General features: G+C 35.4%; 1 pseudogene; it reads right to left on the reverse strand.

Moving 5' to 3' along the window:
* Positions 1-17,168: 17,168 nt before the first annotated feature.
* LOC128116943 (nucleoside diphosphate kinase A-like) lies at positions 17,169-44,593 on the reverse strand (annotated as a pseudogene).
* Positions 44,594-72,089: the final 27,496 nt, after the last annotated feature.

The following is a 72,089-nucleotide window of genomic DNA, read 5'->3' on the forward strand; positions in this document are numbered from 1 at the left end:
GACCCTGCCATTTTCTCTGTTGCTAAACCTTGTGGCCTCAAGGAAAGACCTTTGTCTATGTCTGCTATTATCTATGAAAAGAGACCCTTCACATACCCAAGTACGACAGATTTTAAAACAAAACAAATGTTTTCTTGGTTACTACCATGACTTTAGGAAAATTTTTCAGAGATTTTTAGTTGTTCAATACATAGATGTTTACTAATTTAGCTCACAAAGACTTGAAACTAGATCTCACCTTTAATGAAACAAAATATATCATTTCTGAATATGAATCTTATCATCAGTAATTTCCTTTACATGTATATATTTTCTTCATTTAAAAAATATTTTTTATTAGCATGTACTTATTATACACACCTAAATTGTTGATTCTTTAGCATTTGTCTAATAAATCTTCTATTGGCTGACATTTGAACTGTCTTTACTTTTTTATAAATAAGGGTATAATGAATAGCTCAATTTATAAATCATTTCTTACTTTTGGCCAAAGCGTAATGAGACAAATTATCAAAAGTTTTAGCATTGAATGAAAAGGGCATGCAATGTTTTAAGCAGGCAGGACAGTTCTTTCAATAAGGCTCTTACTTGTTTTTATTCTCAGCAACAGTGTTTGAGAGCCATAGATTTTGCACCAATATGACAATACTTTGCTGTAGCAGTTTTATATGTTTCACAAACTAACAGCTATGTACTTATAGTTTACAATTTATCTAAATACGGGTAAAATTAAATTTGTTTGTACTTGTCATTATTTTCTTTTAAATATCTATTAGCATATTTTTCCTAACAGTCTTTAAACTATTTTTTTTTTGCTTTCCATGTTTAAAAGCTTGATACCGGTGCTATTAAAATATTGTCTCATTTTAGTTTGTCTCTTTACTTTGTTTATGATTCTTTCTTCGAAATAAATTTTAAAGAAACAAAACCATCCATGTTTTCATTATTGACTATAGGAAACTGCATTATTATTAGTAGGTAAATCTCTCAAACTAATATATAGGTTCACTTTTTTATTTTTATTTTATTTTATAGTTTAATTTAATTTTACATATCAGTCACAGATTCCCTTGTTCTCCCCCCTCCTGCCCCCCCCGCTCCCACCCCCTGACTTCCCCCCAGCCCACCCCCTCATTCCCATCTCCTCCAGGGCAAAGACTCCCCCAAGGATTGAGTTCAACCTGGTAGATTCAGTCCAGGCAGGTCCAGTCCCCTCCTCCCAGGCTGAGCTAAGTGTCCCTGCATAAGCCCCAGGTTCCAAACAGCCAGCTCATGCACTGAGGACAAGTCCTGGTCCCATTACCTGGAGGCCTCCCAAACAGATCAAGCTAATCAACTGTCTCACTTATCCAGAGGGCCTGATCCAGTTGGGGGCTCCTCAGCTATTGGTTCATAGTTCATGTGTTTCCACTAGTTTGGCTATTTGTCCCTGTGCTTTTTCCAGTCTTGGTCTCAACAATTCTCACTCATACAAACCCTCCTCTTTCTCACCAACTGGACACCTGGAGCTCCACCTGGGGCCCGGCCGTGGATCTCTGCATCTGGTTCCCTCAGTCATTGGATGAGGTTTCTAGCATGACAATTAGGGTGTTTGGCCATCCTATCACCAGAGTAGGTCAGTTTGGGCTGTCTCTCGACCATTGCCAGTAGTCTATTGTAGAGGTATATTTGTGGATTTCTGTGGACCTTTCTAGCACTTTGCTTCTTCCTATTACCATGTGGTCTTCATTTACCATAGTCTCTTATTCCTTGTTCTCTCTCTCTGTTCTTGATCCAGCTGGGATCTTCTTCTCCCCTAAGCTCTCTTTCCCTTGACCCTTGCCCTTCATTACCCCCACTCACGTCCATGTTGTTCATGTAGATCTCATCCATTTCTCTGTCATTGGGTGATCCCTGTGTCTTTCTTGGGGTCCTGTTTTCTAGGGAGCCTCCCTGGAGTTGTGAGTAGCAGTCTAGTCATCTTTGTTTTACATCTAGTATCCTCCTATGAGTGAGTACATACCATGTTTGTCTTTCTGAGTCTGGGTTACCTCACTCAGGATGATTTTTTCTAGATCCATCCATTTGTCTGCAAACCTCATGATGTCATTGTTTTTCTCTGCTGAGTAGTATTCCATTGTGTATATGTACCACATTTTATTTATCCATTCTTCAGTTGAAGGGCATCTAGGTTGTTTCCAGGTTCTAGCTATTACAAACAATGCTGATATGAACATAGCTGAACAAGTGCTTTTGTGGTGTGGTTGAGCATTCTTTGGGTATATGCCCAAGAGTGGTATAGCTGGATCTTGGGGGAGATGCATTCCCAATTTTCGAAGAAAGTGCCATATTGATTTCCAAAGTGGTTGTATCAAAAACACTGAAGATACCTTACACTGGAGAGGATGTGGAGCTAGGGGAACCCTCCTCCACTGCTGGTGGGAATGCAAGCTTGTACAACCACTTTGGAAATCAATATGACGCTTTCTTAGAAAAGTATTTTGTGATTTTATATTTTTAACTGGCTGGAATATAGCACTGCCATCTTATTTTCCTCCTTTTAATTTCAAGACTAAATGTAAATAAAGTAGCTATTAATTAAAACTTGAACATTTTACGGACAATTACTATCAGAAAAGATACATTTTTGTCTAATGTTTGGGCTACATTTTAAATTTAGGAAGTTATCAATATCTCATGGAATGTAAAGGATTGGGGCATTAGTTAACATGATTGATTGCCATTAACATAATTTAAATTAAGAATAAAAGTGAATAATCTCTTAATGCCACAAATACTTTGTAGACAAGGACAGGGAATGAGATATTGCAAAGTATTAGAACTTTGAAAGGAATCCCAAACTTACATCCTCTGCACATGTTGAAGCTTTTGCACTAATGAATTAATTTAAACTGTTATTATTTGCACAAGACCTATACAAGATTGGTAACATTTCATCATGGGTGAGGGAGGGGACCATGAGAACCACACTCCTCTTTGAAGAACTATTGGTAGTTAATTGTTAAAGAAGAGGGTGTCATTTTCCTCAATGGGGTAGCTACTGATAAGTTGCCCTTATTCCAATAAATAACGTTCCTCTTGTGCTTGGGCAAGCAACACTAAACTCAGTGAACCTTACACAAGAGGAAGACATAAGAGTAGGTTGGTAATTTGTTAAAAGACGCGTTTAAGTGAGAGGAGGAATAGGAAGAGAGACAGAAATGCTGTTAGAAAATCACTATAGTCTATTACACACATACATTTATAGAACAGTCAATTTAAAAAAAGAAAAGTTCTGAAAATTAATTTAAAGGAAAGAAAGGTAAACGTGTCATGTAATGTAAAATATTTAAGAGCACTTAATATTCCTTCTTTATACATTGTTTTCTTTCTGTACTTTCAGTTATAATTGGTCAGCTACTGGTTGACATTATTAAATGGAACATTTCACAGATTAAAAAATCAGAGATTTTAAATTATGTGTCATTTTGAGTAATGCCACAAAGTCTTGTATCAGTCAACTCTATGATACCCATGACACTTATCATCTTTTTGTCCAATGGCACTTGTTATACATGTTATCTATTCTGGTATCAGTTAGTAGCCATGTAACTGATTAGATTGACTATTATACTATTATAGTGCTGGTATGTAAAGTTTTTACTAGATAGAGCTTCAAAATTTCACTTGGCATCATAAAACAACAGGGATGAGAGGTGGGAGGGTATTGTAATCAATGAACTATGTTTCCACCTTTTTCTTTACTGTTTACAAAATTAAAAATTATTTGACTTACTTTCTCAGTAAGTTGTAAAAAATACCTGTAACAAAATACCCAAAAAGATGGAATAAATGCCAGAAAATAATTGTTCATAGTGCCAGAGAATTCTATATAAAGGACCAATATTTAAGCAAACATTTTGTTGCTGTTGTTTTAATGAGCTTCAGAGATGATGGTTTCATGCTGCATTCTTTTTTATTAATTAATTGATTAATTAATTTTTACAGTCTAATCACAGTCTCCCCCCCCTTACTCCTTTCCTACCAGTCCCTCCTTCCCCTTCCCTCTTCCACTCCTCTTCAGTAAAGGGCAGGCCTCCCATGTATATCAGTCAGCCATGGCATATCAAGTTGCAGTAAGACAAGGCATTTCCTCTCCTGTTAATGCTGGACTAGGCATCACAGTTTGGAGCAAGGGTCCCAAAAGCAAGTAACAGAGTCAGAGACAGCCCCTGCTTCCACTGTTAGGAGTCCCATAAGAAGACCAAGCTAAACAACTGTAACATAAGTGCAGACAGCCTAGGTCAGTCCCATGCAGGCTCCCTACTTTTCAGTTCAGTCTCTGTAAGCCACTATGAGCCGAGGTTAGTTGAGTCTGTGGATTTTCTTGCAGTGTCCTTGACCCAACTGACTCCCACAATCCTTTCTTTCCCTCTTCCACAGGATTTCCCAAGCTTCACCGAATGTTTGGCTGTGGGTCTCTGTCTGTTTCTATCAGTTGCTGTGTTAAGCTTTTCTGATGACAATTGAGCTAGGCAAAAATCTATGAGTATAGCAGAATATCATTAGGAATCATTTCATGGATTTTTTATTGGCAGTCATACTTGGCTATACCTTGTCACATGGCTTGTGGCTTACTGGTACTTTACATCTTGGTTCTCCTGGCAGCAGCTTGCAGCATCTCTTCTCTGCCTCTCCTTTTCTCTTCCTGTCTATCTGCTTGAATTTCCTGCCTACCTCTAAGCTGCCTTGCCATAGGCAAATACAGCTTTATTTAACAACCAATCAGAGCAACACATATTCACAGCATACAGAAAGATATCCCACAGCAATCTAGCTGACAGTGTCTTACCTGTGGTTCCTAATACTAGCCTGGCCTCTGGTAAAGTTGCCAGAGTTGTTGGTTGTAATATGGAGCTCAGGGGAGGGGGTTCACAGTGTATTCTTTAATGTCACTCCACCCTGAGGAGCTACTCTAGTACATATAAATTAATGAAAGGAGGCATGTAAAACTACTTTTTAAATTCTGCTTTGCTGTTTTGTTTTGTTTTTTTTTTTTGTGTGTGTGTGTGTGTATTTGTGTGAGTTCAGTTCTGGGGGACAAGCTCTCCCAATGTTACTACAAACTGCCTGGAACAGTCACGTAACCCAGATCAGTCTTGCATGCATCTTTATATGCCAAGGGCTTGAATACCTATGCAGTGTTATACCAAGTGCAAAACAGTTTTGTGAGGATACCAATTTCATTCATGAAGATAAAGCCCAAATGATTTACTCATCTCTTAATGGCCTCATTTATCTCACTCTTATTTCTTTTCCCTTCTATATTTGTTGCTTTTAGGTTAGCATACAAAGTTAATAGTGGGCTCCATCATGACATCTTCATACACATATGTGTTTGTTTGAAGGAAAATTCCCCCTATTGACTCACTGGGAGTGGCACTACTTGGAGGTATGTCCTTGCTGTAGTAGGTGTGGCTTTGTTGGAGGAATTGTGTCTCAGTATCACTTCTTGCTGCCCATGGATCCAGATGTAGAACTCTCAGCTACCTCTCAAGCACCATGTCTCCCTGCATGCTGCCGTGATTTTCACCATGGTATTAATGGACTAGGCTTCTGAACTATAAGCCAGCCCTAATTAAATGTTTTCCTTTTTAGGAGTTACAGCGGTTATGGTGTCTCTTCACAGGAATAGAAATCTTAAGATAGAAGTTGATACCATGAGTAGGATACTGCTGTGATAGACCTGACCATGCTTTTGTTTGGAAGGATGTAGACTTTTGGAATTTGGGCTTTGGAAAGCAGTGGAATGCTTTAAGTGCTGATTAATGGGCCATACTAGTAGGACCATGGAAGACAGTGGTGCTAAGGGTGATTTAAATGTGGTAATTTGGATCAAGAGGTTTCAGAGCAGAAGAATATTAGTATGTGGCCTAGATCTTGTGATATTTTCGTGAAGAATGTGGCTGCTTTTACCCCTATCTGAAAGTCTTCTTGGTGCTAAATTGAAGAGTTTTGGATTAATGGCTTTGGCTTAAGAAATTACAAAACAGCCTAGTATTGATTCTGTTTTATGTATAGTATGTATTCTGTTGAAGATTTATAATGAAAAGGAACAAGTTGAGAAAGGAAAACTACAAAACCTACAATTCAAGGAGAAAAGAGTCATCAGGAAGTGGAATAGAGCTAAATTCTGTGTTCAAGGAGATAAACAGATTAAAGAAAAGCCTGATGTCAAGAGGAGTGAAGAGAGTTGTGACCACAGGTCAACATCCCACACAGATAAGCTTCCAGCTTATGAAAAGGAATTAAAGAAATGCCCAGATATGGGTGTGGGGGTATATGAAAGAAAATCCCCCCATTGGCTCACAGGGAGTGGCACTTTTCAGAGGTGTGTCCTTGCTGGAGTAGATGTGGCTTTCTTGGAGGAATTGTGTCTCATTATCATATTATCCCTTTAATCCCAGCACTCCAGAGGCAGAGGCAGGTGGATATGTGAGTTTGAGGCCCATCTGGTCTACAGAGAAAGTTCCATGACAGCCAAGCATAGACAATAAAGGAAACCATCAAAAATAGAATGCTAATAAAGATGTAATTGAATGAGGGGCTGATGTTCCAGCCCCAGCTAGCAGCAGGACCTGATACTTTTGGCAACATGGTTCTGGCTTTAGAAGCTAATATAGAAAAAAGAGGTTATGGAATCTCCCTTTATAGCTAAGAAAAGCAACTGAGGACAGACATGTTTCAGGGGTGGACCTGCATGGAGGCCTAGAGAGGTTATTATGTGAGACTGTGAAGATGAATTGCCTTGGAGACCCGATAATGTTGGAGATGCCAGAGCCATAAAATCCCTGCTGAGGAGAGTCTCTAACAGGGAAAGAGGGAGTGGAAACAGGCAAAGAGAAAGAAAATTGTTGCAGTCAACAAATACAAAAGGAGTTGGAGATCTGAATTGCACTTTGACATCAAACATGGAGATGCAAAGTTTGGATTTTGCCTAGCTAGATTTCAGTCTTGTTTTGGTCCAGTATTTCCTCACTATGCTCCCTTTTGGAATTTTAATGTATATCCTATGACATTGTATGTTGAAAGTATGCCATCTGCTTTTTCATTTTGATTTTACAGTGTATTACAGTTAAGAGATTGCAAAAGTCTCAGAGGAGACACTGAACATTAGACTTTAAAACAAGTTTGACAATTATAGACTAATGGGACTTTTGAAATTGGACTAAATGCATTTTTGCATTATGATTTGAATACAAGACTATGGGAACTAGGGAGTGGAAGGTGGTAGTTTGAAAGAAAATAGCCCCATAGGGTCATAGTGAGTTACAATATGAGGAGCTATAGCCTTGCTGGAGTAGGTGTGGCTTTGTTGGAGGAAGTGCATCTCATTGTCACTTCCTGCTGACTGATGATCAAGATGTAGAACTCTTAGTTACCTCTCTAACACCATGTCTTCTGTGTGCTGCCATGATTCTTGCCATGACAATAATGGACTAAACCTCTGAACTGTATGCCAGCCCCAATTAAATGTTTTCCATTATAAGAGTTGCCACGGTCATAGTGTCTTTTCAGAACAATAGAAATCTTAACTAAGAAAACAGCTACACTTTCATTGTATTCTCTCTCCCCCCAGTTGCCCTCACCATTAACACCTGTTTGCTTCCTATAAGTCCCCTGCCTCCTCCAAGATAGCCCCCACATTCTAGTTTCTTATAACATGCATTTTGATAAATTCTCTATTTCACACAACTCTTAAGATATCTTCATCCCCTCTAATGGACCCCAGTATAGTTCTATAAACTGTGTACACAGATACACACATATAATAATATATATGCTTATACACAAATATACGTATATAAATACATACATAATTTTAAATGAAGATTCTCTCTAGAGAAAATAGTCTGTGTTAGTCTTCATGCCTCTGGTTTAGTTCGTTAGATGTAAAGATTTCCCTTGTTATCTATTTTCTTGCAAATGACATAATTTTATTTTCCCTATGGAATCATAAAATTCCATTCTGTATATGTCTTACATTTCTTCATTCACCTATCTGTTGATACACATATATGCCAGCTCCTTGTCTTTGCTGTTTTTGAACAAGTCTATGATAAATATGTATGTGCAAGTACCTCCATGGCATGTTATTTCCCAAATTGACATAGCTTGTCATATAGTAGTTCTATCTTTACTTTTCCTGAGGAAGACCCCATTTTATTGCATTGGGAATTTAGCCTTTAACATATGGTTAACAAACTCAGATAGCAGTATTCATGAAACAGTCTCTCCTTAATCTGTCTTCAGTAGCTTCTGACAAAGAAATATACCCATTTTTGCTCTCTAGATTTATTTATTTTGGAAATTCATATTGATGAAATCACAATGATATATCTGCATTCTTTACTTAACCAGTCATTTTTATTTGTATATTTGTTTAAATCATTTGAGACAGTGCCTATATGCAGCCCAATTGTCTTTGAACCCTCAGTCCATCTTCTTCTGTTTTCTGAGTGCTGGGATTTTCATGCACACCTAGCATTATATAATATTTTGAAGTTTCAAGAATATGGTGGAACATGTATGTTAATTATTTACTTTTAATATAATGGCATCCACATATATATATGTATATATATAAGTATCTCAAAATTTAATTATACATTCATTGACTTATATTCATTAAAATAATCTCTTATTTTGGTTATTGTGAATAGTGCTTTAAGTATACAAGCACTTAAATTTTTGAGTGTACCAAACAGTAGAATTATCGTGGTCACATGGTAGTGCTATGCTTAACTTTTCTAGAATAATCACTGTATACTTTCCATTAAATGTTAGACCATTTTACATTTCCACCAGCAATGCATAAGGGACCTAATATCTGCATGGCTTTTGCAAAACATACTTTGTATCTCTTTAATGTACCAATTATTATTGGAATGAAGCAGTACTTCATATTGGTTTTGATCTGACTCTTTTTAAATATTAATGGTATTAGGCATTTTTTCCATGTGTTTCCTGGTATTTATACATTTCCTTGATAAATGTTTCTTTAAGGCATTCATTCTTTGGTTTAGATATACTTTGAGTACCTTTCTCAAGGTTTCAAGTTTTGGAAATGTGGTTCCCAAGATAGCTTCCTCTATGAAGCAGTAATTTGCTCACTGACAAATGAAACAGCATTAAAATAAATTAAATCCTTGTGCTTTCTAGTGATTTCAATTTATTAGGGACCCTTTTTATTTCAAGATGGTCTTTACTTATTGTATCTAACTAGAAATGTTTTGAATATGTAAAATTGTTCAAATAATTGTACTATGAATTTTAATTGAGTAGAAGGTAATCAGGTTATTGAAAATCACTATTTTCAGACAGGATTACTGTAGGTTTCACTAGATCTTCTCACTAGAGTTTTTGCAATGTAAAACAATTTGAAATGTTTGATCCCTTTTGCATGTAACTAGCTCTCTTGTAGCGCTTTGCTCTACAATGTTATGCACAATCCAATGGATTCTGTATCACAGTTTGAACATATGGGACAGCATGATTAGGATATTCCAGCCTATAAATCTGAGTTAAATAATATTTTCTTCCTACAAGAAAATAAATTGATTAATGCATTATAGAATACTGTTAGGCTCAATTGTCAACACTATTGACAAGTAGCTTATATAAATGCTCCATTTTCTATGTATTGTATAGTAAACTTATAAGGCACTAACACATACTCTTTACAAAGAAACTTACAGTACAGTAATGAGAAGGTAAAGTAGTACATGTGATTATAGTTGTGAAGAGATCTTGACAAATAATGCAATTACCCTACCTGTGTTGTTTCTTGTAGCTTCCATAACACATGATCGCAATTTTAGTGACTGAAAACAATGCAAAGCTATAGATTTAGTATTCTAAAACTCAATAAGCATCTTTTATTTATAAGTATCCAGTGTCAAGCCAAGAAAGCTGGTACAGTACTGGAGTCTCAGCATTGCAGACACAGAGATTGGAAGATCATATGCTCATAGCCATGCTGGGCTACATAGCAAGATCCTATTAAAAATCTATTGCAAAAACATATCCAGGTTCAGATGCTTTATTTTAACAACAATGAGTGCATTTTAAATTGAGTTGTTTTGATTTGTTATTGCAGTATAGTTTTGTGTATTTTGACACTAGATTCATATTCTATTTTTAATATTTTCTTCCATAATGTAGGTTATACTTTTAATGGTTCTGAATGTAATTTTATGCAAAATATATATTTTATATAGTAAAAATCACGTTTTGAAAAATCAATTCTATAGGAATGAGGATGTAGAGCAGTATTAGAATTCTTGCTTACTATGTGCATCATCAGTTCATTAGTCAGAATTCCCCAAATCATCAAACAAATATGAAGTTAATAAGATTTATTTTCCTTCTAAGTGTTCTGTATGAGACTCTATTTATACGTAGCAGAATCTTTCATACTTTATAGATACAGATATGCATTCTATGCATTGTTTTCAGAGTATGTAACATGGTTAATAGACTTGTTAGTGATTTGATTTATGATTTCAAAGTGTGAATTAAAGGGACCAGAATCCAAAACTTTACAATAAAGATGAATAGTCTGTGCTGAGAAACAGTAACACAAAGCAGAGATATATATTTGAGAAAAATCATTTTATCAATTTTAAGGTGACTTAATCAAATTGGAGCCATTTATTTCAAAGTCTTTTGCTAAATTCCAAAGATTAGATTGACTATATCATGCCTGTGAAATTGACTTTATGACACATGCTGTCTTTTTTTTTTTTTTTTGGTTTTTCGAGACAGGGTTTCTCTGTAGCTTTGCGCCTTTCCTGGAACTCGCTTTGGAGACCAGGCTGGCCTCGAACTCACAGAGATCCGCCTGGCTCTGCCTCCCGAGTGCTGGGATTAAAGGCGTGCGCCACCACCGCCCGGCGACACATGCTGTCTTTAATGGCTATACCTTTATACCTTATTTTCCCACACAGGAAATATACAGGACACGGACACACACACACACACACACACACACACACACACACACACACACACACACACACACACACACAATTATCTGGCATTATCTAGAAAAAAGAGCCACCTAAAGGAGAAATGTCTTTTGGTGTGTTTCTTGTAAACCTTTTTACAAGAAAATTGTCAATGAAATATACAAAACAATGTGCTACTATGTTTTCATTGCAGCTTGTTATCTGAAATTCTCTACCTTGGAAAAGCCTGAGAAATCGATATGATTTACTTGCTTTATGGAGCATGACATTGAAGATAGTTTCAGCCATGCTGCATTGCCTTGTTAACTGAAGGATGATATGGAGTAAAAAAAAATCAAATCTGTAACACGAATGTTAAAAGGTCTTATTAATAAAATAGTCGGTGCCGGTTATTGGGGTCTCTGTGCTTTCTTGTGATTTCAGTTTCTCAAGAACATGTTGCTTTTCAAGCTAAATTTTATTTACTTATTGTATCTAATTAGAAATGTTTATGAATATTTAAAAATGCTAGATAGCTTGACTATCAAAACAATTATATTTGAGGCAATAGAATGTATGTAGCACAAAAGCAATGTAAAAAGCATCCTATATGAGGGAAATGATGAAGTAATATTTAAAAAAAATTAATGGAAAGGAAATACGCCACATAATCTTAGTCCCTCTGTCAGTCTAAGCACATTTCACTCACTTTGAAGAGATCTGTACAAAAGTCTGTTGTTACTGTTGTTGTTATTATTATTTTTGTTATATTGTTTTATATCTTGTGAGATTGTATTTTTGTGACTCATAATTCATATATGTTCTCTTAAATAATATTTTCCCTTTTGGCATATCAGTTTACTTTGCAAAAGTAAATAAGAAAATTAATTAGAAAATCAATTAATTATGAATTAAAAATTAATAAAATGATTCTTATTAATATGAGATGATTTGACATTATTAGATAGCTGTCAGCTTTTAAAATATATAGATGATGACACAGAAATTGTTACTGTCTTATTTTCTGTGCAGAGATACTATAACCAGGTCAACTCTTATAAAGGAAAACATTTATTTGGGGTGACTTAAAATTTCAGAGGTTTAGTTCATTATTATCATGGTGGGACATGGAAGAACTGAGACAGACATGGTATTAGAGAAGGAACTGAGAGTTCTAGATCTTGGTCTGCAAACAACAGGAAGAAAACAATGTCATTGGGCATAACTTGAGCATAAGAGACCTCAAAGCCCACCACCACAATGACTCACTTTCTTCAACAAGGCCATACCTACTCCAACAAAGGCCACACTTTCTAATAATGCCACTCCCTATGGGGGCCTTTTCTTTCAAACCACCATAGTTACCTACAGATTTTTTTTTGTAGTAAAAATGGGGTTTCAAAAAAATCAACTGTATAATAATGAGGATTTAGATCATTGTTAGAATAGTTGTCTACTTTGTATGTGAACATCAGGGCAGAGTCAGGAGTCACCCACCAGCCAGATGCAGAGGAAGCAAGGTGAGAACGTCATATTGAGAAAAGGTACCAAGCCATGTGGCCAAACATAGATAAGAATTATCAGTTAATTTAAGTGTAAGAGCTAGTCAGAAATAAGCCTGAGCTACCCGTTGAGCATTTATAAGTAGTATTAAGACTCTGAGTCAATTATTTGGGAAGTGGCTGCCAGGTATTTGGAAGTTTCTGGTAGGACAGAAACTTCTGCCTCCAACCTACAGGTATTTTTTTTTGTAGTAAAAATGGTGTTTTATAAAATCAATTGTATAAGAATGAGGATTTAGATCATTGTTAGAATACTTGCCTACTATGTATGTGGACTTCAGTTGATTATTCAGAACTCCCCAAATTAGCAGCTAAATATGAAGCTAAGAAGATTAATTTTTCCTTGTAAGACTTTTGAGGACATCATGGTAAGTATGACAGACATCACAACAAACAAGCTTTTTTATCTTCTAAAATTCCATCTCAGTCAATTGTATATCTAGATGGAAGAGCTTGACATGTAAGATCAACAGCTTTTAATCTTAAAAATGTTATTTCTAATTCACAGATATAGAATACTTGTATGGAATTTTTATTTTCCCAAGAAAGTAAGAATAAAACTTAGGACCTTTCATATCTGCTAGCAAGTCATCTAGCCCTATTCTACATTCTCAACTAGAAGACTTTCAGTAAAAATAATATTTGGGGCTGAATAGATGGCTCGGTGTGTAATAATGGTTCCTATAGAAGTACAAGGACTTGAGTTCAGATCCTAGCATCCACAAAGCCAGACATGGATACATATACAAGTAACTCTAAAAAACAGGATGGAAACAAGAGGATTATTGGGGTTTGTTGAAAAGTGAGCAATCTCCAGATTCAGTGATTAACCTCATCTCTACCGAATGACGTACAATAATGATAAAACAGAACATCAAAATTCCTCCTCTGGATTCCACATGAGCACATGCCCCTGAACATAAAAATGCATACAAATACACACACATATACCACATGCACATAGGTATATACCATATGCACACATAAAGAAACACAAAGTAATAATACAATTCTTGGAAACAGTACCAAAATTTTACCTTATATAAAAGAGATCACCACCATAATTTCAGTAGCTTAGTTTTTTATTTCTATTATGTGGTGACAAATTGCTCTTATCATCTGTGATTGTTTTCTTTGAATTCTAATGACCTCACTCTAAAATAAATTCTAAATCTGAGGGGAAAAAAACTCATTTTAATATGGGAATTTTGAGATGTCTGAGAGCAACTGAACCTTTCTCAGCTCTTTGACACTTAGCTCAAGCATCTAGGATTCTTATCACTTAATGGACACCAAAACCAACCAAAGTCAGAAGTTCTGGGGTTCTTGTTTAACGAATTCAGAGAATAAAAGTCAATGACCACAAATGATAATATTTAGAAAGAAGTATTTGTAATAGGGAGAGAAAGAAGATAAATCTCCCTTATAGGAAGAAGGGTCCCACAGAATGGAGTACTATTAAGACTCATTGCCTTGGAGTAATAAGGCTTTGGTGGATGGAGGAAAGCAAGAAAGTGTGCATGGGGGTCAATCTTGTTTTCATTCCAAGTATTAGGTACCTGTGGATTTGATAGTGTCCTCAGAATGGTTTCCAGGAAAATGATAACATTTTAGAGAAAAGAGATAAGGGAAAATAAGACCCACTTACTGGCATCTCCAGCCTCCAGCCATGGCAAAAGCAGACACTATTTTGGTTTAGATACTTCTGGCATCTATGGCCTATGGGAAGGACAATGATAATTACATTCTCAAGGACATTTCTAACTTTTAGCCAAGAAAGAAACTGGTAACTTTACTTTGTTTTTGTTTTCTTTTTTACATTAATGTATGTAGCCATTTTCTACCTCCTGTTTTTGTCATTTTGAGATATTTTAATATCACAACCCCAATAATATCTATAGATATTTAAACACAAAGATAAAATAAAGGATATTGGAATAATGTTTGCACAACTGAGTTTATAACATTGATGATGTATAAGAATGACATACAGGTTTTTTTTAAAGAAAAGAGGAGAAACAACAATGAAAACTCTTCATATAGAAATCAAAATATAAACTAGCCCAATAGAGAAGCCTTTAAAATATTTGGACAAAGAAAATGCTATATATAAAATAGTTGAGTACTTTTAAGTTCTAAAGTAAAATGTAATAAAATGTGGATGAAATGGATGGTCTTACAATGAATGATATTATGTGAAATCATATAGTCTCAAAATTTTAAAAAGTACATGTTCTTCCTTGAATGTGAAATGTAGTCACTAATTTATGTGTATTTGTAGAAAAATGTACCTGTGGCTTCAGTATAATATATGGAAAAGAGAAGAAGGGCTAAATGTTAGTGAAGAAGGAGGGACTAAATTGAAGGTGATGGGCATGAGTTTTAAAAGATGATATAATCTAATTGTTTTTCTGGTTCTAATTCTGTCATGATTGTTTTTCATGTTTTGATAGATAAGTACACAAAAATAAATTACATAGTGAAATTGTAAAATCTAATGTAAAACTCAACAGCTTCAGTATTGCTAACCTAACTATACTGAAGTTCATGGAGAATTCCAGGTTTGGGATCAGGTTAATATTTGTGTACAATGTTTTATATTTGTATATGTGTAATAATAAAGTTTATTTTAAAAATTAAAAAAATGGAAATATTACTCCAAGGAAGAAAGGATCCTAGACAAAAGACTCAGAAGTCAATAAAAAAGACATACCAATCCAAAACTGGATATTCACCATAAACAAGACATTGCTGAAATAATCAATAAATGTTTGACAATAAAATCAAATCAGTACAGGCCGGAAAATTGAGTATATATATTTTATTTATACAGTTGATAAAATATATAAAGGAATGACTATACTTGAATTTACCTTTATATTTTAAGGTAAATTTTGCAAATTAGAGAAGGTAGTCTATCCAGGCAGTTGTCCTAATTTGTACTTATATTTATACTGCTTTACACCCTCTTAGAGGCAATTTTTTATTTTTGAAAGTTATGATACAAAGTTCAGAATGTAGTGATTGTATTGGTTCCTAGAGGGGAAGATTGTAGGTTAAATCATAAGACCTCAGACCCCAGGCTGACAAGTTTGTGCTTTTTCCTGTAGGTAATGTGGAGCTCTGAAAACATTTGGCGATGAATGCTGGTAACAATACACAAATAGAATTTGAGAAAAAGAATTGAAAAGTAACTCACTTCTTACATATATACCTTATTATTTTGACACAAGGATTCTGTATTTCTTCTAAAATTTGTTTTAATTTTTGACTAAATGTCTTTCAAGCATTATCATTTTATAATAAGGTGTTGAATACTACATTTGGAACTATATTATTTAGTTTAATAAGAGAATATTTACTGAATAGATAAATAAAAGAAAAAAAGAACCAAACAAAAATAAAATACATATCCACACTTAGAAGTATATAATTCAAATTAATCAATAGTAAGTATATGTAAAAAATAATTCTGATGAACAGTTTTATAATGTGTATAAATGTACAAAGTGTACACCATACTTGGATAAGCAATTTGATTGCATACTGTTCAACTAGGATGAGAAATACACAAAGCAGAACACACACATATGTATAACTACACACTTAAATTTCCAAAACAATATTAAAATCTATCACATGTGTTTTCTGTATAAATGATTTTAGATTTTATATAGATAGATAATTCAGCCTAGCCAACCCATGGTTTAAACATTACAATCTCTAGTCTAGTGAAAACCTAAAATATGCTAAAGAAGAAGACTGAATAATTTGGTCTCTACTTTCTCTGCTGCTGATCCTGTAGTTTCTGAGCCACAGCCATGCTAGGTCTGCCTGTATTATATTATCCCTAAGTATGCTTTCCTTAACACTTTGGGATTTGACATCAACATTTTGAGCCTTATTACTTTTTCCTGAAGGCTCCCTCCCTAATGTGTGGCTGCTTGTCAGCTGTGTGTCTCATCTTCATATAAATTTAAAACAGCATCCTTTTTTTTCCTTCTGTTCTCTTTTCTCTTACTCCAGAAATCTGTTTAAACTTTGTAGCTTGCCTGCCATATGGTTTTTCTTTTTTAAGTTCTGGTGAATTTTAATTCTTTACTGGTGAATATGTTTCAGAAAAAAAATGATCCATCCACTCAGTGGAATGAAGGGCTGTGTCTACGGATCCATCAGTTTATCCACCTCTGCTAATACACACAATAATAGCCTAGATATTGGCTGATCAGCTTTTTATTAGACCAATCAGGTGCCTTAGGCAGGCAAGGTGAAACAAATGCAACACATCTTTACATAATTAAACAAATGCAGTATAAACAGAAGCAACACACTTTTACATAGTTAAAGTAATATTCTGCAGCGTAAACAATTTTAACACATCTTTGCTTAGTTAAAGTGATATTCCACAACAATTTGGGAATGCTGTTTCATCTATTATCAGTGGCTTCTGTAGCAGTATACCATTAAGTAATAAATATTTGTCATGTGATAGTGAATGCCTGTGATCTTTTACTTTTCAAGGTCCAAATTCTTTACTGATAAATATATTTTAGAAAAGATGATACATGCACTCAGTGGAATGAAGAGTTGTGTCCAGGGATCCATCAGCAATGCTGCTTTATCCACCTCTACTCATATACACAATCATGACTACATGATTGTAGTCAATCAATTCTTTAGCTTAAATCATATACTGATCTGTTTCTCAGCACTTTCCACTGAATCACTGCCATGAATGATGTTCTTGACAACTTGAATGCAGAAATCTCTTTGAATGGTGCCTGGCTTAGAATCAGCAGGTATGGTGTCTCATAGTGTCACCTGTCTTAACCACATTGAGCCCCTCCAAGACCATGGTCACCACAGGCCCTTATTTCATGTACTTCACCAGCCCTAGGAAGAAAGGATGGTCTTTCAGGTCAATGTAGTGCTGCATCAGCTGATCTTCTGAAGCCTGAAGGAACTTCATGGGCACCAGGTGCAACCTTTCCTGCTCAAACTGCTTGATGACCTCTCTTGCCAGGCCCTGATGCACACCATCTGGCTAGATGACAATAAAGGTGTGCTCAAATTTGGCCAAGGCCTGAAAGCTGGTGGGTTTGGCAGTGTCTGTGATAAGCTGTAGGAGCAGAGAGAACAGAGTGACCACCTCTGGTCACCGTGATCTTAAAATTTGGCCTGCTGAGGCAAGAAAATTGTGAGTCAGAGGCCAACCTGGGCTATATAGTGTGACTTCATTTCAAAATAAGTAAATAATTTAAATAATTGATTTAGTGATTCTGATGATTTGAATAAGAATTACCCCCATAGGATCATATAGTCAAATGTTTAGTCACCAGGGAGTGGCATTATTTGAAAGGATTAGAAAGATTAAGAAGTGTGGTTTTGTTGGAGGAAGTATGTCACTGGGCGTGTGCTTTGAGCTTTCAAAGGCCCATGCCAAGCCCAGAGTCTCTTGTTCTTTCTGCCTACAGATAAGGATGTAGCTCTCAGCTACTGATCCAGTGCCTGTCTGCATGTCACCTCACCATGATGATAATGGACTAAACCTCTAAAACTCTAAGCAAGCCCCAAATTAAATGCTTTGTCTTTCAATACTTGCTTTATTGTGTCTCTTCATAGCAATAGAAACTCTAAGACAGCCTACTTTCCTCAAAAACCTTTAGAAAAAAGTGAAAATATGTGTCAAGTAGTTAGTATAGGATCTAGTAATTTGCTAATGAATAACTAGTAATGTTATCAACATAAGTCATGGCAACATTATTTTTGACTTCAACTTTGTTTTAGAGTACAATTTAAGGTTATCATTGCCAGAATGATACTACTCTTACCTAAAAAATATAAGAGATAGTTTATTCTGGTGCTTAATATGAATGACCATTGCCTGGGAACACAGACATAAGTTACCCAAATTCTTTGTTTCAACATGGAAATCATTTCATGAAGAATTTTTTATAGTAACGGAATCATTAAAGTCCTAAATAAAGACACTTTTACATATATTGGTAGAAACATCAAAGAGGAAGCTTACAACAAAGCAGAGAAATCTCAGCTATAACTCTCAGATGCTAGCTGATGACATTCTTGGCTTTTAGACTGGTGGAAGCTAATGGTCTGCTAAGTTAATAAATTCCAAAGATATTTATCTGTTAGTCACATGATTTTGGATCTGACACAGAGGCAAATAAGAAAGTCTATTTAGGGGAGAGGTCCAACGGAAGTTGAAGATACAATTAGGCTCTTGATCTGCAATGTTCCAATCTTCCAACATCACCGAGGTTCTAAACTATCAGTCAAACTTGTAGACACTTCATTATTTCAGAAATTGTCAATCACAATGTTTACTACATTATTTTCATATGGCATGCAAATATATTATAACATAGAATGCACAATGGACATGAAATTACAAAATAAAGATTCCAAATCATGAATATACTGATGGATTTTGTCTTTCAAATGTAGGTAGAGATTTATTTTCTTCTACCTATTTTATTCTAAAAGTTAGGAACGCATGTTAAAAAGTCATAGAGTTATGCATTGAGAGATTCAGTATTAAGTTAATGGTGATTAGGAAAAGTATAGAGGGATAAGAGGAGATATAAAAGACAGAATATGTAGAAAGGGAGTATTTGATATACAATAAACATAATAGTGAGAGTCATAGCTTGTTGAAACTAGAAGGAACAATGAATTTTTTCTGTTTAGGGTTTCACAATTACTATTCGCTACTATACACAATTTTACTGTTTCCTATGATTTATGTAGTACTTATGAACAGAAGCTGTCAGAAGCCAGAGTTGAAAATAGACTGTGACTTCTAGGAACTTACCATGAACCTTGAGGAACTGCAGTCAAACCCCAGGATGCCAATGGTAGGAGAGAATGAACTCTCAAAAGTTGTGGTTTGAATTCCCCATGTGCATGTACACATGTACATATATATACACACACACATATACACACACAAACACCTAGATCAATATGATAAAAATTTTTAAAACAAAAATTATTCTAAAGGTAATGATATCTACCATGTGTACAATAAGACTTACTTTGCTATTGTTTAGATTAATATTTTACATTTTATATAAAAAATAGTTTGGTGCTTACTTGTTGCACATTTCTAGCTATCTCTCTATCAAAATTGCTACAAGAGTTTGTCTTATAGTTTCCAATAAATTCAGATGTCCATTACCACAGCAAATCCATAACTTATACAATGCTTGAGATAATAAAAAGATAAACTATAGAAAAGTTAAACATGAAAGGTCAGGATCCTGGTCATATTTTGAAAACCAACACAAACCATTTCAATCTTCAGCTTTCACCCACAGGACCTATATTGACTGCTTATTCAAGAAGAACTAATGGTTTTTATGGTAATTATTTTTTTTCCTCTTGTCTGAGACAAACATTTGTAGGAGCAATTTACTTAGCCTAGTTATGTTTTTATATGTTGGAAGATCATTATTTGCACACTTTCCTTTCTTTCTACTGTTTAAGCAGAGTTGAATAGTGTTTAAGCTAATCCTGATTTTGAAAGGATTTCTTTGTAATTCTCAATATAGCCTAATTCTTATCCATGCTTAAATTATATTTTTCTGTGGAAGGTATGGCAGAATGAAATTAAATAGAACCACTTAAATGTGTTACAATATACTTCAAATAAATAAAACTGAAAGATGACAGTGAAACCTACATGTCTTATTTATTTTATCAATTAACATATAGAATTTCAGTAAATACTTTACTTTTAGTGTAATTAAGAATAAAATCAAATATAAATCAAAGTGACAGGCTCAACATAAAAGGTGTTCAGAGAAAAATGAGCAGCAAATGATTCATGATGTTTACTTCAGGGGCTCAGGTCCACAGTCAGTCAAGGATAAAATGAAAGGCTGCTATTCTAACTAGAATAAGATAACTTCCATGGATATATTTACATTCTAAATGCTGCCTAAACAATTAATCCTGAGGCAGTTTTTTTTCAATTGCTCATTATAAAATGAGTATAAATGATATCCAAAGGAAATTTTGTTTTAACAGCTGTGTGAAAAAGATAGCCAAGTAATGTGACTATCATGAACTGTGTAGATTGTCTTAGAGTGAATATTTGAAAGAGTATATAAAGCATTATGTAATTACAATATGTAGGAATACATAAAGCAAAAATATGTCTCTTCCATATATTACACAAAATAAAACATTTTACTAATAAAACTAAAATTTAGTCTCTACATGGAAAGATGAGAGGTCTATCTTCAGGAGTGTGTTCATTTTTCATGACTTTTTTGCATTACTTTATGTACTATGTTCCAAATATTAGAAAAGCATTTTTTAAGTGGTAATTTTACGTGGTGCTAATTAAAATACAAATATATTTAGTGAATGTATGGATAGATCTTCAATTGCTTTTCCTCTCCAGTCACAAAACTTTATATTCCTTGTTAATAGTTGAATCATTTATAATATTCACTAAGATTACATTGACTTAATACCAATTCTGTGCCAGGAAACTGCTCACTCTTAGGAGCACAGGGAAGGAAAGATACAAAATACATTGCCTATGGTATTGTTGAGTCTTTCTTCTTAGATGTAGTTGACAGCAGAACCAAATATGAAATAATTAAGGAAATATTAGTGTAAAAAATAACTCTAGAGAGCTGGACGGTGGTGGCACACACCTTTAATCCCAGCACTCGGGAGGCAGAGGCAGGCGGATCTTTGTGAGTTCGAGGCCAGCCTGGGCTAAAGAGTGAGTTCCAGGAAGGGCGCAAAGCTACACAGAGAAACCCTGTCTCGGAAAATCAAAAAAAAAAAAAAATCCTCTAGAGATTGGAGAGATGGTTCAGTTGGTAAGGTACCTGCCATGGAAGCTTGAAGGCCTGAGTTTGATACCTAATATCTATTCAAAATTCATAGACAGGTTGCCCGTCCCCCTGTATAGGGCTCCACACCCATGAACATATGGGTAGCACTAATTTTATTTCAGGGATTGTCTTAGATCAGTAGTTATCAACCTTCCCAGTGCTGAAACATTTTAATACAATTCTTCATATTGTGGTGACCCCAAACCATAAAATTGTTTTCATACTACTTCATAACTGCAATGTTGCTACTTTTATGAATTGTAAGGTAAATATTGGTGTTTTCTTACGTGGCCCCCGAAAAAGGCCCATTCAATTGTCAAAGAGTGGAGATTCACAGGTGTTGGATAAGAACAAAATAGGTTGTATACATGAAAGAATAAATAAAGCATATATATATATATATATAAAATGGGGGAATAACACCAGGTTCCCATAATCCCAGCAGCATTAGCAATGCAGAGGAGGAAGCTTACTGACCAGACATTCTAGCAGAATTTGTGAGCTCCCAGTTCAATAAGAGATCAGATTGCAAAATATAATGTGACAAGCAAGTGAGAAAGATGCACAGTTTTTACTTCTGACCCCCACAAAACATGTGCACAGATATGAGTATGCATGCTTATACACACAAAGAATAGAAATTCATAATTCAATTTCACCCCCTATTTGAGACAGGGTCTCACTATGTAGCCCCTGGTTGACCTGTAATCATCTATGTAGACCAGGCTATGTTTAAACTTGCAGAGATCCCCCTGCTTCTGACACCTTGCCTGGCTCATAGCTTTCTTTCCTTTAAAAATATATTAATTAATAAATTAAATGAGGAACTCTACACTGAAACCATGTACATACAAGTAATAGTATACATACTGAACAGATTATATTTGTATATTTAGGAGTACATGTGTGAGTGTGGCTTTGTGTGTGTGTGTGTGTGTGTGTGTGTGTGTGTGTGTGTGTGTGATAGCAATTATAGAAAAAGAGGACAGAGGTCTTGAATTAGTGAAAGAATTGGGGGGGTGGTTGTATATGAGAGGTGATGGAAGGAGAAATAGGAAAGGATAAAATATAATTGTATTTTAATTAAAAATTAGAAATGACTAATTTATTTCTATGTTATGTGTATGAATATTTTTTCTGTGTGTATGTATGTGTACCACATGTGTTCCTGGTGCCCATAGAGGCAAAAGAGAGCATCATATCTCCTGGGAGTGTAGTTATTAATGGTTTTCAGACATCATGTGGGTGTTCAGAGCAGAACCTGGAAGATCAGGAAGCATTCATATCCACTGAGCCATCTCTCCAACCTCATTCACTTTATAAAAGATGAAATGCATAACTTGTTTTTCTAGTGCTATCTTGTTAAAGTCATAGTTGTAAAATTAATTATGAACCAAAATTTGAGGAAATCATAATAACCTACAGAAACTTTATGAGAGGCTTCTGATTCTAGATAGTGAAGTAACAAGTATGTTCTTGTTACCAGTTAGTGTTAATTTTATGTTCAAGGATTATACTGGTTCCAAGACAGGTTAAAGTTTACTGTATTAGAAAAAGCTAGTAATGGGATTTTGATGGGGATTGCATTGAATGAGGTTTGCAGGCAAACTATGGAACTAAAAAATATCATCCTAAGTGAGGTAACCCAGTTTCAGAAAGATAAACATGGTATGTACTCACTCATAAGTGGATACTAGATATAAAGCAAAGGATAACTAGACTACAACTCACAATTCCAGGGAGGCTACCTAGTAAAGAGGACCCTAAGAAAGATACAGGGGTCACCAAACAACAGAGAAGTGGATGAGATCTACATGAGCAAACTGGGGGTAAGGAGGGGTAATGGATGGCAAGTTATGTTCTTTCCACTTTCTGAGAAACTAACACAATGGGTTTCCTCAATTTCAAGTAATGCACCCAAACAAAGGGTATACAAGTGGTTTCATTTAAATACTTTTTGTATTGTGGTTTTGACCTCCTTTTGGTGAGGATTTGAGAAGGATCATGGGAACAGTTAACCTAACAGAGGGCTCCTTTCCAGATCAGCAGAGGAAAAAGAAGGAGGTCTATGTTAACCCTATAAATTTGCCCACACTTTATAAATATTCATAAAATTCCTAAAAGCCCACAGTATATAACCCACTCGGATGCTAAACACCCCTTTTGAAGAGCCTATCCAAACTCTTCTTGGAGTGCATGATATGCTACACTAAATAAATTTGCTAAAACTATGTATCTCACAGATTAATTCTTTTGTGATTATAAGAATCAAGGAGAAAGAATTTTTACATAGAGTAAAAAAGAGGTGTACCATTTAATATGTTGGTGCCAGGTAGTTATTTTTCCAGCCATTGTACATTCAGCCAGTTCTGTCTAGTCCAACCCACAATAATAAACATGCTTAGGGACAAAATAGAATACAAACTGGTTGTGGAAGTCCATGTGTTATATTCAAACAATGACAACTTAAAATCTCTTATTTGAAGTTTGTTCTAACATCTAAAGTTGATAATATCTAAAGAATTTAAAGGGAGTATATTATATAATAGCACTGATATAGAATATAAAAATCAAACACTAGATAAAAAAAGAAAACAAATAAACAAAAGTTCACTATTACCATAACAAAAGTATTTACAGGAAGGTATTGATGGAGGAGAGAGTATAGACAAAATATATGATATATGTGAATGAAAATGTTCACAAATTCCATTACTTTATACAATGAATACATGCCAATAAAAATTTTCACGACTTTGTATTGCTAATAATTTTTATATAGAACAGTCTAAATAATCTGTACCAGGCCTTTTCTTTTGGGCCACCAACCAGCTCCCATATCACGACATATAGACTTACTATTAGTTATGAAATGCTTGACCTAGCTTAGGTGCATTCCTGGCTAGCTCCTTTAACTTAAAATAACCTGTTTCTCTTTATCCACCTTTTTTGCCTTGGGGATTTTTACCTTTCTTACTTCTGTATATCTTACTTTTACTGCTTCTTAATGTCTGACTGGCTGATATCTGCCTGACTTCTTGCCCTAGGCATGTTCCTAGGTCTCTCCTCCTCCTTCTTTCATCTTTCTACTTGAGCCTAGGTTTCTCCTCCTATTTACTCTCTCTGCCCACCAGTCTCAACTATCCTTTCTCTGTGTAGCTATTGGCCATTGTGCTTTTTATTAGACCAATCACTTGCCTTAGGCAGGCAAGTTGAAACAAATGCAGCACATGTTTTCAGAATTAAAACATGCATCATAAACAAAAGTAACACACATTTACACAGATAAAGTTATATTCCACAGCATAAACAAATGTAAAACATCTTTGCCCAGTTAAAATAATGTTCCATAACAGTGATTCATAGTAAGTGACTGACATTATCGAATCACATGATGATTAAAAGAAAATGATTGTATTTATCTTGCTTTAAAGATTATATTTCTATAAATTGAGAGAGAATACATGTACTCAATGTCTATATCAGACATGAGATTTTAACAGAGAAATGCTGTAATATAACTGAAAAGTATCATGTACTCTCAGAACTAAATTGTGTTAGTTTATATATGTGATTTTGCAGAATAATAAAATAACAATTAAAATGATTGCATCTGGTCTTTTTCCAAGTAGTTTATTAAACTATAGAAAGTCAATTCCACTTAATGTAGCTATAATTAAAAGCAACGTAGGTATTTAATTCATTGTCTTACATTTGCACTAAAATCACTTTGAAATGATTCTGTTGAATTGTGTCTTAATGAGAACATCAGTTTGAGAGTATTTGAAATATGACCAAAATTGAGTACATATATGGAAATGTATATTAGAGCAGAAAGACAAACACATAGTAATTGTTTGAAAATTATTTAATGAATTTTCAGTTTTCCTGATGCAACTTTTAAATAAGAAAAGTATTTCTGAGAACTTCAATTATATTTAATTACTTTAACCAAATAAAACAGTCAGAAGAAAGCAAATGTTAAAAGCTTTTTACTTCACTATATACTTGTATGTGTAATGATAAACCTGGTTGAAAGATAAGCAGAAGGTAAGAGGTATTCAAAGTGCAAGAGTATATATAAAATATGTGTATTGATTTTTATAAAATTGGTGAGTGTTTTCCCCTTTATAGCTTGCAAAATAGAGTTAACAGTTCTTTATGCAAGTTTATTCAACTTCAATGTAACTGCATATATATTTTCCTTTCATAATTGAATTTGTTAAGAAGCAGCTTATCTATATCCACATTTCCTTTTCTTAAAGAATTAGTCATACTGGAATGAGCTTTTTAGAATGACAAAAATTTATTACAACTTTAAAAACATTATTTCCAAATACATACATATTGTCAGAAATTTCCTGGGAGGAGAGCAAAATGTAGCTCATATTTTTTTGGTATGGAATAATCTTATTGTGTTTGGGGTAGATTGACTATTATCAAAGAATACCTGCAGGTTATTCTTTAATATTGGTGGTCTAAAAGCACATTATCAACCCTTTATCAAGGTTTTCTCTCTGTAAGATTACTTTGGTATTACCTACTGTCTACATTCTATGCAAAACAATCATTGTGTTAGGTGCTGACATTAATTTATTCTGCATTCTCCACAATCTCAAGGAGTTTAGAATCTAACTTCTAGTTAGAAGATAGCAAATCAGCAGAATTTATTTTTCTTATTTATCTAGATTGCAATACTTCATAAAGTGCTAGCACATAATTATTTCTTAACATAGACTCTAAGGATAAGGTTGTAATAGTTTTATCATGACACTTATATCATACACAGAAGTATGCAATTTATGAATTTAAGGTGTCATTGGCCTTATATTCCTCAGGTCCTCCAAAGGAGTCATAATCTTTATAAAATTATGATATCAGCTAAGATGGTGTTTTTTATCTGCATAACAGAAAAATCCCACCTCACCTCTAATACCTGTGAAGAGCCATCAAGAAAGAGAGAATTAAGGGTTATTATTACACATATAATTCCGAACTCATTTCCCCTTTATGTAATAATGTAGTGTTTCTCTTAGCATGGATAAGCCAGACTAGGTAATAATGTTTATCCTTCATTAACAGAATCATTTTGCCCTTCACTTCACATCAATCTTCTTTAAGTCTCCATGAGTTGACATATAAATACTACTTTCAAAAAATATTTGAGACAGGATCTCATTATGTAGTCCTGGCTAGCTAGATCATGTTGAGTTTCACACACAGAGGTTCACTGACCTCTGCCTTCCAGGTGCAATGATTAAAGATGACATGTGCCAGTATGCTCAGCTCAAAAGGATATTTTTAAAAGATTATTGTTATTTTTAATCACCTGTGTCTGCATGTGGGTATGAACACTTGAGTGCAAGTGTCCAGAGAGGTTAGAGGTGTCAGAACCCTGGAGTGGCAGTTATAGGTTGGCTGCAAACCACATGAGATGAGTGCTGGGAATTGAACTCAGGTCCTCTGAAAGAGCAATATATGCTGTTGAATTCTGTGCTATCTCTCCAGCTCTCAAAATGATGGTTTTGAGACACAATTTCAGCATGACTCAGACTGCTGAATAGAGTGTCTTTCTGTCTCACCCTAACAAGTAGTTGGAAATATAGACATTTATCACTGGATTCAAAAAGAGTTTGCAAATTTCCTCTTGTTAAATGCAAGTGTAGGCATAATGTCCTGTATATTTTGATGTGTGGTGGGTGGAGGATGGGTCATTGCTTAAATCTTGTTAATTGACTGGACAAACTTTACATAGAAATTCATTAACAATCAAAATAAAATAAAAGGCATATGAAAAGGCATAAGGAAAATTTTATGTCAAATTAATTTATTCGTTAGATAAGTTTCATTGACAACGATGCACAGACAATATATATAATATCTAGAATTTGAAGTGTAACTTTTTTTGCAGAATTTAACTTTACTTAAGATAACAAAAATAAGAAATGATTCTTCAGTAGTCTCTCAAATTCTAATTATCGATGGACTCAATGAATTCCCTGTGAAACTTCTAGCCATATGAATATAACAAGCAGAAAAATGAACTCATCAATATCAGGCGCTTACAATTGATCCATCACCAGCCTTGTCAGTTCTACCACACTGTTTAAGCAGATGTGTGAATGACCAGTCAACTTGAATTCTGCTTCAGATAAGGGAAGCAACAAATTTGAAATTACTTCCAGAAAGAAAGGAAAGGAAGTTCCTTGTTTGTGGTTATCACCCAAAACACAGACCATATTCTCAAGAAAAGAGATTAATGCTCACTCCAATAAGACTGACACATGTACCTCCAACATGGGTAATGGAAATAGTGTGGTGATATTGTGTTCCCCAAAATATTGTGCACCCTAATAAACTTATCTGGGGTCAGAGAACAGAACAGCCACTAGACATAGAGGTCAGAAACTGGTGGCACACACACCTTAAATCCTTGCATTCCAGAGGCAGAGATCTGTCTGGATCTCTGTGAGTTCAGGGCCACACTGGAAACAGCCAGCCATGGTAACAAGAGCCTTTAATCCCAGGAAGTGACGGCAGGAAGCAGAAATTTATTTAAGGTGCGAGGACCAGGAACTAGAGTTGATTAAGCTTTTAGGCTTTTGAGCAACAGTTCAGCTGTGATTCATTCTGGATGAGGACTCTGAGGCTTCCTGTCTGAGGAAACAGGATCAGCTGAGGAACTGGCAAGGTGAGGTGACTGTGGCTTGTTCTGCTTCTCCGATCTTCCAGCGTTGACCCCAGTACCTGGCTCCTGGGTTTGTTTTTATTAATAAGAACTTTTAAGATTCGTGCAAAAAAATAGAAAATCTATTGTGAATCCAGAGTCCACCATACACTTTACATAAACTCAAAGTAAAGGTCAAAGCGAAGTTAGAGAAAATCATATTAGAGGAAAGAGCTAATCTGAAAATTAGTTACTTAATTTATACTCACCACACAAACAAATACATTGCCTATGCTAAACATTGAATTTTACAGTTCTCCCAATAGTGCAAAGCAAGTAATTTACATTTATAAGCAGATAGGATACATACATTCCCCAAGACACATAGTGAGGGAATGATTCAGCCATGAAAGTCAACACTGACCCTGGCCCTTATTCTTAGCAAAGTTGCAAGGTGACAAATATCTGATGGTGTAAAGATGGCTCAGTAGTTAAGAGTTTAAGGGGACTTAAGCTAGTAGAGGACCTGGGTTCAGTTCCCAACACCAACATGGCAGCTCACAGCCATCTCTAATTCCAGTTCCAGGTATTCCAATGCTTCTATGGACACCAGAACACATGGTGCACAGACAGACATACTAGCCAAAGACTCATACATATAATAATATATATGAGAGAAGCATTTTATTTAATGTTCTAAATTAAGTAAATTACCTGTTTAAATTTAGAATATTTATTTAACATTTCTGCTGTTTTCATTCTTCATTTTAGCTGAAACTCATGGATTTGAAGCAGAGCTATTTTTCCTTTGGGTAGACTACACATTACTTAAGGGAAAAGAAAGCATGGGAGAAAATAACTAGTATAATGTATCCTTTTTATGCACAATGGAAGATAAATTTATTTTTAGAATAACTGTTTACTAAATTCTCTAGTGTTTATATACATTAAGGCATTTCTCCCATTTACCAGCATGGATCTATTTTAAGCAATATAGAAAACTTTTACGTGATGATTTCACACACTTATTAATTTCTTCTTGTTATTATTACTATTATTAATGTTTTAAGACAATTCCTCTGCTTTGTGAGTGCTGGGGTCGAAGGCATGCACTACCCCATGGGGCTGTTCCACGTTACTTCCAGAAGATATTAAAGATATAAATGAAAATAAAACAAAGATACCTTTTAAAATACACACACACACACACACACACACACACACACACACACACACACAAGCACAAACACACATATATGATAGAAAGTATCAAAGTAAGACAAAACAACACAAAGCACACCAAAAAGTATAGAGTCCATTTTGTGTTGGTCAGCTTACTCCTGGGTACAGGGCCTGCCCTGGTGTATGGTTGATGTACCCAGAGACATTACATAGTAGAGAACTGATTTACCCCTTCCCAGCAGGTATCAATTGCAAGAAGCTTTTTGATTAGGGGTGAGATTTTGTGTCCATTTCCCCTTTTTCATGCTGGTATTTTGTCTGATTTGATATAGTACATAGCCTTGTGCATGCTGTCACGGTTTCATTTTTGAGAGAGAGGAAGAGAGAGAAAGAGAGCATTAGGTTGGGTGGGTAAGTAGGTGAGAATGATATGAGAGGAGTTCATGGAAGGAAAGAATATGACAAAAATGCATGAAAAGTAATTTAAGCAGAAAAGGAACACATTATTATTATTGTTGTTATTATTTTATGTATTATGTGTTATCTTATTTTATGTCTTTTGTCTTCATGTATGCCTGGAGCCCAGGGAAGTCAGATGAAGGAGTCAGATCCTATGAAACTGGAGTTACAGATGGGTGCTGTGAATTAAACCTGGGTCCTCTGCAAGAGCAGCCATTGCTCTTAAGCACAGAACCATTTCTCATTTTTAAGCATGCATATATAGAGAGAAATTCGGTATTATGACATTCCTCTGACCATTTAAATGTTATAGAAATATTCTTTGAATTAAAAAATGATGAATTTATAGATATAAAGGCTTTTTCCCTAAGTATTTGAGCTACTGAGGAAAAAAATTGTCTTCATTTTTAAAAATTATCCTTTAGCCACAAAATTATCCTTATTGCATTAATTTATTCCTTTTTTTCTGTGTGTACAGACATGCATGTCACAGTGTGCTATGGAAGTTAGGAGACAACTTTGTGAGTTGTTTCTATACTTTCACAAATGAGTCTCAGAGCAAATTTAGGTCATCATGCTTGGTGGCAAGTGCCTTATCTATAGAGCAATTGTACTGTCCATCTTTTCTATTTTGGTAAGTCTCACAAACACATAGGCCAATAAGTGGCCATAATTGCCTACACAATCATTGTAGAAAGATCAACTCTCAAGTGAAAGTTGCCTTTCCAGATGTTTAAATTCATGAAAGATGATTTTAAGTTAATCAGTAAATAAAATCAATTATTATGTAGAAAAATATAATGAAATATGAAACAATGGACTACTTAGGAAATCTGTTCTCTGTCATTTGGTACAGTTACAGATGCTTATGATAGTAAGTTCCAATGGATGGATTTCTTCAGGCATGTTTTTATATAAATGGGATCAGTTCCTAGAGTCCTTTGCAAAGTTTTTTTTTTCCACTGAAGCAATCTCTCTATTTACATTTATATGAACCATTTACCTTATGGGACATTCTTGGTAAATGAAAGCAACTTGATTCCATCTATACAAGGAAGAAAGCACAAGTATTATAGGCTTTACACCTGTGTATCATTGAGGATGGTGTTTGTTAAGCCTGTGAAGATTTTCTTTAACATATAGAGTTCATTCATCCATAACAACTTACAGAATTGCTATATGTCTTCAAGTCTTTTCTTTAACATGATTTGATCATATATCTGTATTCTTTTGTTTTGTTTTGTTTTGTTTTGTTTTTTGAGACAGGGTTTCTCTGTGATAGTTTTGGTGCCTGTCCTGGATCTCGCTCTGTAGACCGGGCTGGCCTCAAGCTCACAGAGATCCTTTGCCACCCAAGTGCTGGAATTAATGGCGTGTGCCACTGCCACCTGGAATATATCTATATTCTTAAACACTTCAGATATTATTTTACTATAGCATATCTCATTTTTACATATAATGTATATTCTTCTTGCATTGTGATATACTTGAAGACAGAAAACTTATCTTAATTATTTTTCTATATGTCCAAATATTTTCAGAGCATCAAAATTCAATGACATTCTTTGTGTATGGAAGGTAATAAGAATTTTTTAAAAAATTAAACTATTGAAAAAAGAAACGATAGGCTGGTTAGTTTGATGTGTGGTTAGATGGAGAAAGGATGGATAGATAAAGAAGTCAATTAAGAAAGACATGAAGCAAGTTCCAGTAAATAAAGATGCTTAATTGTCAGCTACTTATTAATTAACTGTTCTGAATAGACTATGATTATTTCATTGAAATGAATTTTCTAGATCTTTGAAGAAAATCTCTTATGTATTTAGCATTGTGCTGGCATGTTGAGTTCAAGTATCACTCCAGTGCATCAATATTCATAGTTAGATATACTTTAGGACTTTCTTCATGCAACCTACAGACAGTTTAGTAGGACAGTATGAAAAACTCTTTAAGAAGCAAAATAAGATGGACACAGTATCTTGGTGTGAGAGATTTGAAAATAGACCAATCATTTAATTTAAATTTTTTTGTGTATTGTGGACATTTAAGGTTGCAAAAGCAGATCTCACATTTTCTACTTCCACATTGACAAGCTATGAAGAAAACTGACATAAAAGATTCTTTGAAGTGATCAGGAAGCACACAGAGATTCAAACAGTAAAGCACTCACAGAGATATGAAGCATTTCTCTGTTCAGAGTACTTACTCTTATAGCAGTCATGATAGTTATTATTGCAGGAGCTAATATTATTATTTATAGTTATATAAAATCTACTTAGTATTAACTCTGAACCAAATACTGTATTATTTTATAAGCATGAACACATTTAATTTGTCAAGACCTTGTAACATGGCTATTATCAGCCAATTTGTTTAGGACACTAAGATGTTCCTTGTATATATTTTGAGTACTAGGTCCTGGAAGGATGACTCAGTGTTTAAGAATACTTCTTGGCCTTCCCAAGGACCTGTTTAGTTCCCAGCATAGACATCTGGTGGTTCACAACTAGATACATAAGTAAATAAATAAGTAAATAAATAAATATTTTTAAAATTTTACAACCAGTATGTACTAATATATCCTCACACCAAAGCTTTTTACTAAGCAGTAAGACTAGAGTAGCAGTTCTCAACCTTTCAATACTGAGACTCTTTAATACAGTTCCTCATGTGTAGTGACCCCCACCCATAAAAATATTTTAGTTGATAGTTGCTAACTGTAATTTTATTACTCTTATGAATCATAATGTAAATATCTGATATATAGGATATCAGTGATGTAACCCCCACCCAAATGGTTGCAACCCACAGGTTGATTACTAGACTAGAGAAATGTCTGTTTGCATAATTCATAGCTCTAAGTGCAGATCTTAGGGATTATACTAATATCACTTCTAAATGACCAGTTAACAGAACAAGCTCTGGAGATTCTAAAATAATCCAATGGAAGTTGTGAAACCAAAACAGGAGCCATATTGGTAAGGAGCCACATTGTTATACATTGTTACTAAGTCTCCATACCTTTACATGAATAAGTTTCTGTTTCCTAAGCCTAATGAATGTATCCTGCAAACCAGTTTTTCAACCTATGCTGAACTTCTTACCCAATGATGTATACCCATCCCTTTTGCCTTGCTAAATTCCCTAACATCTGCGATAATTTTCCCTTCCACATGCACTTATCTACACCCACAGGCGGCCTTGAGCCCTAAATCATCCATTCTTCAATCCAGGTGTTACTATCACTCTTATCTACTACCCCCCAGGGCCTTGAGACTTGAGTTCCCCACTCTTCTGTCCAGGTGCTAGCAGCCATTATCCCAACAGCTGTTTTCTATCAACCCTAACCCTTCCCCATAAAAGAGACCTCAAAAGCCAGTGAGGGGCTGCTGTCTGAACCCTCAACATAGGGGGATGCAGTTGTCTGCCCAGTCCCTTGTATACTTCTAAATACATCTTGCTTTAATCAGACCGTCATGGACATTGTTTCTCCTTTGGTCTAACAGAGTATCAAAATTACCAAAAATAATATTCAAAATGTTCCTACTACTCACTTGTCCAAGGCTATTCTCAAGACATTTTTGTACATTGTGGTAAAAGTAAAAATGTTTAGCATAGAATTAAAAGCATGTGGTGTTTTTTTTTTTTTGGCTTTTTTTTTTTTTTTGCTATGACTTTAAAAGTGACTAAGAGAAAGTAAATGGTGATATTTCAGGATTTTGAAATAATCCCATATCAGGAACAGTTGATTGTCACATTTCAATTAAATAAAGTCTTTTAAAAGAAAAGAACAAATACAAACCTTTAAAACTAAGTCTAGGTGGAAACATACACATTCAAACACAGACACACATAACAAGGTCTACAGTCAGAGTTAAAGATAAAACAAAGGTTTTAAGGTGAGATTTAAAAAGACAGTGGTAGTGGAATAGGTTTTGCATAACAAAGGGATGAAGAAGTGGATGAGATACTCATGCTTAAGGCATCAAGTGATGTGTTTTTGATCTTCAAAAGTGAAAACAGAAATGGGGTGTACATATCATCTTCCCATCCAAAGGCTTTTATTATTAGTGAAAGAAAGAATATCTCCAAAGCATAGATTCGTATGTTGTCATTGACATAATATAATGTGTTAAACATAATGCCAATTATTTTATTCTCAAACTATTCTTCAATTCAAACTCTGTGGAATAGAACAAGAGCCATTTAAACCCTACTTTCAGATATATAAACTCCCAGAATTTTAGCATAATCCTGTGAGACTACCAGAATATATATTTTTTAAATCTAGGAGAGAACCTTTAAGCTTTCTTATGGTTAGCATTTTCTGAATGTAGGTTTCTAGGATACCATTCACTTTGACACACGTCCATTTATTTGGGTGTTTTAGAACTGTACAGATGAACAATTCCAAGGTCAGCACACTAATAAGAATTTGTCAGTTTTGACAGAAAAGCAATTTTTACAGTTATTAAAAAATAAAAACACAATTTACATTCCGGTTTGCTTCACACTGCCATTTTTGATAAAGAGTGTTGAGGGAAGAAGTCAAGACAAATGTTTGTTGAATCTCAAAATGTGTCAAGGTATAGAGACAAAAAGGGATGGCATTAAATGCCAAAGTGTAGATTATTTATTGCATGAGCAAGAATCATGTCAGTAAAGAAACAGGAAAAGACAGATGCTATCCTTTGTCAGGGATAGTCCTCTTGCAGGGATAGAGACTTTCTTTTTTTCTATTTCTTATAAAATGAATGTGAAAAGGGTATGTTTTTCCTTAAGCAGTGCCATATATGTATCAAATTCTTTCATGAATATAGCCTCACCCTTGTTGCAGATCTAAATCTTCTACCCATTTTCCATTCTTTGTCTTGAAATTCACATATTTAGAACTCAGTAAGAATATTTAGATATTAGGTGACATAATCATACCCTACAGATCATTTTTACGTGCTTATACTTAATCAAACCATGATAAGAGGAATAAGTTTTATTGATTTTGTAAATCCATACTCAACTATTTGACTGGTAGATTATCCACTTCCTTGAATACTTAGGCAAATGAATGCCCAAATCAAAGCAGGACTCTTCCACCAAAGTGGATTCACTATCAAATAGGAAATAAACAATGGTACTTCACTGCATATTTGATTACAATATTTATTTATTGAAAGATAAAACAATGATTTGGAGATATTAATAATGATAAAGAGTAAAATCAATATATTAAATTGGTTCACTGAACTATTTCAATTTATAGTAATACACTAACATTTCAACAACAGATATTGATGGATGTGTATGTAACTCATACAGTGTTCAATTAATAGGATTTGACTAAGGAATTGTTGCACTAGATATGTTTGAGGTAATTTTCATTCTTTACTCATAATCAGTTCTGATAATTTTTATTTTTCACTAAAATGAAAAGAAAACTAGACTCAGATAAATTTACATTGCTAAGAAAGAAAAATGTGTAGTGATATTTTGTTTGTGATCTAACAAATAAAGCTTGCCTGAATATCAGAGTGTGGAGCTAAGTCACTTGTTAGCCAGGGAGGCCAGGCAGTGGTGGCACACACCTTTAATCCCAGTACTCGGGAAGCAGAGGCAGATGAATCTCTATGAGTTCAAGGCCACCCTGAGCTACACAAGATTGACTCTAAAAGAGAAACTGAGCCAGGCAGTGGTGGCACACACCTTTGATCCCAGCACTTGGGTTTTCATGCCTTTAATACCAGCACTAGGGAGGTGGACACAGGAAGTGATATGGCTGGGCAGAGAGAGGACTATAAGGTGGGAGGAGACAGGAACTCAGGCTTTTTCAGGCTAAGGAGTTGGCCAGGTAAGAGGTGGTGGCTGTGGCTTGTTTCGTTGTTTTGTCTCTGTGATCTTTTAGTATTTACCCCTATATCTGACTCTTGGTTTTTATTTTTAAGACCAATTAGGATTTGTTATTCAAAATTGCAATACTGTTATTGAACCCCACCAGAGATGACCACTCAAATACAGTGTATATTCAGTTGTAAGTCTTTATTCCAACCAGCTGGGACAACACCCAAGTGATCTGAGGCTGAGGCTGAGGTGTGAATTCCAGTGCCCAGAATATTGGGATTTTAAAGGCAGAAACCATAATCAGGCATCTCACAGCCACACAGGAAGGGGGCAGTGCTTTGCAAAAGCAAGCAATTTGGAACAGGCAATTTTAACAATAAGATAAGCAGTTAGCTGTAGGGGGTTTGATACAAACAGGCAATTTAACAGAAGCTAAGATAAGTTAGCTAGGACATCCAGACCTTTGGTTCCTAGAATACAATTGAGTAATTTTCTATGGGATTCTCCATGAAGGAGATGAAATTCTACTTAAACCAGAAATGGCTTCAGCAAGAATACAAGATGGTGGAATTTTTCACTGTCTAGTCCTGTCATGATATGTGATACATCAGAACAAATTATAATAATTGGTATAGAACAAAAATGAGACTTTCTAAATATTAGCTCATACTGATTTTTCTTTATATAGATGTTCTTAAAAGATATTAGGCAATAATGTCTAATGGAAGAAGTTATCACCTTCTAGGCTCTGAAACTCTTGAGAAGAAAATTCAATTTTTAGAAAGAAAAAAATATAAAAATTAGGTGGAATAAATTTATAAATAGTAAGAAATTAAAATTATGTTGTTAGTAAGCCTATAAGTGTAAACACAAATGGGTAATTTTACAGTGACTATAGTTTTTAAATGATCATAACAAAAATTTATTTTAGAAATATATAATAAATGTATCATTTTATAAACTCTAGCGGAGATAGATAGATATGTTTGTGTGTGTATGTGTATTTTCATGTTAACTGAGTTTCACAGATATACATATCAAATGTAAATGTTAGATATGTCCTTTAAAGAGTTTAAAGAGTGGTATAATTGAGACATCATTTTGAACTATCTTAAAGAAATAAATAGTGATTGAAAAGTTTCTGCACCCCAATGAGCTTCTCCACAGATGCAGCAATCCAAATCAGACCAAATCAAACCAAATTAAGAAAAAGCCCAGGTTAAATGGGTAAAACATTCCCGGGTGATTCTTTGGTCTCCCAGAGAGGAGACAGGGAAGAGAGACTGAAAAATCATGTGTCTGTTTTCTGGGGTGCAGTTTAAATAAACTGTGGGAGTGGTCTTGAGAATCCCTAGGGGGTGAGCAGTGTTTGGCAGGCTTGAGACATGGCAGACTTTGGGGAGAGAGAAATGGGGAAGGAGAGTTGTGGCTGAGCTTCCACCACAATATCCCAGACTCTTTGGGTATATGGGTACTGCTTCATGTCCAGCTGCTTCCTGTGGGGAGGGGCAATGTGGGGAAGGGGATAGTCAGGTGTTTGTGGGCTAACACTCCGCAGGAGGTGTGAGTGGAAGGGCATCTGGTTATCTGCCACCCTGGAGATCCCAGGCATCTGTTTCTTGAGGAAGCAGAGAAGGCAAGTTTCTAGTAAAAAATAAATAAATAAATAAATACTCTCTTCTGTTTGATAACACGGCTGATAGGAGGGTTTCAAGAACAAACTATGCTCTGTTGATCCTGAGAAGGTGGAAGCCATTTCTATGTTCTGTTGATCCAGAGGAGGTGGAAGCCATTCCCCGGGCTACTGCGTTTCAGCTTTGGCATTGACTAAGGCCACTGGGTCCTTGGAGGACTGGTGTCCCAAGCAGTGAATTATGGCTACTTCTGCAGCTAGTTGGAGGTCCTCCAAGAGCTTGGCTATAAGGGGTCTGTTAACTATGAGAGTGACCCTGGTAGTGAGGAAGCCCCTTTCCCTCCAAACAACAGAATGGGTACGGCATATTAAAAGGCATATTGAGAGTCAGTATAGATGATAGCCCATTTACCCTTGACTATCTGGAGTGCTGTAGTCAAGGCAACTAATTTGGCCTTTTGTGAAGAGGTTCCCATTGGCAGGGAGGTTGCTTCAACTGTTTCAGTGGAAGAGAACACTGCATATGCCATCTGGCAGTTTCCTGATCTGTCTATAAGAGAACTTCCTCAACAAACAGGGTGAATTGGGGGTTTATGAGCAGTTGGTCTAGGAGACCAGGCTGGGGTGAGTGTAAAACCTCCACAGGCTCTGGGCAGGACTGAAAGGAGGTACCAGAGGGGTAGGGGTAAGGAAGGAGGGTTGCAGAATTTAGGGCAAGACTGGAGGTCAAGTTATTTGAGGGTTTTCTAGAAACCGTAAGTGAAAAACTTGGACTCATGAGGGCCTAAGGAAGGAGAGAGAAGAATTGTCTGGAACAGGGTGATCTTGAGAGCCTGCTGTGGGAGTTCAGCCACTGCTGCTAGGGCTTTTAAGCATGGATGACATCCACAGATGGTGGCATATAGTTGTTTGGAGAAGAATGCATTGGCCCAGTTCGAAGGCCCAATGGGTTAGACTAGAACACAGGTGGCCACTACCACTGTTTCACCTGTATAGAAGTGATAAGAACAAGAGGAGTCTGGAAGGGCAAGGGCAGGAGTCTGGCAAGATCGGGTATGAGAAAACACTGGGGAGGATTCAAGGGTAGGCAGTTGTTAGGCCAGTGTGTAAAAGGGGACCAGGATGTAGGTTGTGGCATTGGGGAATTGGGGGCAGTAGAGGTGGGAGGACAGGAAGGTGGGTAAGGAGGAAGAATTTGGTCTTCAACCTTTGTCCTGTAGGGGGAGAAAGGGGGAGGGGTGGATAGAGGGAGGAATGTAAGGAATGTTGGCCACTGAAAGGAATATGTGGCATCATAAGAGGGGAATAGGTAAGTTGGGTTGCTGGTGAATGGGGAAGGGGCCATTGTCTCCAGCAGTATAGTCAGAGCTGAATTTTCAGGGTCCCAGTTCCCAGGTAGGCGGGAATCTGGAGGCGCAGTGACCCTAGCCAATAATATCAGTGTTGTGGGACGCTGGTTGCTATAGGAAGGTTGGGAACACAGAATCCAAAAATCATGGACGTAAGGTGGTTCTGTCCACTTATCTCTATGACGACAAAGATTTTCAAGATCACTGAGGATGGAAAATTTCAAGGTTCTCTCAGGAGACCACCTAGACTATCATGAGTGCATTGTGGCCTTAGTGCTCACAGAGAAATTTGTTGTTCAGGATAGATGGTGTCAGATAGTCTCAATTTGAATAGATTTTTTCAAAGATACCCCAGGGGCATTTGTGGATCCAGCTTTGAATTACAGGTCCCCATTTCACAAGTCTATGCCTATGCTGGAACCTGAAGCCTAGTGCAATGCATCCACTATGGTAGGCTTTGGGTCAAAAAAGGGTGTGTGTAGAAAATTCCCTTGAACAGAACATCCTCTGAATAAGGGATCCCTTGGAACAAAGGCAGGTCTTTGCTTCAGAATGGGTTGGGGGCCTGGCACGCCTCATCTTTGGCAGGACACCCCAAAAATCAGAGGAGGCCCTGGGTCTCTAAGGCAATGACTTGGAAAGGACAACTTACCCAGTTGAAAACTGGTCTTAGTCTGGTGGAGACCAGGTATGGGGGAGAAGATGTTTTCCTACCGTATGGCCCTGGGCCAGTGGGGGAAAATCAGCCCCCTTGGTGGGATCTCCAGATGAAAAGCTTCTGCACCCTGGTAAGCCTCTCTCTGCCAGTGCAGCAATCCAAATCAGACCAAATCAAACAGAATTAAGAAAAAGCCCAAGTTTAATGGGTAAAATGTCCCCAGGTGGTTCTCTGGTCCTCCAGAGAGGATAGAGAGAAAAGAGACCAAAAAAAATGTGTCTGTTTTCTGGGGTGCAGTTTAAATACCCTGTGGGATTGGTCTTGAGCATCTCTCAGGGAGGAGTGGTGTTTGGTGGGCTTGAGACAGAGCAGGGTTTGGGGAGACAGAGATGGGGGAGGGGTGTTGAGGTGGAGCTTCCACCAGACATTCCAGACTCTTTGGGTATATGGGTTCCAGGGGCTGAGGGGGAGAATAGTAATGACCCTATTCATCTGGGTCTATTCTTAATATTTCCAAGAAATTTTTAGAATTTCAGAGTTTGAATTGTTTAATGAAAAGTTAAATATTATAGACAGTCAAACTGCTCATCAAAATTCCTAAATGTGTTATTATTATTATTGTGAAATGAAATGATTCATTTGGAAATACTACGTCAAAGTGTTTATATATATATATATATATATATATATATATATATGTGTGTGTGTGTGTGTGTGTGTGTGTGTGTGTGTATGTGTGTGATTTTATATAGAAATTATATATTTCTTAGGCAGACAAAATAGTATAAAAGGACAAATTTATTGTCCTTGCCTTCAAGGAGTTCCATGTCTAGGAACGAGATTTAGATATAGTCATGTATTACTTACTATAATATAGAATATAATGAATGTTATCTGAGAAATATATAAAACACAATGAAATTAAACAGGTAGGGGTGTGGGAAAATGATATATGTCATCACAAATAAACTCAGATAAAATAAGATGGAAAAGCCGAAAGCAAACTAAATAACATGTTTTCAATGTAAATAAATCAGCCTTATTTTGCCAAGAGTAGTACTTTCACAGCAAAAAAAAAAAGTTAGTATACGGCTTTAAAGATTCAAAAGCTTTCATCTTATGGGTTAATGCATCGGGGGACTTTGTTGAAGTCAATGTTAATTTTCTGTTCAGAAAATCCTAGAGTTCTTAAGACTTCTGCTAAATCTACTATGTCTATACTCTATGAATTGAGCAACAGAACCTAGATGACAGTACATTTGTTTACAGCATGGTTTACTGAATATTCTAAACCATTGTTTCTTCATACTGTTCAAGAACAACAAAAGATAGATTACTGACAACATATTTCTATTAGTTGATAATGGGTCTATTCACCCATGATTTGTGATAGGGACTTTTTAGCTTATTATTACTTCCTCTCTTGCTAGCATGGCATCCCTTCTACAGTACACACACATACACCAAGGAATCAATCTACTTTTCAATATTGTGGTACAACAATACAATTTGTGAGATTCAGGATTTTAACAATGCACCTGGGTAAAGTAAATTGAATTCTTCCAGAATACATTTATACTTGTAGATGCTGTTGACCACATTTGCAATCCATTGGAGGGGGACGAAATAACAAAATTCATAAAGGTTTAGTAGAAATTGATTTCCACTCCTGTGGATGACTTTGAAGGACTCAAGATTTCAATGGAAGAAGCAGCTGAAGTATCAAGAGAACTACATTTAAAATTGTAACCTCACAAGGTAAGTAAATTATTTAAATCTCATCCAAAGACTTTAATGCATCAGTAGTTGATTCCTATGGAAATGAAGTATAAAGAATATTACAGAACCTTGGATGAAATTTTGACAGAACTCAACAGGATTCATTACCAGTTTTAAAGAAGTCGTAACCATGTGCTACAGAGAAATCTCCCATCAGAGTAAGAATCAGTTAATGCAGCAAACCTCATTCTTGTCTCAGTTTATGCAGTTGCCACAGCCAGTCCAGCAGTATGAAACACCACACTAGTCAGTTAGTAACCACAGATTTCAAGGCAAGCAAAAACACTCCTCCTGCAAAATCATTAAGACTAACCTATGGTTCTGACAATGATTAGCAACTTTTTCCCCCCTGAGGTTCAAACCAAGGGTACGGCAGTCTATCACTGACATGTATGTCTACAATCCTGATTAACAATTTTAAGAAATGAAGTAAATTCTAATCATCCTATGTGCACTGTTTCATTAAGGCATGTTGATTTTGCACACTTGACAGAAAATAGTGTAGTATAAGCATAACGATTGTATGTACTGGGAAACAAAAATATTTGAGATGCACTTTATTTCCTATTTTACTTTACAAAACATTCTTCAACTGAACCTGCAGTATCTCTGAGTGATGTAAACATAACTCATATTTTGAGAAGAAAACTAAGGCAATGTAACAGAATAAACACAAAACATACTTTTAAAAGACTTAGCTGAGACAAAATGTTTTTTAGTGTTTAATACTATAGACCCTGGAAAGTTAACATTGCATTGTAACTCTTATTAAGACACATTGAGTGAAAATACTCAACTTAAATGAGAACATCTAGACAAAACAAAAATCAAATTATCTATAAAATAATTGTCATCCGATTTATTTTAGTCCCTTTGGCTATAACAGTTCATCCAGTAGGTAATTTCACAGCAAGTAAATTAAGAAAAGATATGAAGGACTTTATATTCATTCAAGCTGAACTTTGAACATATAGATTATACATTGATTCTTTAAATTTCATAGGAACTTAGAAAATTTACTCTACTGAATCCTGTATGATGAGTTTCATAGAATACAATTATATTATATAGAGGACATTAGGATATGAAGTGACTTTATACCCTGAAAATCTAGATATAAGACAACTCTTAAAAAGCAAAACAAAATGAATAACTATTGGTAACAGAGATAACAAGTCAAAATAGAATCACCAACTGATTATTTTTAAGTATTATTTAGAAATAAATGCATTTTACTTAAAGCTCGTTGTAAGAGAAGTTAAAGAAAAACATATTTATTAGTAATTTTAATACTTAAAAAAGGAAATAAGTTGGACATACCTGTAATTCACACAACAAATGTACAGAATTAATATGAATGGTTTTATGTTTTTGTTAAATATCCAGCTATACAAATAGAAAAATAAAGGAAAAAAGAGACAATAGATCCAGTTTTATAGAGATTTGTAAAATCATGACACAATATCATAGAAACATTGTCAATTATAATATAAATATGGGAGTAGGTTAAAATAAAAATAGATTTAAAATGAATAATAGAAAATAAAATAACATAGATTGACAGGAAAAAGCCATAATTGTATTATCAATAAATGATGTATCTAAATTAAAGTGATAAAGAACAGTGATGAAAGACAGGCAAGTTGGAGATGCATCTAAGTGGTAGAACACATTCCTAGTTTATGTGAGGCTCTGAGTTCATTTCCCAGTATCAGAAAAAAAGTATAGGTGAAAAAAATCAACCATGGTGGTATACCCATTAGGGCAGATAGGCTGAAGAATTACAAGTTCAAGATCAACCTGTGTTACATCAGAAAACCTTATTTGAAAAAAATACATAACAATTTCAATTTTTACAAACAAAATATTATAAATGTAATAAAGCCAAATTTATACTTTCTAGTATAAAATATTCAAGATAGTGAAATTAATGCCACATTATTTGTTCAATAAATACAGAGTAAAATTTTATCAAAACTTAGTAGATATAAAGGAATAGCACCCAGGTAAGAAAACTCACCTGTCATTTTTAATCTGATAAAGGTTAATTGAAAAACATAAATAGAAATTTAAAAATATCTGTATGTGACAAATGATGAAAAAGATCTAAATATTCAGAAAAATGTCTCCAAAGAAAAATAAATAAATTCAGGAAGTAGAGGAAAAACAGTCTCTGACAAATATAAATTATTAACAAATACTATAAATTAAAAACAAAATAATTTCAATAATCTTAGATTATTAGATATGTGCATAAATATATATACACACATAAGTACATATAAACACATTATCAAAGAATTCTTGAATAAAAAATTACCAAAATCAAATTTTGAAATGTTTTAGGAAAAATGAAATATTGAAATTTGTGGAATACATTCAAACCAGTTAACAAAGGAAATTTTATGATGTTGAAGCACTGTCAGTAAATGTTAAGACGATAAGAAACAAATAAATTAGCATTAACAGAAAAAGATGAAAAAGGATGTTGGAGTAAGGAATTAATAAATGTACGATAAAATTAAGTAATTAGAATAAAGGTAGCTGAGTAGCTCTTTCATTATAAGAATTCTAAAGCATTATTTAAACAAAGGAATAGTTTAAACAACATGAAATTATTTGTTCATTGTTTTTAAACTAAAAATCTAAGAATAAACTATGTGCAGTGCTGGCTTCTAAGATCCTTCCTTGCAGTTTCATGTCTACTAAATTTGCCCTCATAGGATGGATCATCTGTGTACATGCATTAATGCATCCTATTGAGTTTTATCTAAATATCCCTTTTAAAATACAAGGACATAGATGAACTCAGTTTAACCTAATCAGCACTCTAAAGCCCTGATCTCTAGATATACTCACTGTCTGAGGTACTGGTATATGTGGTTCCAAATATGAACCTTTTTCTAAGATGTATTTATTGTTAATTTTCAGCATGAGTGTTTGCCTGCATGTGTGCATGTGCACTGTACACATGCATGATGCATGCCTTCATTAGCCAGAAGTGGGCACTTTATCACCTGGAATTGGAGTTAAACATGGATGTGAGCAGTCGTGTGAGTGCTTGGAATGAAATGGGGGGTCCTGTGGTAGCAGCAACTGTTTTTTATTGCTGAGATAGCTCTCCAAGACTCACATAGGAATCTTAAGGTCACACAAATCAAGTTGTGAGAAGAGCCTACATGCAAAGTACAGTCTTTGAGCAAAATATTTAACACACCAAAATTGATTCACACTCAGGGTCCAATAGAGAATCAATCAATAATCACAAAACATGCTTCTTCACCATTGCCAAAGGCTGGAAGCATATCAACAGATTGAAGTCTAAGTATACACAAATTATATAAATATTTGATATATTTGATTATATGTACCTGTATATCTGTATTGGTTTTCCATATCCAAAAAGGTTATTATTAACAGTATAAAATATGTAAACCTGGCTAAAATATGTCAAATAAGAAAAATACAAAAAATACAAAAAATAAAAATGTAGCTCCAATTACTTGAAAGAAGACAGTGGGCAGAGCATCAGTAGACACCATGTGGTTAGTTGCCTCAAATGTAGATGCCATGTGTCCAAAAGCTTGCATATCTTGTAGCATCATCATGATTGACTATACCCTGGATCTGGTATCCAAAATAAATCCTCTTTGTTTTTGACAGGTATTTGTTACAACAGGAAAAGTAACACATGTAACCATTAAAGATGGGAGTAATTAAAATTATTGGTGAGGAAGTGGAAATAATGGATTCTGATAAACTGATGACTATACAAAATCATATGTCTACTTTTAGAAAATTGTTTGGTGGACATGCAAAATAATTAACATAAATAAACGTATTTTGGTAATAAAATGTCTGCCAGGCAGTGGTGGCACACACCTTTAATCTCAGCACTTAGAAGGCAGAGCCAGACTGATCTCTGTGAGCTCGAGGCCAGCCTGGTCTACAGAGTAAGATCCAGGATAGGCACCAAAACTACACAGAAAAAACCTGTCTTGAATAAATAACAACAAGAAAAAAATGTCAGGCTTCTGTGCTGAAGGATTGGTTCTTAGATCATGACACAGTGGAGAAGTTCATGATCAGGAGGAATAGTATTTTAATCAATGGATTAATTTATTATTGACAGACTATTAGGAGGTGATTGATGTGATAGAAGGTAAGTTTTAGCTAGAAGAAGTAGGTCACTGTGGCTATATGTTGAGAAAATTTATATTGTTGTAGGCCATCCTTCCTCTCCTCTTCTCACTCCTTCCATTTTTTCTTTCCTCCTTGCTGAAGAGAGCAAAATTTTTCTCATGCCCTCCAGAACATTAGTTTTTCCTCATTGCATGCCCAGAAACCATGGAATTAAGTCACAGTGAATGAAAACCCTGAAACTGTGAATGGAAATAAATCTTCCTGTTTAAAAATTTGTTTCTCGGGTGTTTCCTCATAACTACACAACTTAAGGGACTAATAAACATATTAACTATTATGATAGGCATGGTATTTGGCCCCCAAAATGTATTTATACATCAAATCTCAGAATTTGTAGGTGTCTCAATGTAATATATAGTTTTAGACTGATTTCAGTTTGTTAATCCTATTATTTATAAAGTATGATTATCTGGATGACCCTGTAGTATACACACACACACACACACACTCACACACACACACACACACACACACACACACACACACACACACACACACACATATATATATATATATATATATATAAAATAATTTTTGCTTTGTATAATATATTCTGATCACAGTTTCCCTTCCCAAAGTCCTCACTTTTCCTCCCTACCTCCTCATCCACTGAACTCCATTACCTTTCTTTCTCTAGCTTTTTATAAACAAGCAAGCAAAAAAACAAACAAATAAAAAAACCACAGAATTAACAGGTCTTTAGTAATAAAAAAAACTGTATGGTATTGGCCTAAAAACAGATACATTGATCAATGGAATAGAATAAAAAATTCAGATATAAATCCATACAACTTTAGAAACCTCATTATTTGTAAAACAGTCAGACAGACACAATGGGAAAACAAAGAAAGAACTTTCAACAAATGGTGCTGGTCTAATTATACCAGCAGTAAGATCAACAATTAATAAATGAGATTTCATGAAACTGAAAGGCTTCTGTAAGGTAAAGGACACTGTCAATAGGATAAAATGGCAGCCTACAGTATGGGAAAAAGATTTTCACCAACTCCATGTACAGTAGAGGGCTAATATCCAAAATATTTAAAGGACTCAAGAAACTAAATATCAACAAACCAAATAATCCAATTAAAAAATGGAGTGCAGACCTAAACAGAATTCTCAATTGAGGAATGGCTTTCTCAAATGACTGATAAACACTTAAAAAATGTTCAACATCCTTAGCCATCAGGGAAATACAAATCAAAACTACTTTAAGATTCCATCTTACATCTGTCAGAATATCTAAAATCAACAACACAAATGACACCTCGTGCTGGCAAGGATGTGGAGTAAGTAAGGAAAACACTCCTCCATTGCTGGTGGGAGTGCAAACTTGTACAACCACTATAGAAACCAATGTGGAAGGCAGTTCCGCAAACAACTGGGAGTCAATCCACCTCAAGAGCCAGCTAGCTATACCAATCTTGGGAATATACCCAAAGGACATTCCATCTCACCACAAAGGCACTTGCTTAACTATGCTCATAGTGACTTTATTCATAATATCCAGAAACTGGAAACAACCTAGATGTCACTCAACTAACAAATGGATAAAAAAAAATGTGGTACATTTATACTCAGTATTACTCAGCTGTTAAAAGAAAAAAATGACATCATGATATTTTCTTTTTTTTTTAAAGATTTATTTGTTTATTATGTATACAGTGTTCTATCTGCATGTATGCCTGCAGGCCAGAAGAGGGCATCAGATCTCATTACAGATAGTTGTGAGCCACCATGTGGTGCTGGGAATTGAACTCAGGACCTCTGGAAGAGCAGCCAGTGCTCTTAGCCACTGAGCCATCACTCCAGCCTGACATCATGATATTTTCAGGCAAAGGAATGGAACTAGAAAAAATCATCCCAAGTGAGGTAACTCAGACCCAGAAAGACCTATCACTTATAAGTGGATATTAGCTGTTAAGTAAAGGATAATCATGCTACAATCAACAGAACAAAAACAGCTATGTAACAAGGAGGACTCTAAGTAGGATTCATGGATCTCCCTGGAAAGCGAAAATAGAATACATTTTGCAGGTGGACTGAGGGTACGTGGGTATGGGAACAGGAGGATGGGAGGAAGGAAGGGAGAGAGAACTAGAATTGGAGGACATTTGGAGTGTGGTGATGTGGAAACATAGGATGGGAGAAACTTCTAGGATTGTATGAGGGTCACCTTAGCAAGAAATTCTAGTAATGGAGGATATGGTGCCTGAACCAGCTACATTCTCTAACCAGGCAACTTCCAGTGGTGGGAATGGGACACCAACTCAAACACAAAACCTTAAAAGTACAGTCTATCATGCCTGCAAGACAACAGTAGAAGTGGGGGTATCTCTTACTCTTTTGCCTGCTCTTGAGATAGCTTTCTTTGTACTGGGTTGCCTGACCCCGCCTTGATATGAATGTTTGTGGCTAGTCTTTTTGTATCTTGTTAAGTCATGTTCTGTTTTTGTCCCTGAAGGAGAAATGAGGAGGAGGATCTGGCACAAAAGCAAGGTGGGAGGGGGACTCAGAGGAGTGGAGGGATATATTCTATGAAAAAAGAATAAATTTTTAAAACTTAAAGATAAACAGAAAATAAAAAAGAAACATCACACAACAAAATCCATAAAAATATAAAATAAAAACCATAATATTTAAGAAAAAGGCCAATAAACAAAAAATGCCCAAACAAAGCAATATAAGACAAAAATAAATTCATGAAAATACCATTAATTTCATTTTGTGTGTGCCTTCTACTTCTAGGCATGGGACCTACCTTTAAGTGTGGTAAATATACCAAGTGAGATTCCACAGGGAAAATTAAGTTTTCCTTTGCAAGTGGTTGTAGATTGGAGAAAGTTTTTTGGTTGGGGATGGGTTCTTGTGTCCACTTCCCCCTCTCAACACTGGGACCCCATTTGGCTTGGACCTGTGTACACTCTGTGCATGTTTCCAATAGTCTCTGGCAGTTCATATGTGTATCTGTCCTGTTGTGTCTAGAAATCCTTGTTACATTGGTGTCTTCCATTCCCACTGCCTCTTACAATCTGTTTGCCTTCTCTTTGACATAGGTCACTGAACATTGAGGGGAGGGGTTTTATGAAGACATTTCATTTTTTAGTGTACCAAGGTCTCTCATTCTCAGAATATTTTCCTGTTTTGTGTCTCTGTGTTATTTCTCATCTACATCAAAAAGAAACTTATTTGATAATGGCTGAGTGACTTACTGACATGAGTCAAGCCTGGTATGGCCTATATGCACAATTTTTAATAACAGGTTCTCATTGGCTTAAGGCAAGTTTACATCTCAAGAGACTCATCATGAGCTGAAAATATCAAAAGTCATAAGTATTTTTAATATAACTATTACCAAATTCCTAGGAGAGAATATGTCTGATATCAGGGAATCCCAGCAAACCTCATGCAAAAAGTAATAGAGAAAAGCAGAAATGAGTTTAATTATTATTGTTATACTAAGAAGACTAAAGGACCTAACATATTTAGCCTTATCTTTAGACAGGAAGATCAAGTGGGCACAGGGCAAGAGATATTATGGTTAGGCAGTGTGTGGGAGGATCCTTCTGTGCACTGTGAATATGTGTTGCTCTCGTTGTTTGATAATAAAGGCTGTTTTGGCCTATAGCCAGACAGAATAAGGCTGGGTGGGAAAGCCAAACGGAGATACAAAGAGGAGGAAGGGCAGAGTTGGGAGTTGCCAAACAGACTCAGAGGAAGCAAGATGAGAATATTTTATTGAGAAAAGGTACCAAGCCATATGGCTAAACAAAGATAAGAATTGTGGTTAATTTAAGTCTAAGAGCTAGTTAGTAATATGCCCAAACTATAGGCCAAACATTCTGTAATTAATATTAAGCCTCTGAGTGATTATTTAAAAGCAGCTGGAGGATGGGGTGGGACAGAAAAAAGCCTCTGTTTACAAGGCAGTCTTCACATTGCTGTTAAGTTAATCATTATACCAGGTCTGGTTCCGAAAAGTACTATAGAAGTCTGTATGATTTGAGGCACCATTTCAGTTCATGCCATGAGACACTTTGTCCTGCATGGAGAAGTGAAGTTTTGTTTCTTAGCATGGGATAATTTTTCCCACTAGTGAGAACAGTGTCATCCTGGTTGAACTACCTACAAGGCTCCACTGTTCCTGGATTCCTAGGTGGAAATTGTACAAATCCCTTTTTTATGGTATAGTATGCTGTTAAAAAATCAAACAACAACTCATGGTATTGATGACAGTAAATTGATTATAATGTCCCTGTTTTTTTTTTTTTATTTTGTGAGACAGGATCTTATTATTTGTGACTGGCTGTCCTGGAACTTAACATTGTAGATCAGGCTGGTCTTGAATTTATGATAACCCTCCTTTTCTTGCCTCTGAAATTACAGGCTTCTGGCAAGAACTTCAATTCTTGCAATTCTGAAAATATCTTAGTTACTCTTATTTTGTTCTTCAGACTCATAGAAGGATTGGTACCTTAACATGAACATTTCTTATATGAGTAATCAGGAATCTTACCCAAAGTTTTAAATTAGTAAAGCATATATGTAAAACGCATATAAGTAGTTCAAATTTTATCCTAATTTTAGTTACTTGTTGGATGTCTGCAGACCTAAAATAGCATTAATAATTTTTAGTGAGAATAGACTCTATATTCCTTTCTCATAAACTATCTTTATCATGTGGCTGACTACAGGTCCCAGTCACTGCCCACCATTACAAAAGAGTATGTATCACTATGGCTGGCCAGTTCCTAGTGAGTATATTTTGTTCTTGAATTATCATACTTAACAATCCTAAGTTGGGAACATGTTTTAAAAACTAATTTTAATATGTATGTTTTGCTTACCTTTATGTCTTTGAATCACATGTATGCCTGCCTGAGACTGAGGAAGGTCAGAAGTTGCTAGATACCTTGGGACTGGAATTCCAGATGGCTGTAAACTGCCATGTGGGTGCTGTGAATAAAATGTATGTCTTGTGGAAGAGTAGTCAGTACTCCTAACTGATGAGCCATGTCTCCAGCTCATAATCTGCATTATCTTCAAACATGAGAATATCATAGTTATGGGCAAAAGGTAAAGTGAGTCCACTGGTACCAGAAACGGCTTATAAATAAAATATTCTCTAAAGTCTCCAGGAAGAACTAAGACTTATTGTAAAACAAACAAACAAACAAACATACAAAACAATGAAAAAAGCTTGGTTTTAGACCATGAAGTCCAATTTTTAATTTCTGAATTCTAATCATGTAAGATAACATAGTTCTGTTGTGTAAGCCCATGAATTTTGCTGATTTTTATACAAGAAATAGAAAATTGATACGCTTGTCACCTTCATTCATATATGTAAAAGAAATGAAAACATGTATTTCGACAAAAACACCTGAATGAATATAGTAACTCTACTTAGGCAAAATATTTAGAGTAATCATATAAATTGAGAAAGAAAATAGAAGGCATTTATCGTTGCCAAAGTTAAGGTAGTATGAGGAATGGTGATGAAGACAGAGTGTTTTGCTATGATGATAGAAAATTTTCTACAACTGTGATGATGATTGTACTAATATGGTTGTATGTTAGAATAGTTCAGAATGTATACTTCAAATGAATGAATTTGTGGAATTTGGCTTCTACACACAAAAAAAAACTATTGGTAGAAAATAAAAGGACTTGTTTTCTCACCTTACCTTGTAAAATTCCCTTACCAAATTGATAAGGCCTTGGGTTTTTGTTAAATATAAAATATCAAACAATGGATAAAAGATAAATGGAAAAAGGATTATCTGAAAAACTGCATCCACTCATTCCTATGGTGAAAATCTCCTTAGGGAAATCCTTCTGAGATCTTTTTAGCTACTTTGCTGAGATAGAGATGATCGGTTGGAAGTAAATTTGTAGAGGAATTTCTTACCCTAGTTTGGTCAGGCATAGAAGAAGGTAGTAGTCACATTAGTTTTGTTAGGTAGAATGAACTTCTATTTTCTGTAGTTCAGAATTAGATAGCCCACTTATCCATAGCTATATCTCATCATATAAAAATATGAACAAGTAATACATGGAATTTAACTGCAAGGAGATGGCAAGTTTCACATCATACTCATCCTCACTTCACATGAAATAATTCATTCAAATAACACTTCATTGGTGACCTTCATCAGTAAATTAATATTTTGCTTAGGTTTGACTAGAATTGAGAAGGAAAATTACAAGCATTTTATAATTTCAAATTTCCTTAATACATTTGTGAGTATTAGCATCTTTAAAAATATTGCATATAGCAATTAATGTATATGTGTAATCTGACTTGTTTTTACATACCTATAATAATAATAAGTAACCTAGAAGGGACTTAATTTTTCATATTAAATATTTTTAGGAAGTTATATATTTCTGCCCATTTCTCTCATAAATTCAAATAGGATCCCTTTATTTATCACAGCAACAGAGTTGTTTGATATTATCAGGATATAGAACATGTATATTGAATTCCATACTTATTAAGTGTTAGGTGAATGAATTACTTAAATAATTTTTAATGTCAATATTATCTTATTGTAGCATGTATATTATTGCTTTTATATGCTTCTTTTTTTCTAACTGACCTCATGCTTTCTGGCTTAAAATCATCACCACTCCTGATAGACACAATTAAATTGCCATCTTTACATATCTGTGTAGATTTTTCTGGGGGTTTCTTATATTTGTTTAGATATAACTGAAGTGTACATTAACAAACTAAGTAAGCATTTGTAAAATTTACCACCAACATCAATATTTGTAGCATAAAATGAAGTTTATATTCTGTAAAAGTTTCATAGCTTTGACATTACTGAGACACAGTATTAGTAGAACCTCATAAAATGAGTGGGATTTTTATTGAATAATAAACTATCATATTATCTTTGCCCTCAATTGTGGATCTGACATTAATTATTCTGCATTACTCTTCATTTTTATGCTTCCTATAAAAGAATCACTATAGCTGAATTCAAGACATATTTAATCTTTCACCTTTGTTCTTCCAATTATCCCTGTATTGTTTCATGCCAAGCTATATAATCTTAAACTTTGCTTTAAATGTCTTACAGAAACTACACTATCTAATAATATTATTCCTCATCTGAATCTTCTTATCTCAGGTCATTTTAATTTAAGTACTCATAAACATGCTTAATGTTTTCTTACTATGTGCTAAAGTCAGAATGCTTTAAAAAGAATAATGAAAACATTTAAGAATTTTACTCTCAAATCATGTATTTGTTCATTAAAACTAAAAGATAGAAATGAGAGAAAAAGATTTGGGAAACTATTGTCACAAATTTCTAAGTCTCCTCCTCAGTGCTTCAAAATAATCATAAAATCAAACACTGTAACAAAAAAAGTCTCAACAATACCAGCACTACTGGAAACACAGAGCCCTGTCTGCAGCACTTAAAATTCTTTAATAAAACATTGCAGCACATCTCCCATTGTCTTCCTCCTCCCTTTTCTGAAAGCCTGTAGGTACAGCACAGAAGGAGCCCAGGTTGAAAGGATGTCAAGGAAAATAGCAGAGGGCAGTTGAGTTCTTCTGGCAGTCAATATTAAATCACTCCCAGAAAAGGAAAGCAAAACATTAATCCCCAAATCCTGAATACTAGTCATGACTTGATTATTTTTAGACTTTTCTATAGAAAGGGGGCTAAACTATATGGGGTCACAAGGGTAAATTCATGAATGTAGTTTATCTGGAGGAAAACCATTTTCACAGACATGACCCAGTACTTAAAGGTGAAGGCAGCAGAGAGAAAGAAAAACTTAAACAGAAGATACAGTAATCCCCTGATATTCAGGCAATTTCTTCCAAAACACTTCAACATTTGAAAGAAACTACAGATAACACAAAACCATAAATTATGATTTTTTCTTATACATACATCCTTACAAAAGTGTAGCTTGAGTTTTCCTGCCTGGCCCACAGTCAGGGCAAATCTCTCTCACCTGCCAGTCCCACAGCTGCTCAGACCCGACCAAGTAAACACAGAGACTTATATTGGTTACAAACTGTATGGCCGTGGCAGGCTTCTTGCTGACTGTTCTTACAGCTTAAATTAATCCATTTCCATTAATCTATACCTTGCCACATGGCTCGTGGCTTACCAGCATCTTCACATGCTGTTTGTCATCATGGTGGCTGGCAGTGTCTCTCTCACTCAGCCTTCCACTTTCCAGCTTTATTCTCCTCCTTGTCCCGCCTACACTTCCTGCCTAGCCAATGGCCAATCAGTGTTTTATTTATTGACTAATCAGCAACACATTTGCCATACAGAACATTCCACAGCACAGAAGTATATATTTTACATGTTTGACAAAATAAATAGCAATAATAACTAATAATAAACTACAAAAAATTAAGTGTCCAACAATAAATTTATGTGAATATGAGCTTTCCTAAAACATAGTTGTGTCATTTGATAGAGGTATGTTCTGAGACATGAATAGCTATGTGCTGTGGGATGTTCTGTATGGCAAATGTGTTGCTCTGATTGGTTGGTAAATAAAACACTGATTGGCCAGTAGTAAGGCAGGAGGAAGTATAGGCAGGACAAGGAGGAGAATAAAGCTGGGAAGTGAAGGCTGAGTGAGAGAGACACTGCCAGTGGCCACGATGACAAACAGCATGTGAAGATGCCGGTAAGCCACGAGCCACGTGGCAAGGTATAGATTTATAGAAATGGATTAATTTAATCTGTAAGAACAACAAGAAGCCTGCCATGGCCATACAGTTTGTAACCAATATAAGTCTCTGTGTTTACTTGGTTGGGTCTGAGCGGCTGTGGGACTGGCAGGTGAGAGAGATTTGTCCTGACTGTGGGCCAAGAAGGAAAACTCTAGCTACAGCTATGTAATGTCATCACTGTTTAAACACCATAATGTGCTCTTGAACAACCCCAAAATGTATGTGTTCTGTATACCTAAGCTACAGTGTATATGCCCCACTGTACTCATCCATTACCATACACTGAATACTGTAGCCAATTATAGCATGAAAGTCAATTCTATGCACATAAACATAGAAAAGGTGCAGCGATATATGGTATAAAAGATAATTAATAAAATTTCTGGAGATAAACCTCAGTTGATATCACACAAAGCTCTGGGAGTATCTCCAATACTATATAAGCCAGATATAACAAGTCATATTTGTAATCCAAGAACACAGCAGGTAGAGACAAGAGGAACAGAAAGTCATCCTTGGCTACATAGTGAGGGGTATAAGGGAGGATTTGGAGGGGGTAAACAAAAGGAAGAAATGTTGCAAATAAATTAAAGTCTGAAAAATATACAAAAAATAAATGTACTATAATGAAATTGTTCTTTGAAGTGCAGAAGTGGTGGATACATGTGTAACAAAACTCATAAGACTCGCCAGCAAAAATATGTACTTTAATTGGTATAAAATTAAACATTACCAAGATATAGTCATGTTCTACAATAGGAGAAATGGCCAAAAGATGAATGAAATAATTTTAAAGATGTGTAACATAATCTCACTGAAGTGAATGGGTAGAAATATATGCCCAGTTAACTTCACTTTCATACTTTGAATGAAAACAACAATGTGAAGATTAATTTCCTATAATACCATACAGGGCAATTTGTAGTAATTAACAAAAATTGGGGTTGTTTTAACTTTCTTTAGAATGAATATCTTTGATATTTTATATAGATTATATTAATTTTCAGTAATGCATAGAAAATTTTTACGTCTTTACTTTTGTTTTGAGAATTTTATAAAATATATTTGATTATATTCTTTCACTTCTTCCAACTCCTTCTATATTCTCATACACCCAACATCATATTCTTTCTCTTTTAGGAAAAAATAAAACAAACTAAAAAAACAAAAAGCATAAAAATGGAGTTCAATGTGTGTTAACCAACCACTCATGAGTGTAAGGCCTACTGAAATATTCCCCAAGATCCACAATCTATTTTACGTCCCTATAGGAATCAGAAACACACAATTATGAGTAAAAGGGAGAAATGGCAACAATATATGAAATGATAAAAGTTGTGTAAGTTTGTGTAACTGTGACAAACACAAGCATCTTTGGAGATTTTTCTACACAGCATAAGGTCTCTTCGGTTCTGCATGTTCTATGGCTTGTAGAAAGGTAGGTGGTTTTTCTTGGGCTAAAGGGATGCCTCAGCAGTTCAGAATGCATCCTGCTATTGTAGAGGACTCAATTAGGAATTCAAATCCTATTAGCAGGCTTTTGAACACCTCCTGTAACTCAGTTTCAGGAGGTATCCGGATGTCTCCAGTCTCCATAAGCACTACATTCTCTCTCTCTCTCTCTCTCTCTCTCTCTCTCTCTCTCTCTCTCTCTCTCTCTCTCTCTCTCTCTCTCTCTTGCTCTCTCTGTCTCTCTCTCTGTCTCTTTCTCCATAATAAAATAAATTAAAAATCTTTTTCCACTCCTTTGTTACCCTCTATTATTTTTTACCTTTTCTGTTTTATTCTTTCTAGAAGGTAAGAAACACAGTCTGTTTTTAATTTTCAGTTTCATTTCTTTAATTACTAGTCATTTTAAACATGTTTTTACTGGTTTATTGGATCTGTTCATATCTTCATAATAGAGTGCACTTTAAAACTATCTACTTGTTTTTATTTTATATGTATTGATATTTGTTTGCATGCATGAATGTATGTATGTGGCTTGTAGAGGCCAGAGGAGGACACTGGATCCCTTGGAAAGAGAGTTACAGGTGTATGTGGGCCAACATGTGAACAAATCTTGGCTTCTCTGCAAGAGCAGCAATGGCTCTCAACTGCTAACCCTTCTTTCCATCCCCAGCTTATCTTCTTAAAGATATTTGTGGTATTTTGGCATACTATTATTCAAAACTTTTCACAGTGTGTATGCTTTGTCAATATTTCATTCCTTATGATTATGTTTTCATTTTCTCAATGGTGAAATTTGAATTTCAAGTATTCTGAATTTTCAAGAAATTGAATTTATTTTTCCCTGTGTGTTTTTTAGGCGCTACAACTTAAAAAAATCCAATTCTAGGCTTCAAGGATCACTTCCAAATGCTACAAGTAATTTAAACTACAATTTATATATGTGAATATCCAACTATCCCAACAACACTCAGGGAAAATCCCAATTTTTAATCTCCAAGATTATACTTGAATGAAGAATGTAATATTTACATATTCAATTAATGCTTCTTCCCTAGTAAAATATGTTGAGAGGATGAATGGACCAAGAAGTGAAAACATCACTGTTGGAATAAAATACACAACTCTCATGTTTTGGACTGTAATGCCACTACCCAATATAAGCAAATGTAAAATATCAGTAAAAAAATGATTGTAAGACTTGGACAGAGTAGGTACAAAATAAATGAAAACATCATTTTACACTAGATAGTAAGACAATTGAAAAATGATAATCACATATTTCAAGTACAAAATAGCAACCCTGAGGAGGTACAATTGCAAAATCTCATACAACTTAATCATCAAAATAGTTAATGCATTATGAACTGTTTTAAATAGTTGAAAATCCATAAATAACAAAAGTTAATCAAATATATTAGCAGAAAGGGAGAGCTCTTGTTTCTAATAGAATACTAAAAACTCACTAATAATGCTGGAGGGATTACCAGTGATAAAAAATTATGATTGTGCAAAACTTAATGTAAACATCCTACAGGCTGCTTAGTTGAATATTTTGCTGTGCCATACTTTTTTAGTTTGATAAAATTGTGCATGTATAGTTTTTATTAATGTTGTTACCTATGAATTTGGTCATTCTGGGTTAAGTAAAATTGGCTCTTCTTTGATATTTTTATATTTAAGAATTATTTTATTTTTGTTTATGTGTGTGTAGTTATGTAAATTTATGTGTACCACTTTTTTACAGATGTCCATGGAGGCCAAAAGAAAGGATCAGAGCCCCTGAAGTTGTAATATAATTGATTGGGAGTTGTAGCACGAATCTTAAATGGTCTTATTTAATAAGGCAAACCCAGAGCCAAGTATTGGGGTGAACACTGGAAGATCAGAGAACCAGAACAAACCACAGCTAACCTCACCTGGCCAACTTCTCAGTTGGTCTTGTTTCCTCAGGCTGGAGGCCTCTGAGTCCTCATCCAAAATGGGTCTCAGCTGAACTGTGCTGCTCAAAAGCCTGAAAGCTTAACCAGCCAAATGTTTAACCAGCCAAATGCTGCTAGTTCCTGGTCCTCACGCCTTATATATCTTTCTGCCTTCTACCATCACTCCCTGGGATTAAAGGCTCACTTTCTGGGATTAAAGGCGTGAGTCACCATGCTTGGCTGTATCCTTGAACACATGGATTTCTGTCTAGCTCTGCCTCTCAAATCCTGGGATTAAAGACGTGTGCTACCACTGCCTATCCTCTATGTTTAATATTGTGGCTGTTCTGTCTCTGACCCCAGATAAGTTTATTAGGGTGCACAATATTTCGGGGAACACAATACCACCACAGGGAGCGACCATGTAAGTGTTGCGAATCAAACTCAGTTCTGCTGGAACTCAGTGCTCATAATCACTGAGGCATCTCTCCAGATTATGTTCAACTTTTTAGGCAACTGAAACATTATTATTTAAAATGGTTTTATCATTGAATACTTTCTATTCTAATGCATGACATGTCCATTCTGCTACTTCATCCATAACACTTAGTATACATATTTTTACCTTTAGCCTAATTGCTAAGCTTATCTTAATTTTTATTCTCAATTTTATGTTAATTTTCTTTTTGGTGTTGGTTATTTTTTTGGCAACTTGATACAAGTAGCATGTCCTGCGGAAAGGAACCATCAAATGAGGAATTACCTCCATAAAACTGGGCTATAGGAAAGTCTGTGGGGGAATTTTCTTGATTAATAATTGATTTGGGAGGGCAGGTGGTCCTGAGTTGTTTAAGAATACAAGCTGAGCAATTCAAAGAGAGCAAGCCAGTGAGCAAATTTGCTCTGTGGTTCTTTCCTTTATTCCTGTCCTAAATTCCCTCATTGATGAACTGTTACCTGGAATTGAAAGATGAAACAAACCCTTTCCCTCACTGTTTTATCACAGCAACAGTACCAAACTCATGCATTTTCTTCGTATTTCTTTTTACATTATTGCCAATTCTTTTCTTCAAACTTCTTATCTTTAAATACAACAAATAATGTGCATTTGCTTTCAAATTTACCAGTACAATTTTTAAGTCTCATCTTTGGAAGTACTGCTTGATTTACATCTCCTCTCACATTGCAGTTTAACTTTTTCCACTTACATAATAAAATTATATCTGTATTAATGTCTTCATCTGCTAATTCTAACATCTGTGTCTGTTCTTTGGCAATTTCAGTTGATTGATTTATTTTCTCAGTATGAGCTATTTCCTGCTTCTTTGTAGACCTGGTAAATTTTTATTGTTGGAATGAAGACACTGTGAATTTTACTTCACTGATTGTTGAATATTCATATAGTCCTATGAAAATTATTAACCTTTGTTCTGGAAAATAGTTAAGTAATTATGCAACAATAAGTTTGAGTACTAATTTGAATATTTGTTAGGCACGAAAAGAACACTGTTCACTTTTAGACTAATTATATCAGTACTGAAGCAAGATTCTTGTGAATATACTCAATACTCTAGAACTCATAATTTTCAATTAGGTTGAAACATAATAATCCCATATATTTATGGAGCAAACTTTATGTGGACATTGAGTATTGATCTAATACTTAATTGTTCCATCACTTTACCTATTCTGCTATTTATTTATTTATTTTTGACACATTCATTGGTATAGAATGATGATTCCTATAATTACACAAGTGTGCTGCATACTATAACCAAATTTATCTCTACTTTCCATGTATTTTTGATGTAAACATTAAAAAGTTCTTACCGGGCGGTGGTGGCGCACGCCTTTAATCCCAGCACTCGGGAGGCAGAGCCAGGCGGATCTCTGTGAGTTCGAGGCCAGCCTGGACTACCAAGTGAGTTCCAGGAAAGGCGCAAAGCTACACAGAGAAACCCTGTCTCGAAAAACCAAAAAAAAAAAAAGTTCTCTTATTTAACATTTAGGCTGTACAATACATTGTTGTTAATTATGCTTTGGCCTACTGATACGGTAGAACACTTGAACTACTTAATTGTCACATTGGGCCCACTGTTTGGTCTCTCCTCATTTACCTTATTCTCTATTCTGCTTACCTTCTCATAATCTCAATTTGCATGAATGAGATAACTTTTTATTATATTTCATATGGGTAAGATTGTGCAGTGTTTATATTTCTGAACATGCCTTATTTTTGTTAAAAATTATTCATACAATATGTTTTGATCATGGTTCCTCCTCTCTCATCTCCTCCTAGGTCACCCCCACACATCAATCTCCAATCATCTCTTTCTCTTTAGAAAATAAAACAGGCAAAAAACACAAAAAAAGAAAAAATACTAACCTAAACTAAACAAAAACAAAGCAAGCAAACAAATAAAACACCCCCCCCCAAAAAATTAACAGACCAAAAAAAAGGAAATGCATGAGAGACATACACACACAGAGACAGACACAAACACACAAAAAACAAGACACATAAAAACAGACAATTAGAAATCATAATATACAAGCAAAAGATCAGTAATGTAAAAAGTGACCAAATAAAGAAAATTGAGGCAAAAAAATAAAAACTACAAAAATATTATTGAGTGCATTTTTGTTGTTCTACTGCTAGGTGTGGGGCTGACCTTAAGTGTAGTTTCTACACCCAGTGAAACTCTATTGGGGAAAAATATTTTTTGTTTGTTTGTTTGTTTCAAGCATTTGTCAGTTCTAGATAGCTTCTGGGTTAGAGATGGGTGCCTGTGTCCACTTCCCTCTGCCAGCACCAGGACCCCTTTTGGCTTGGACCTGTGCAGGTGCTGTGCATGCTGCCATCAGTCTCTGTAAATTCATACGTGCCTTTGTCCTGTTGTTTGGAAGGCCTTGCTTTCTTGTTGTCTTCCATTCTCTCTGGCTTTTACAATCTGTCTTCCTCCTCTTCCACAGAGTTTCTTGAACCCATAGGTGTAGCTCAAATTCTAGTTGGTCTTAATAATAAAAACCAGGAGCCAGATGTCTAGGTAAATCCTGAAAGATCAGACAGACAAAGGAGCAAGCCATAGCCACCTCTTACCTAGCCAACTCCTCAGCTTAAAAGGGAGCCAAGCTCTGCCTGCCTTATCACTTCCTTTTCTCCTCCCTAGTGCTGGGATTAAAGGTGTGTGCCTCTTAAATATTAGGATCAAAGGCATGAGATCCCAAGTGCTGGGATTAAAGGTGTGTGTCACCATTGCCTGTCCTCTACAGTTAACTAATGGCGAGCTCTGCACTCAGATCTCCAAGGCAAGCTTTATTTGTTAGAGCACAAACAAAATAACACCACACAGAGAAGAGTTTGAGGAAGATGTCTCATTTAGGACTGAGTATTCCAAGGTCTTTCATTCTCTGCACATTGTCAGTTTGTGAGTCTCTGTATGAATTCTCATCTACTGCAGAAGCAATCTTCTATGATGATGGCTGATTGAGACACTGATCTATGGTTACAACAGAATATCATTAGTGGTAATTTTATTGCTTTTTTTTTTTTTCCAGCGGAACAACAGTATTTGGTTTTCCTCAGGTCCGTGACCTATCTAGTCTCAGGCTCTAGGCCAACCTACTCTCAGACTTGGGTTCTATATCATGGAGTGCAACTTAAATATAATCTGATAGTAGTTCGATACTCCCATAACATTTGTGCCACTAAGTACATCTGCCTTATTTTAAAAGAATGGCTTACAGGACCATGTGTGTTGTTGCTTCATCTCTGTGAATGAATTAATCAGCAGATAATGGACAGAATGGAGAAAAATCAAACTTTATATCTGATAAGGAGTTAATATCCAGTGTAAGGAATTCCACTAATTTTCAAAGTGCATATATATGTATTTAATGAAATAATTAGTATGTATTTAATGAAATAATTATTTACTCATAAAGTTTCAACATCCTTTTCTAATATGTGAATTTAGGTTCATGAATATTCACCTAACTCTGTTTATTTCTTCTTTCATGTGTTATCTGTTAGCTTTCTATCACTGTGACCCAATAGCTGTGAAAATCCTCTTGAAGAAATATTTCTTTTGGCTCATAATTTCACAATTTTTAGTTCATGATTATTTGGCTAAGTTTTTCTAAGCCATATTGAGTTAGAGTTTGATGGCATGGAGCATGTGATGATGCAAATATATTCATCTGATGGTGACTAGAAAGAATATAAAGTGAACATAAAGAAAGATGGAGTGAAGAGAAGAGGGGGAGACAGAGAAAAGGCTAAAGGATTAGATACAAAAATTATTTAAGGATGTGTCTCAATTACTTAGGTTTTCAAACTAGGAAATACTGCCTAAAGTTTCTACAAATTGCCAATAGTCCATTAAGTTAAGATCTAATTAATGGATTAATATATTATTGATATTACAACAGTCATTACCCATTCACTTTTGTAATGTCCCACCTGTTAACATTGTTAATTTAAAGATCAAAGCTTTATAAAATTAACTTTTTAGATCTAAACCATAAAGGACCCCTTAACATCAAGCAATAATTCCACAATTTTATAATTGATCAACATCATATAGTATATGTGTACAAGTCTAGATAGGAGGCCTACCTGCAGACTCAGGCTCTGCTATCTGACACTACCTAATGCAGCACATCTTATACAAATCTCAGCTTTCATCAGGGGAGCTTCTTGCAGCAAATGCCAGTTAACACAGAAATATAAAGCTGGTCAACCTGTACAGGATAAGAGATTGCAACTTGCTCAGCCCTAAGTGGGAAATCTATATTACAATGCCTCCTCCCAAGACTTAGAGATCATTGTGAAAAAGGGGGCAGAAAGGTTCTAAGACAGAGGCAGATAAAAACAGTGAAACTGTCTTCTGGACATCTTAGAGCAATAGCCATATGCACTTAGTGCATGTGAGACTGCATACACAATGCTTGTACAAGATCAATCCAGACCAAATAGAACCATAGAATATGAAGGATGTTAGGAAGTCCCATGTTTGACTGGTAGCCTATTGATAATTGATGCTTTCTGGGAGAAGACGATTCTTTTTTTTTTTTTTCAGCAATGCAGTCTAACCATGTGAGGCTAACCATGATCCAGTACATGAGTCTACAAGTTTGCACATGTTGGCATTGGTAAGTAGAATCTGAAGGTCAAAAAAAAGGAGAATAAAATTGTGAGAAAATAGCAGTAGGGAGATAATGAAGAAATGGAGAAACAGAGAGTGAACAAGTATGTAAATGAAATTCTCAACCAATTTGTTTTAAAAATACAGATGTTATAGGTCAATTACTTAATGTAAAATTCTTGATTAAATCAAGAAATATGATAAAATAAAATATTTGAAGCAACTGTCACCCATCACAGTAGAGCATATTTTATAGTAAACTATTACTCTATGAGTAGAAAGAGATTTGTAATAGTTAAAGTATCATGTAAGTATGTAACTCAGTAATATAACTACTTGTCAATATATTTGTTAAATACTTTTGTATGATATATATATATATATATATATATATATATATATATATATAAAATCAGCATCACCACAAACATTGGAATAATGCCTTCTCCTACAAAATACAATGGCTTCTGTCTTAGTTACTATTTTGATACTGTGAAGAGAAACAATGCCCAAGGAAACTTATAAAATAAAGTATTTAATTGAAAACTTGTTTGCAGTTTTAGAGTGTTAGTTAATGACAATCATGGCAGGAAGCAGGGCAGCAGGCAGGTATGGTTAGCTGACAGTTGACAGTCTTTATCCACAAGCAGAAAGCAGAGAAAGCCTGGTGTGGGTTTCTGAAACCTCAAAGCCCAACCTCAGTGGTTACAAACCTCCTCCAGCAAGGCCAGATCTCCTAATCCTTCCTAAGAACTCCACCAAGTGGGAACCAGGCATTCAAATACAAGAGCCCATGAGGGAATTGTCATTTAAATCACCATAGCTTGTGATAGCCTTAGGAAATAATTATTTTTCATTTCCTTTATTATTGTATGGGACTACTATATAATGTTCTGTCTTCATCTGCTTTCTATTGCTGTTATGAAACACTGACCAAAAGCAATTTAGGTGGAAAAATGTTTATTTGGCTTCCATATCCCAAGTCACAGTCTAATGAGAGAAGCCAATGAAGGAACTTACGGCCGAACTCTAGGTGTAAAAACTGAAGCAAAACCACTGAGGCATGATACTTATTGGTTGTTCCTGCTTGCTTGCCCAGTGTCTAGTTGGAGTTCCTACTGATTTGATTAACACCATGGCTAAAATGGCTAAGGGAGAAATGGGTTTATTCCATCTCACATTTCTTGGTAACAAGCAGTCCATCACCTTAAGAAGTTGGGTTAGGAACTTTTACAAGGCAGGAATCTGGAGGCAAGAACTGAAGCAGAAGCCATGGGAAAATATTGCTTTCTGGCTTGCTTAACATGCTTTCTTTCTTTTTTAAAATATTTTTTATTAATTAAATTTATTTTATTTTACTTCTCAGATCACAGTTTCCCCTTCCTCCTCTACTCCCATTTCCTCCTCCAACCTCCTCTCTGGCCCCTGCCCCATCCACTCCTCTGCTTATATTCACACAGAGGCAGGCCTCCCATGTATATCAGCCAGTCATGGCATATCAAGTTACAGCAGGACTAAGCACCTTCCGTTGTGTTAAGGCTGGGCAAGGCAACAAGTATAAAGAATAGGTTCTCAAAAGCCAGCCAAAGCTTTAGGGAAAGCCCCTGTTCCAACTATTAGGAGTCCTGCAAGTAGACCAAGCTACACAACTGTCATAGATATGTAGAGGGCCTAGATTGGTCCTTTGTTGGCTCCTGAGTTGTTGGTTCAGACTCTTTGAGCTCCTATCAGCCCAGGGTAGTTGATTCTGTGGGTTTTCTTACAATTTCCATGAAATCCATCCTCCATCTTTTCAAGCAGGATCCCCCAAGCTCAGCCTAATGTTTGGCTGTGGGTCTCTGCATCTGTGTCCATCAGTTACTGGATGAAGTATCTCTGATGACAATTGGGGTAGGCATCAATTATGTTTGTCTTTCTGGATCTGCATTACCTCACTGAGGATGAATTTTTTGTCCATTTTCATCCATTTGCTTCAAATTTCATGATGTCATTGTTTTTAACAGCTGAGTAATAAACCATTGTGTAAATGTACCACATTTGCTTTATCCATTCGTCTGTTGAGGGATATCTAGGTTGTTTTCAGGTTCTGACTATTACAAACAAAGCTGCTATGAATATAGTTAAGCAAGTGTCCTTGTGAAAGGATGGAGCATCCTTTGGGTATATTCGCAACTTGATAAAAGAGAACATTAAAAATAGCCTTGAGCACATTAGCATAGGACAAAACTTCCTGAACAGAACACCAGTAGCACAGATACTAAGATTGACAATTAATAAATGGGACCTCATGAAACTGAAAAGCCTCTGTGTAACAAAAGTCACTGTCTACAGGACAAAACAGCAGCCTACAGAATGGGAAATTATCTTCACCAACCCCACATCCAACAAAGACCTGATTTCCCAAATATATAAGGAACTCAAGAAATCAGACATAAAAAAATCCAATTAAAAAAATGGGGTACAGATTTAAACAGAGAGATCTCAACAGAAGTATCTGAAATGACTGAGAAACACTTAAAGAAAGGTTAAATATCCTTAGCCATCAGTGAAATGCAAATCAAAACAACTCTAAAATTCCATCTTAGACCTGCCAGAATGGCTAAGATCAAAAATGCAAATGACAGCTTATGCTGGAGAGGATGTCAAGCAAGGGGAACACTCCTCCATTGCTGATGGGAGTGCAAACCTGTACAACCACTTTGCAAATCAATATGGTTCTTTCTAAGAATATTGACAATCTGTCTACTTGCTTTCTTGTACAACTCAGGACCATCTTCTCCAGTGTAGCACAAAGCTTCTGTGAGCTGGGGCCTCCCACATCAATCATGGATCCAGAAAATGCTCCACAGCCATGCTTACAGGCCAGTCTGATGAGGGAGTACTTTTTCATCTGAGGGTCATTTTTCTTAGATGATTCTAGCTTATGTTAAGTTGACAAAATACAAACCAAGGCACATAGTTAAGTGAAATAGTGTTGCACATCTCAGGACTATATTTTACAAGTTTTTGTAGGTAGTATTTTCATTTGAAAATATTTACTAATTTTCATTTTGATGTGTTTCTTAACTCATTTTTATTTAGAAATATATTTCTTAATTTCTAGTGATTATCCTAATTAGATTTTAGGTTAACCATATTGTGGTTAGAAAATGGATCTGTCAGTAGTGACAGTACAGGGATATAGCCCTACTTCACTGCTTTCACTAGCCTAATTAGTGCCTCTAGATTTTTAGGGAATCTAATTTAGGCCAAAGAAGGATTCATGCTTTCAACACTGAGGAGAATTTCAGTCCTGGTTGAAATAATAGAGCAGTTAGAGAAGATTTTATTGAAGATAATTTTAATGTAGACATAAGTAGGCATGTTAGAAAGAAGAGGAAGCACTAATAAAGAGATGTCCATAAGCATAGATGTGGGCATCTGAAGAAAGTGTCATGAAAGTAAGACAGATACAAGTTTAGGTATGGCCTTCTTAAGGAAGAGTCACAAAAATGAGGAATAGCAAAGTGGGGGTGTGCATCCTGAATGAAGAGTCAAGAGAGTTAGACATATTCAAGTGTAGTGCTGGTCTAATTAAGGAATATTCACAGTAAATTAGACATGCTCAGATATGGATGCCAGTTCCTCAAGGAAGAATCACAATTAATTGGATAAGTATTATAGATACCCTTTTCATGGCTCTTAACTTACATATCAAAAAGTTTCTAAGACACTTTTCTATTTATCTACCTTCTGTGATTATTTTGGGTTATCTTCTCAAATGTAAGATTTGGAGTTATGGTCCAAGTGTAATAGACAACATACAGCATTTGTCTTTCTATGTACCTCACTAACTACAGGGAGTTTGGGGAGAGGAGGGAGAATGAAATCAATGGAGGGATATAATAAAGAAAGGGGAAAATGGGCAAGGCTAGGCCTTTGCCTGGGGAAAGAGAGGGAGGAAGGTGAGATAAATAACACTAAGTATATTTGAAAAAGCCATATTAAAGCAGCATTTTCTTTACTTAAAAATTATATGTGGGTGTATGTATATACTTAAATAGTACTCACACAGGTACGCATGTACACACACATACACACACACACACAACCTTTTACTATAATTTTGACTTGTTCAATTGTTTAATTATATATATGGATGTATTTTGTCTCTTATTCTTGGATCATAACTCCAAATCTTATATTTGAGTATATAAACTGACATAGTCACAAAAGGTAGGCAAATAGAAAGAAAAGCTTCATGTGTACATATATGTGTCACATGGGGTAATAATACTTCCTTCAATAGCCATAGATTAATAAAAATTCCAGTGTCTGGTTCAGAGAACCTCCCTTTGATTTGTTTGGTCAGGGGCTTCCAAGAGACTCTTAGATGTAGTCAAAAGTTTTCCTTTGTCCCTCCTGGTCTGCAGCTGCTCAGAACCAAGTAAACACACAGAGGCTTATATTAATTAATTAGCTCAGGCTTACTACTGACTAGCCTTTATACTTAAACTCAGCCTATTTCTGTTAATCTATATGTTGCCATGTGTTCCATGGATCTACCTGTGTGCCATTACATGCTGCTCCCTGGATGGCAGGCTGACGTGTCCTCACTCAGCCTTCATCTGCCTGAAATTCTCCTTTTCTACTTTTCCTGCCTATTCTTCCTTCCTGGCTACTGGACAATCAGCATTTTATTTATCAAACAATCAGAGCAACACATTTACAGCATACAGAGTGACATCACCCTCATTTCCCCTTTTCTTTCTATTTAAAAGGAAGGTTTTAATGTCAACATAGTAAAATTACATATCATAGATCAGTTATCAAGCAAGAATTACAGTTACAATATCTAGTCTATTTGTATTTTGTAAAATTAAAGAAAATATTCAATCTATCCTCTATTTGTGAGTCTAAAGTTTCATATCTAATTTATCTTTTATCATAACCAAGGAGAATTATAAGTATCTAGTCTTCAACTACATCAAAGACCTCAGAAGGTTATAATTTTACCTAGGTAAACAGGAAGAGCATTGTAAGCAACTTCCAAAAATCTGGATAGTCACCCAAAGTTCTTCTGCAATGTTGAGGCATCCATTTTCAGCTTACAGGCCTACAGTGTCTCAGTCCCTTCTCTCTGTGTCCTGTAGAATGTCTGGCAGTTTCTTCTGTGAAACAGGAACCTAAAGGACCATCTTGTCTTGCCAAGTTTAGTGGTTAGCTTCCTATGGGTCCTGAATGTCCAGTTTACATGACATTTTGTCAAGCAGTCCAGAAAAGAACAGTTTTTTGCCCAAATGACTATTTTTGCCAAGAAGATAAACTCCATATAGAGTGTCTTCGATGCCCACATTTCTCTTTGAAGTAAATTGGTGCTGTGAGGAGCAGACATGTCTCACTGTCCAGGAAAGTCTGTTTTAAAACATTTTAAATGCCATATTCTGTAGGTCTTTGAAGTGTTTGAAGATTACCTAACTAATTGAATTATATCTATGCATACCTAGAAAACTTAAAATGAGTATAATTTTGATTGTCCAAAAAAACTAATTATTAATCTGTATTTCTTAATTATCCATTGAGTTACATAAACATAACACCTTAAACAAGAGTAGAAATATATAAATAGTATTAAAAAAAACTAAGTTTAAACTTGTATCAATAAACTAAAATCCATAGCAATGTAAAATATTTCAAACAAGTTGTTGCTCTTTAAAAGTAGATTCAATAATCTACCCTTTCTTTGTATCATAGCTACAGTATCCCCTTTTCTTCTTTAGAAAAACATTGCCTTTATAATCAACCCCCTTTAAATAAAAATAAACATTTATGAACAATATTTTGGGAATTTGGTTCAGAGTAACTGGATTTATGTTGAGGTCTTTGATCTACTTGGACTTAACTTTTGTGCACGGTGACAGATGTGGGTCTATTTGCAGTCTTCTACACGTTGATATCCAGTTATGCCAGCACCATTTTTTGAAGATGCTTTCTTTTTTCCATTGTACACTTTTGGCTTCTTTGTCAAAAATTATATGTTCATAGGTGTGCGGATTAATGTCAGGGTCTTCAATTCGATTCCATTGGTTCACATGTCGGTTTTTATGCCAGTACCAAGCTGTTTTTATTACTGTAGCTCTATGGTAGAGCTTAAGGTCTGGGATCGTGATGTCTCCAGAGTTTGTTTTATTGTACACTATTCTTTTGGCTATCCTGGGTTTTTTGTTTTTCCATATGAAGTTGAGTATTATTCTTTCCAGGTCTGTGAAGAATTGTGTTGGTATTTTGATAGGGATTGTATTGATTCTGTAGATTGCTTTTGGTAAGATTGCCATTTTTACTATGTTAATCCTGCCTATCCATGAGCATAGCTTCTCATACTACAACTTCCTGCTGGTTGTGGGCACTGGTAATCATATGGGAATCCTGAGAAAATTAAGAATGATGGTCAAATCCTGACTGGAGTAGTCTGTGATGCTGCATTGTCTGAGCCAGTTGCCTTGAAGCTGATTTTGAATGTTGGATCATCTGGAGACCTCTCAGGGTATCTTCCTTGATCAAACCATATGAGCCTGGAAGTAATCCACAGGTTCTCATCTTCTGTGGAAACAAAAGCAGAGCCTCTTTTCCAAAGCAACATACATGTAGAAATAAATTTTGAAGTCACAATAGCTTTAAAATATACATATTGATTTAACTCAGCAATTTTTACAATCAAATGTCTCTCTGCAGTTAAAAATCCCAAAGACAACACATTCCAGATTCTCTGTGTAATATATATCTTTATGTGGCTTATTTTTTATATTACCTTTACTGTCTCTTTAAAGACTTTATTTTTTAAAGATTTCTCTTTCTTTATATAACTGTCTGTATTCCTTTTTCTCTCTTTTTAAGCCTATGTACATTTTTATACACACTGTAAACCATTTTAAGTCTTATTCCATCTGAATCTGCCTTATTGTGAATCTATCACTTTAAACCGCAATGGTTAGTACTGAAGTAACAGCCTTGACTGCTGACTCTGCCTATCTCAGCTTTCCAACATGGTGGAGAAAATTCACTACCAGCTCTGGGAGCCATGTTGTCTGCTTACTCTGTGAGGCAGTGGGTCTGTGCTTCCATCTAGCAGCATGTAGCCCAGAAACTTCTCTCTCTCTCTCTCTCTCTCTCTCTCTCTCTCTCTCTCTCTCTCTCTCTCTTTTATTTTATTTTATTTTTTTAATGGCAAAAGCTATATCCACCATGCACCATGTTGCATGGCTTGCAGAAACCTCTGTGTAACTCAATGGTAATCCACCACGCCTTAGCTCCAGCACACATGCCATAAACCCTCCACAGCTGGGGGACACATCATTGTACCTAGGCCCACCATGAGCAACAGGAACAAGGAAGGTGCTCTTAGCTACATTTAAAATTTCTTCTTAAGCTCTTTCAGATTTTAAGTGGAAACTCTTGCCACCATGTCTGGGCACCATTTGTAGCTGAGAGTTTTCCTGTGCCCTGCCTGGTCTGCAGTCACTCAGACCCAAGTTAATCACACAGAGGCTTATATTAATTGAAACTGCTCAGCCATTATCTCATGCTTACTATTTACTAGCCCTTACACTTAAACTCAGCCCATTTCTACTAATCTACATGATGCCATGTGTTCCCTGGCTTTACCTATATGCCATTACATGCTGCTCCCTGGATAGCTGGCTGGCATGTCCTCACTCAGGCTTCCTCTTCCCAGAATTTTCCTTGTCTGCTTATTCCACCTGTATTTCCTGTCTGGCTACTGGACAATCAGCATTTTATTTATCAACCAATCAGAGCAACACCTTCACAGCATACAGAGTGATATCACCCATTACTCAGAATAATATAGTCTATAAGCATCACCATTTGTTCCCTTTCAGAACTTGAAGGTAAAACCGTTTGCTGAAGGTACCATACACTTCAGACATGGTACTGTGATTGAGTTGGAATACACTAGGGAAGATCAAAGAATAAATTTAAATTATACTTAGTCAAAATTTTATTTTTGCATTTTAAGCTGCAATTGTTCTTAGTTCCCGTGGTTGGATTTGGAACTAAGTCCCAGATACAAGGAGAAGTGGACTTTTAAATGCAGGTCACAGTTACTTCATTTCTGTGAAATTACAGTAAAGTGAGGAACCACCTCACTCCTAGGTAAGCAAGGAAATATCTTACTTCCCCTGTATACACTAATAAGTGGAGTTTACAGAAACCAGAGCAAACAATGAATGATTTCATAACAGTTTTACAGTTCAGTAGAGGGGGCAAGGATCAGAGTTGTGGGACCTTATCTGCTGTGGGATAATGCTCTTGTACATTGGTTTAATAAAATGCTGATTGGCCGGTAGCCAGGCAGGAAATATAGGTGGGAATAACAAACTAAGAATGCTGGGAAGAGGAAGGGCAGAGTCAGGAGTCACCAGTCAGACACCAAGGAAGCAAGATGACAAAGCAGAACTGAGAAAAGGTACCAGCCCATGTGGCTAAACATAGATAAGAATGATGGGTTAATTTAAGTGTAAGAGTTAGTCAGTAATAATCCTGAGCTAATGGCTGAACAGTTATAATTAATATAAACTTCTGACTGATTATTTTATAAGTAGCTGTGGAGCATGGGGCTGGGTAGGACTAGAGAAAAACTTCTGACTACAAATGGTGCCCTGACATGGTGGCAAGAGTTTCCACCTAAAACCTTAGAGATCTTAAGAAGAGATTATAAATGTAGCTAAGAAAACCTTCCTAGTTCATGTCACTCATGGTGGGCCAGGGTACAGTGATAGGTCCCCTGGCCATGGTGGGTTCCCGACATGTTGGCTTGAACTACAGCATGGCAGATTCCCACCACTGTACAGAGATGTATCTCCAAGCAACATAGCATACTGTGTAGTGAAATTAGTTTTTGCTAGTATAGTGAAAAAAAATATTTATGGGCCAGCTGCATGCTACCTGGTGACAGCATGGACCCCAGAGTTGGCAGAGTAAGTGTGACACTCCTGGGTACCTCCACCATGTTGGAAAGCTGAGGTGAGTGGAGTCAGCTGCCAAAGTTGCCACTTTTTGTCCTAGTCATGCAGTTTAACGGTTTAAAATCTCTCCTGGTCAGAGAAGGATCATAGATTCACAACAAGATAGAGTCAGATGCAATAAAAGTCTTAACAGTTTACAGTGTGTGTAAAAATATATGTAGGCTTGGAAGAGAGAGGAAAAGGAGTATATGCAGTTACATAAAGATATAGAGAGTTTTAAAAATTAAAGTCTTTAAAGAGACAGTAAAAGTAATATAGAAAATAAGCCATATAAAAGTGGAAATCACACAGAGAGTCTGGATTATATTTTCTTTGGGATTTTTAACTGCAGAGAGACATTTGATTATAAAGGCTGCTGAGTTAAATATATATATATATATATATATATATATATATATATATATATATATATATATATATGTATTTTTTTTCAAGGTATCTTGTAGCTGGAGTTTTCCTGCCTGGCCCACAGTAAGGACAAATCTCTCTCACCTGCCAGTCCCACAGCCGCTCAGACCCGACCAAGTAAACACAGAGATTTATACTGGTTACAAACTGTATGGCCATGGCAGGCTTCTTGCTAACTGTTCTTATAGCTTAAATTAATCCATTTCCATTAATCTATACCTTGCCACATGGCT

This window comes from Peromyscus californicus, unplaced genomic scaffold (genome assembly GCF_007827085.1).
Source record: "Peromyscus californicus insignis strain IS unplaced genomic scaffold, ASM782708v3 Scaffold_10__1_contigs__length_136768540, whole genome shotgun sequence".
In the NCBI taxonomy this organism is placed as follows: Eukaryota; Metazoa; Chordata; class Mammalia; order Rodentia; family Cricetidae; genus Peromyscus; species Peromyscus californicus.